The sequence below is a fragment of the Hemiscyllium ocellatum genome, chromosome 22, assembly GCF_020745735.1.
Source record: "Hemiscyllium ocellatum isolate sHemOce1 chromosome 22, sHemOce1.pat.X.cur, whole genome shotgun sequence".
NCBI lineage: Eukaryota > Metazoa > Chordata > Chondrichthyes > Orectolobiformes > Hemiscylliidae > Hemiscyllium > Hemiscyllium ocellatum.
Window position 1 is genome coordinate 14,857,356 of NC_083422.1, and position 60,948 is coordinate 14,918,303.

Below are 60,948 nucleotides of genomic sequence, written 5' to 3' on the forward strand. Positions count from 1 at the left end.
CCTCTACCATGTGTGATGCAACAGATTGATAGTGGGCCTCCCAAGTATCTTCTCCACTTCTTGTCCGACACTGCAAAGTGCAAGGAAGAGGGAGAGCATAGGAGGTGGGTACCATAGATAATCCAGCTAACAACAGATGGTGGGGATGGGGAGACAGGCAACTCACCTGGGTAACACATATATTCTGACTTTGTTTAATTAATGACTGATTTGATTTGATTTAATATTGTCACATGTACCTAGGTACAGTGAAACATTTTGTTTTTCATGCAGTACAGGCAGATCATATCATACAAAGTGTATAAAGGCAATAGAATAGAGTGAGGAATACAATGTTATGGCTACAGAGAATGTGCACAAAGAGTAAGAGGTCCGTTCAGGAGTCTAATAACAGCGGGGAAGAAGCTGTTCTTGAATCTGTTGGTAAGTCTGTTTAAGCTTTTGTATTTTCTGCCCAACAAAAGAGGTTAGAAGAGATTACAACTGGGATGGGAGGGTTCTAGGTATAGTGATTGTCAACACTGGGATTTAGTTTCTCTCCCTGAACCTCCATGTTTACAATAAATATCACAAGACATTCAAATGAACAATTCCACAGAGGACCTCACTCTTTCTGAGGCTACACCATCTCAGAATGCACAGCCATGCACCAGCACAAATACTCACTGTTAGCTGGATCCATTAAGGCAGTTAGTTGAGTTTTCACCTCACACCACACAAGGAAGCACAGTGCAAACACTGGTGGCACAACCCTCCTGTTGTCCTTCAGGACCCATCAGACACTTTGACAAATAGTTTATAAATGAATTCACCCAGGTATCCTATAGTACAAGAATAGTCAAACCACTACTGACACAAGTTGGTACCAATGCATCTGCCACACATTATTAAGGAACAATTGACAGTCTCACTTTGGTACAAGCAATACTATTCCTAATCTTGCCCGATACCCTTAGTCATTACAATACTTCCCAGAGTCTGCTGTAGCTTTAGCTGGGTTGGCGGAGTTGTTCTGTTTCTCTCTCACTCTGGACGGTCAGGCGGTCTTGCCTTTGCCATATCAATTGCTTCTTCTTTGCCTCCAGAAGGTTCAAGAGATCAATGTGCAGTGAGCCTGGTTTTGATATCTTTTTGGATGGTTTTCTGGAATTTTCTGTAGTCGGGCCTTAATAATTTGAAACACTGTCAATCATTTGGATGGCTCGCTAATGTTTGTTTCTTTGTGTAGCAGGGCCTTGGTGTCTTTCTGTCTCGTTTTTGATTGAAAATATGCATTGCTCCTTTGTTTGGTTGAACTGTTGACGAGACATGTTCTTTTATGCCATGCTAATGTTATTAACACCTGGCTGCTGTGTTTACACTATGTCTAGTTTCTGGGTTTGCAATTTGCAGAACTTTACTTGGCCAATGTGTCCCATACCCAGCATGCCTTACTATTTGGCCAAGTTGGCAATCTAATTGTGTTTTAACAGCCATGAGGCTGCTACATTCATGAATCTTGTGTTTAGCCTGGGCACAAATGCTATGGTTGAGAAAGAGAATGCCAGAGATACATTAACAACTTTTCCACACACATTCTTCCCAGTAACGGTGAGGAGTGAGGAGTCCAAATTGATTGCCAAGTTAATTGCTGGTATGGGGAATTGTGTAACTGTTTATCACAGAGAAGAGCTGTCGCATGAAGCTGCCGCTCTCAAATGAGTCCATGCAGGCTGTGGCCACAACAGCACAAACTTTAGGTGCAAAACTCTCTGCAACCTTAAATAAGGTGTCAAACACCTTTCAGATTTCTCATTTCCAACTTCCACCTTATTTTGCTTTGAGGTGCAAATGCATCTGTCACCTCACGGGGTAAATCTTCACAATCTGGACTGCAGCAGATTGTAACATGGCACTGGCCCAGTAGAAAGTTGATATGAAAGGGAACATGGAGGTTGGAAGACTTGAAGGAAACTCAAAATGTTTCAAGTTTGCAACAATTGCCACCAACCCACCCCCACCCCATGTAATGCCCAACATTGTGCCTTGTTTCCGATGTTTGAGTCTACTATAGCACACAACATGCACGCTCACAGACACAGACACACATATACACACATGCATATGCACAACAAAGATATGCACAACATATACACAACACAGAAACTTAAATATACGCACACACCAACTGGAAAGAATTTTTAAAATTCCCTTGCAGAATGTGGGTGTCACATGCTGGCCAGCATCTATTGATCATCCCTACTTGGCCTTGAGAATGTGGGGGTGAGCTGCTTTCTTGAATTGCTGCAGGTAGACCCACAATGCCCTTAGGGAGGAAGTTCCAGGATTTTGACCCAGCGACAGTGAACATTGTGTGATACATTTCCAGGTCAGGATGATGAGTGGTTTGGAGGGGAGCTTGGAAGTGCTGGTGTTCCCATGTATCTGTTGTACTTGTCCTTCTGGATGAAAGTGGTCATGGATTTGGAAGATCCTGGCTAAGAAATAATTAAGAGCAGGAATATGCCATTTAGCTTTTTTGAGCCTGTTGCAGTAGGATACAATAAAATGAGGTTGCTATGATTGCACTCTCAACACCACTTTCCCACCAGCCCCAAATACCTGACTACATTGTTTGCCTCTGGCTTAAAACTATTTAATGAGCCTGCTCAAAGGGAAAGAGTTCCAAAACTCTGAGAGAGAAAGGTCACCTCGTATCCACTTATGTATTTTCAAACTGTTCCTGTTGAAACACCCTTGCAACATTCACCTGATTAAACCCCCACAAGACCTTGTATGTTTCCATTAGATCACCTTGCACTCTTCCAACTTCAATTAATTGAGATCTAGCTTGTGCAACCTTTTCTCAGGAGATAACTTCCCCAACCCAAGTGCCAATCAATTGTACCTTCTCTGAACAGCCTCTAACGTATCTACATCCCTTTTCTTACGTGAGACCAATTGTACACAATACTTTAGCTATGACTCACCAACACCCTGTATACTGTAACAAAATATCCCTGCATTTACATTCCATTCTGTAGTGTGTAGCTCCTTCCTGCATGTGCATCTGCCATTGTATAACTTCTTCATGAATAAGTATTCCTGTTTCTTGCCTTCCTGCAATATCTTCCCTGCTTACGTACATCTTGCTGTGAAGTTCACTCAGATATATCCATCTCCCTCCTGTGCAAGTGCTGATCTCACCACAGTCATCATTACTACCAATGAATGGTCATGACCTTCATCATCTGCTGCATTGTCAATCACATCCAAAACAATTACCATCCGGATCTTGTCAAAGTTTTGGAAAAGCTTTATCTGCACAAGACCTCTCTGCCCAGTATCTGCCATAGAGAGCTGAGGCAGCAGCTGCAACAAGTGAGATTTTAGTCAGATGGAATAGAGAAGTTTAAACATCTGCTTAAACTGCTGCTCAAACTCGCTTGCCTTTCCTGGTCAGTTCCTGCTGCCCTGGGAAATCCCTGCTGCTCAAGTTAAATTTATATAGTGAAGCAATAAACAATTTAAATAATGCTCAGTAACTACTCCCAAGGATATTAATTGCACCAATAATTATCTGCTTTCATTCAATTATCGAATTTCTGACATTGCCGGTTTGGTTTCTTACTGACATCCAACTGAGCCTCTGTTCAACCCAGGAAGGGGTGCGCATTGGAGGAATAATCCAAAAAACACTTATTTTCAACCCCAAATATTCCCAACCCCCCCACTCCACTATCAATCCTTGAAGTTTTAATTCCATTCCAGTTCTGTCACACTAATGGAATCCAGTCGGAATGCCATAAGTTGGAGATACAGTGCAATGCTTCTAATGAATCAAGCCTCAAGCTAGTCCAAATATCTGGCTTCAAATAACTTCTCTGTAACCTCCCAATATATTTGAAGAGGTTGGCGTCTGTCACTGATCTCATCTGAGAACCGAGCAGGAAAGGATAACCCAATGCAGTAGCTCCCATAAGGACAACAAAACATTGACTGATTTAGAACATCATTAAAGAAAATTATTTTTTGCCCTTTTTATATTAGCAGGGAACATTTTGCAAAAAAATGCGTACTCACCTAACGAACTTCCCCTTTAATTAAACCACAAGGGAGTGTTAAGATGATAGCTTAAGAGGATTTGTATGTTGTTTAATCTTGCTGAGAGGGGGAAGCACCTCCTTTCCACACATGACTTTACTTCCAGCCAGCTTCACACACCTCTCTTGGAGCCTTTCCAAAAATTTACCAACTCGTCTTTTCTTATTTCTGTGCCAATATTCACAGATGATGGCTGTTCTCCAATGCTGCTCACGACCTCTGGGTTTCCCTTTGTAGCTCAGTTAGTTGAACAACCACTTCTGACATAAAATGTAATAATGGTTTTCAAGATTAAATTCACAGTCCCTGAAATCAGGGATGATTTGGAGATGCTGGTGTTGGACTGGGGTGTACAAAGTTAAAAATCACACAACACCAGGTTATAGTCCAACAGGTTTAATTGGAAGCACACTAGCTTTCGGAGCGACGCTCCTTCATCAGGTGATAGTGGAGGGCACAATCCTAACACACAGAATTTATCACAAAAACTTTACAGTGTGATTTAACTGAAATTATACATCGAAAAATTGATTGTCTGTTAAGCCTTTCATCTGTTAGAATACAGTGATAGTTTCACTTCTTTCATGTGTAAATCACAAAACCCTTTTTTGGTGTGAAACCTGATTGGTGTATCATTGCCATCTGAGAAAGCACAAGATACACTAGCAGTGCTACCTACAGTAGCTACTGTACAACACTTGGATAGATTGCTGCACAACACACATCAAAACAGATGGTGTCCGAGGCAAAGAAAAAAGTATAACAATCAGCTACAAAAATTGATCAAAAGGCAAATAGAACATTAGCCTGTATAACAGGAGGCTAGAAAATTAATGAGATGAAGTCTAATGGAATTATACAAAGTCCCAGTTAAACCACACATGGAGTATCATGTTTAATTGTAGACACCTCGATTTGGAAAAAACTATAATATCCTTCAAAGGGGCATAGATTCTCCAGAATGCGACCAGGGTTAGATAATGAGTTGAGATTACATAAATTATATTTGTGATTCCTGAAATAAAGAAGGGTAAGAGGTGATTTGATTGCAGATTATTAGAATTTTGAAAGGAAATTAATAGTACTGCTAGTACAGTATTCTGCTGGTGGGAAGTCTAAGGGAAGAGGGAACAGATCATTCAAGAGCTTGGAAACAAATCTTCATGCAAAAAGCGGTAAAGATGTGGACTGTTTCCCACTAAAAGCAGTAAACGCTAGCTCAATTGATCATTTTAAAGCTAAGACTGATAAATTTTCATTAACCAAGTGTAGAAATGGATATAGAATGAAGGTGAGGGGGCGATGAGATTATGGTACAGGTCAGGTATGATCTCATTGAATGGCAGAACAGACTTCCTCCTGTTCCTACATCACCTTTCGTTAGTGCATCAATATTTGAAATTTATGCTTTACCATCCATGGATGTATAAAGTACCAAAAATTATCCCTTAGATGGTAAACAAGGACAATTTTTACCCTCAATTCAGCTTGTTCCATGGCATGAATCCAGCATTACACCACAGATATAGTTTGGCAGGAAGCCAGTCAGTCTGGAACATTCCCTCATTTCTTTTCAATTCTAAGTTTATCCAGTTCTGCAACAGATACTGTTTAATGTTGCTTCACAATTTACCTTTCATGTTGATGTGTTAGGCTTGCCATTTTTTTTGTATATTTATGGGGCTATATTTAGTTAACTAATTTGTATAAGAAACTTGACATGTTGTCTACATCTTGAAATAAATATTATCAAATCTTGAATGCATTACAACCTGAAAAATATGTGGATCCAGTGCCAATTGAACATAGTTAAAATAAAGCCCTGGCTGCATTTTCCTATTAATTTGACATATTTACCAAAGAGCAATTAGGGATGGGAACAAATGCTGGCATTGCCAGTGACGCCTACAGCCCTTTTAGAAGAAATAAAAGCAACAAACTCAAAGAGAACACAATTAAGAATAACTTAATTGCTGCAATCTCTAACATAAAGAGCATTAATGTCTTTTTTTAATAGAATAATTTAGAATAGAAGGTCATCATTTGGCTCTTTGTGTCCATGTCAACACTGACAGACTGATCAATTAGTTAATCATGCTCCTTTGGTCATTTTGCCTCTTCTTTTCAAATTAGTTTCAATGGGCTTTAAGGTAGGCATTCATTGTTTCATCTTGCCCATGCATGGCTGGTGTTTTTTTTGAGTCTGGAAAATTGCTGAAAATGTGAGCAGGAAATGTCACTGACAGACCTGAATGGACAGGGCAAAGAAGGGTGTATCTCCTTAACTAATCAAATTGAAGGAATGCAAAATGAACAGTGAGGCAAGTATAAACTAGGGTGTGGGAATTCAATGTTAAATCAGGTATAGAAAGTGAAAGTAAAGAGGGAAATAAAAACTGGATTAGGAAGAAGAAAAAAGGCAACATAATTTCATTTTTTTAAAAAATTTACATTTGACACCATTAAAATGAAGACCTGAAGGAAAGAAACCTATGCTTGTAATAGTAAATCTTCAATGGCACAGAGGTTATTTAGTGGTAGTTAACTGATCACATTGTTAAACTTGTATCTCAGCACCATAATCAGTAATGACTTTGTATGATCTGGGCTAGTTATATATTCTAGAAAACATTGGTGTCATCCAAGTATTTGTAGATTTCATTTCTAACTTACATTGTTTGTGCAGTGCACAGTTCTGGTCATTCACTACCTGCTTGCTTGCTCGGTGTCTTTTAATTCTTTTTTCTTTGAAAAATAATGATCTGTGTTGAAATGGTAAGACAGTTAGTTATTGGTTGAGGTCATTTGCAGTTGACTTCCATGTGTTAGTTGTGTTGGAGATGGTGTTACATGAAAATTTAGTAATTCAACACAAAAATCTTGCTGAGTTGCTTGATACTCCGTAACCATTGATTTGCTAGTACACACCATATGTCTGGTAGACCGTTTGAGCGTAGACAGTGCACCAATGGTGTGCTATGGATCATTGTGTTGCTGGAAAAGCGCAGGTCAGGCAGCATCCAAGGAGCAGGAGAATCGACGTTTCAGGCATAAGCCCTTCTTCCCAAAACATCAATTCTCCTGCTCCTTGGACACTGCCTGACCTGCTGCGCTTTTCCAGCAACGTATTTTTCAGCTCTGATCTCCAGCATCTGCAGTCCTCACTTTCTCCCTGCTATGGATCATTCCCCATTTAGTACATCCCACATCTCTTGAAGTGGTTTACCAGTGTACTGTGGTCCATTATCTTTGCTCTGGGATACCAAATAAAATGTTGAAAAAGCACTCACTATGTGAACAACCATCATACACATTGTATTGCTAGGTCATTGAACAATGAGAAGTAGAGAAGTAATCCATCACAAGGATGTAGTCTTCTTCGTGCATTGTAAACAGATTTGTTGCAATTTTAATTTGAGGAGAGGTGGAACATTTGTGTGGAAAGACCACATATAGAGACCCACCTCTGCTGCTGGGTTTGGTATGTTTGGCATACCTCAATATGTTCATGAGTTATTGAATATCCTGATATATCTCTGGCCAGTATATAGATTAACAGCCTTCGTGTCTGTTCAATGCCCATGTGTCCCCGGTATAAGAGGGACAGTAATACTTTTGATATTAGAACTCGTTTGCCTTTGAAGTAATTTATCATGATTCAGCCTCTGAATTGCCAAAATGAACAAATCTTCTCAGGTACGTCTTTAACACCGCCATCCCTCTATAAAGATCATTTGCAACTGTTGCAGTTTATCTTGGCAAATGCTGACTGCAGCTGTTCATACTGGCTTTAGCCAAAGTGTAACAGATCAACCTTAAGAATACCTTCAATTTCATATTGAACAGTATCAAAATGTGCAAGAGAAGCATCTTGGTCTCTGTGTGGTTTAGGTAATTTGCTCAGTGTGTCAGATGTAATCATTCTAAGTACCTGGCTCATATCTCTCATCAAAGTCATACACCCTGTGACCTTAACAAGTAAATGTTACAAATGTGGCAATGCTGTCTTAGTGGTTTGCAGCAGATCACTTCTAATGTTTTATAATCTGTCTCAATGGTAATTTTTCTTACCAAATAAGTACGTGAAGCCACTGATAGCAAATTTCGGAGCTGATGTCTCACACTGTACCTTAGAATAGTTGGTTTGTGCAGATGAGTGTATTCAAATCAAAAGCAACTGATTTTTTGCTTGCAAAAGACAAGTGCCTAGGCCAGATTATGATGCATCCATTTAGAGAAGTGTGACTTTCTTGGAGTCAGAGTTGCAGTAAGCAAATCTGTGCTGAAAGAAACCGATGATCAGAATTGAACAGGCAAAACACGTTGTCCTGTCACATGTAAAGGGTGTCCTTCTTGAGAAACACTCTGGAAATACTTATGCACAAAATTGGGAATATATGACAAGAAGAAATTGAAAAATTCAAGGCAACATCACATATCCTCAATTGGCTAATATAATATTAAAGAACACCATCTTCCTCCAGTACAACATCATCACAGTCTGATTAACATTGTAAGTAGTTAAAGTAGTACGAACAGCATAACTCCTGCTTACCTCAATTTTGACCGAAGAATGGCTTCGATTTGCAATTGGTTAGGCCACTGTTGGAATATTGTGTGCAATTCTAGTCTCCTTCCTATCGGAAAGATGTCGTGAAACTTGAAAGGGTTCAGAAAAGATTAACAAGGATGTTGCCAGGGTTGGAGGATTTGAGCTCTTGGGAGAGGCTGAACAGGCTGGGGCTGTTTTCCCTGGAGCGTCGTAGGCTGAGGGGTGACCTTATAGAGGTTTACAAAATCATGAGGGGCATGGATAGGGTAAATAGGCAAAGTCTGTTCCCTGGGGTTGGGGAGTCCAGAACTAGAGGGCATAGGGTTAGGGTGAGAGGGGAAAGATATAAAAGGGGCCTAAGGGGCAACTTTTTCACACAGAGGGTGGTACGTGTATGGAATGAGCTGCCAGAGGAAGTGGTGGAGGCTGGTACAATTACAACATTTAAGAGGCATTTGGATGGGTATATAAATAGGAAGGGTTTGGAGGGATATGGGCCGGTTGCTGACAGTTGGGACTAGATTGGGCTGGGGTATCTGGTCGGCATGGACGGGTTGGACCAAAGGGTCTGTTTCTATGCTGTACAACTCTATGACTATATGACTCTTGTCCAACTTGTCTATGCTGACCAGATAACCTTAACTAATCTAGTCCCATTTTCAAGCATTTGGCTGGTATTCCTCTAAACCCTTCTGATGCCTTTTGAATGTTGTAATTGTACCAGCCTCCACCACTTCTGGCAGCTCATTCTATACACATGCCATCCTCTGCATGAAGAATTTACCCCTCAGACCTCTTTTAAATCTTTTCCTTCTCACACTAAACCTATGCTTTCTGGTTTTGGATTCTTCTACCTTGGGGAAAAAAAAACCTTGTCTATGCACCCTATACATGCCCTTCATCTTTTTATAAACCTCTACAAGATCACCCCTCAGCCTCCTATGGGGGATATTTTCCTGGAGCAATCTATTCAGCCTCTCCCTACAGCTCAATCCTGGCAACATCCTTGCAAATCTTTTCTAAAACAAAATGCTTCTGCAAAAATGCTCCCAGTGTTAATATAATGGGAGCGTTAAACTTCAAGCAGTACAATCTGGTAGCACATTGAGGGAATTACATTTCCAGAGTAGTTGGAATACTGGAACAAACACAAGTGTGTTGTGTCCCAGAAGTTAAAATGTTCAAATCAGAGATTCTCATCATATCTCAGGAATCAGTGCCAGTTGATTTATGCTGATGAACAGCCTCCTTAGATTGAGGACTCTTCTACAAAGGGAACACGCAAATCAGGAGTACAAGTTGGCCATTCAATCTCTTAAATCTGCTCTGCTATTTAATAAAAGTCATGGCTGATCTGATTGTAATGTCAAATCTACATTCCCACCAAACCCTGCTAAACTCTGTTTGAACTGGGTGACCTGTGGTTGTAGATTCTCCTATAAGGAAACATGCTCTTCATATCTATGCTGTAAAGGCCTCTCAGAAGTTTATTTATTTTAATCAAGAATTAGATTCAAGCCCAACCTTTCCTCAAAGCAATCCATCCATCCCAGGTATTAATCTAGTAAACATTTCAACTGCCTTCAATGCATTTACATCCTTCCTTAAAAAGGTAACTGCACAGTACTCGAATATCCAGAATAATTAAACCACAACTTCCCTACTTTTGACTTCAATTGCCCCTTGTGATAAAGGATAAAATTCTATTAGCTTTCCTGCTAGCTGTATCTACATACTAACCTCTAGCAATTCACATACGCGGACACCTAAATCTCTCTATACATCTCGGAAACTCTGCAATATCTCGTTTAGATAATATGCTTCCTTTTTATTCTTCCTTTCAAAATGGACAATTTCACATTTTCCCACATTGTGCTCCATTTGCCATGTATCTATTGATGTTTCCAATGGTCTCACTTGTCTACCTTTTATCCCTATAACCATACCTAGCCACCATTTTGATTATTGAACTTCTGCTCTTGATCCAAATTGTTTATGTGTCCAAACAGCTGATTCTGAGTATCGTCTGCCATACCCATTTTTCAAATATCTCTTTTTACTACGTCCTTGTGTCCTCTTCACAATTTATTTTCCAACTATCCTTCTATCATCAGCGAATTTGGCAACCATACCTTCCATTCCTTCATTTAGGTCATTAATAGAAACTGTAAATAATTGAGGTCCCAGCTCCAAACACTGTGGCATACTACTCACTACATCTTCCCAACCTGAAAAAGACCCATTTATACCTCTCTTCGCTTCCTATTAGCCAGCTAACCTTCTATCCTTTAAAACCTTAGCTACCACACCATGAGCTTTAATTTTCTGTAATAGCCTTTGATGGGGACACCTAACAAATGCCTGCTGAAAATCTAAGTATGGCACATGCATCAGCTCCTCTTTATCCATAGCATATTAGACCCTCAAAAAAAACTCCAACAGATTGATCAAACATGATTTACCTTTCACAAACCACTTTCATTCTGCCTGATCATCTTGGAACTTACACAGGAGTCCTGCTATAACTTATTTAATAATAGCTTCTAACAGTTTCCCAATGTAGACATTAAGCTAGCTGCATTGTGATTTCTTGTTTCCGTCTCCTTTTCGATAAAGGAGTTACATTCCTGACCTACCTATCTTCTGGTACCAGGTCCTCAGTTCTCTGAATGATCGACAAGCAACAACTACATCATTGAAACCTTCTGATAGTCAGACAGCAATCATGGATCACGCAACTGAAAGAGTGTCAGAACGTGCATTTCAAGCAACAATTTGTTATTGCAATACCCACGTGCAATTGCAGTGTGATTCAGGTAAATTTCATAACATCTTTTACTCTAAAGCAATTGGACAATACATCTTTGTCTACTCTGAGGACAGATCTGACCTGGGGCAAGTTTGCTTTACATACATAATACTGTAATCAGTGTGTGATTGATCAGGTACTCCCATTGGTCTGCCATGTGCATGTGTCGGGGAGGTGGGGGGGGAGGGGGAGAGGGGCGGGGGCAGAGAAGCAGCAGAGCTTCTTCAGCTACTGAAACTTCTTACAGGCTGATTAAACACTCAAACTCTTGCTAACAATTCATAGTAATGCTAACTGTTTAGAGTTAAAAATCACAACACCAGGTTAAAGTCCAATAGATTTATGTGGAAGCACTAGCTTTCAAAGCGCTGTTTCTTCATTGGGTGATTGTGGAGCAGGACCATAAGACAGAATTTATAGCAAAAGATTACAGCGTAATGCAGCTGAAATATATTAAGCAAACTTAAATTAAGTCTTTCATCTTTTAGAAAGAGTTTGCTAGTTTCGGTTTGTTAATATGCAAATCCCAGAACTCCTTTTAAGTCACATTCTCCAGGTAACTTCAGGCTTTCTAACAAAAGATGTCATCTCAGCTCAGACAATGCATTAAAGGTATGAAGTTTAAGTCAGTCTTTGTCCCAACCTTGAGTCAGACTGGTTCCTTTGTCTGAGCTTAGATGACACCTTTTGTTAGAAAACCTGATCTTGAGAATGTAACTGAAAAGGAATTATGGGATTGACATATTAATGAACCAAAACTAGCAAATCCATTCTAAAAGATGAAAGACTTAATTGAAGTTTAATATATTTCAGCCACATGGCAGTGTAAACTTTTGCTATAAATTCTGTCTCTTACGGTCCTGTTCCACAACCACGAAGAAGAAACAATGCTTTGAAAGCTAGTGCTTCCAAATAAACCTGTTGGACTATGATTTGGAGATGCCGGTGTTGGACTGGGGTGTACAAGGTTAAAAATCACACAACACCAGGTTATAGTCCAACAGGTTTAATTGGAAGCACTTCCTTTCGGAGCGACTCCTGATGGAGTGACGCTCTGAAAGCTAGTGCTTCCAAGTAATCCTGTTGGACTATAACCTGCCATTCGGTGATTTTTTAATTTGGGCACCCCAGTCCAACATCAGCTCCTCCAAATCATAACCTATTTAGATGTATTGCCAAACCTACAATCCTTTTTAAATATGGGTATAGCAGAGGATGCTCAGAATCAGCTGTTTGGACACAAATAAACAGTTTGGATCAAGAGTAGAAGTTCAAGAATCAAAAAGGTGGTTAAGTCTGGTTATAGGGAAAAAAGGTAGACTAGTGAGGCCATTGGAAACATCCCAGCAACAACGGAAGGAGAAATGAAAGGTAAAAACAGAAGAAATATCAGATAAGTGTATAACGATTGAGCTTTTGATGAGGGAGCTCAAAAAAAAGAAGTGAGAAAGGACGCAATACGATGCCAACAATCACATTAAGGCTACTGTGACAATAAACTAACATTATTATTAGTGACCAGGTACAGACAAGCTTTCAAAAAGGTCAGTTACCATCGGAAATCTGAGACCTGCAGTTGTGAGAGAGAGATATTTTCTTTCCTAAACTGGTGTCTGCAATGCAATGTATCAGGAAGGCAACCTCAAAAGCTGCATTATCCAGCTAACACAGTGTTAACATGTCCTACTTAATTGACATAGCATTGACCAACATTATGGAATTTTCAGGCTATTTTCATTGGTTCTCCATTGAAAAGTAAGTAATGAAGGTTTCCCATTCAAACAGTTTAATATGCAACTGTCATGAAATATTTTACTTAAGGAAATCCAAATGTATGTATTTGATCAGTTTCAAGGCCACACCTATAACTTTGGGCATCAGCTAGTTATTTTTAATAGACCAAATTAGACAATAAAAAAAAGGGCCCTAAAGACACTCAAATGCAGAGAATGTTGGAGAAACAGGTCTAGCATCTGTGGAGAGAAAAACAGAGTTAATGTTTTCTGCCCACTATGATTTATTCAGAATCAAATACACAGACCAGCCTGCAGGACAATGGATCAGAACAGCTAAAACAAATTCATTTGTGTTTTTTTTTAAAAAGATGTTCTCCAGAAGTTAAGAGATCAAATCCCCACCTCACTTACAGCAATGTAAACATTGCACAAGTTTCAATCTGTGTTCAGCTGCAATTTCATAAACTGAAATTCCTTTGAAATGTTCCAAAAAAGGTTTTATTTATTGTCCAAGGCCCACATGTCTGTAAATGTTTATAATTCAAAGCAATCATCTTCAAATGTGGCCATTCAAATGAATTTTGATCCTCACCGAAAACCAGCCAACTTCAAACACCTTCTGCCCACATAAAATAACCATAGCCATTTTTGATCACTGCAGAGTATCATCCCTTCACCAATTCTCATCACCTTATCCATAACCTTAACCCACTGTCATCACTTCGTCCACTCCCTTATAACCTCAGCTGCATCATCACACTCAACCTGCCATCAACTTGCCTAATGCCAAAGCTTCATCACTTCTTGGATTACAAAACTGAAGGATTCACCTTCCAAAATGCTTAGAAATCCAGATCCTATTAGCCACCACACACCCGAGAGTCTTGAACCTTAGTACTGCGACTGTATCCAGTACACATGGAATATTGTTGGACCCCAAATGCCCTTCAACATTGTCCTTTTAGAGTGGTGCAAGCCCAGTTCATTTTTCTCCCATGATCGCCATGCTCTCAAAGCCCTCCCCCCTAATGCTTCTAAACTGTAAACCTAGGATCACCCAAAGATATTGCTCCCCATTGTTGCCTGGCACTGACAATCTCTTGGTTTCCACATACTACCCATTCCATGTTCACTCATGGGTTGCCAGAGTCACAGGCTGGGCCAGCATTTATCATTGCACATCCCTAGGTGCCCTTGGTCGTGCGTTGCTTCTTGAACAGTTGCAGTCTGTGTGGTATATAGACCCACAATGTCACTAGGGAGTGAATTCCTGGATTTTGACCCAGCGACGCTGAAGAAATATTAACATATTCCCAAGTTAGGTCGGCGAGTGATTTGGTGGGGAACTTGATGATTGTATTGTTTCCATACATCTCCTGTCTTCATCCTTCTAAATGGCAATAGTCTTATATTTGGAAGATGCCATCATTACAGTCTTGAAGTTTTGGAGTGTATCTTGCAGGTTGCTGCTACTGAGTATCAATGATGGAGGGAGTGGATGCTGTACCAATCAAGCTTCTGGAGTGTTCTTGGAGCTGTACTCAATGGAGGAAGTGTGAAATATTCCATTATACTCGTTTATTGTACCTTATAGATGATGAACAATCGTTGGAGCGAGGAGAGGAGTTATTAGCTACAATCACCCCAGGCTTGGTCTTACCTTTGCAGCTATTGTACTCATATAGCTAATCTAGTTCATTTTCTGGTCAGAAGTAACCTTAAGATGTTGATAGTGGGGGGAGGCAGTGATGGCAACATTAATGAATGTCAAGAGGCAGTGGTCAGATCTTCTCTTGCAGAGATGGTCATTGCCTGGCATGTTTGCAGAAAATGTTATTTGGCACTTTTCAACCGAAATCTGGATATTATCCAACTCTTCCTGTTTTTGTACATGGACTCCTTCAGCATCTAAGCAGTCGCAAATGGTGCTGAATATTGACAATTGCACAATAAATGTACCCCATTCTAATGGAAGAAAGGTCACTAATGAGGCAGCTGAAGTCTGTTCAGCCTAGGAGTCTACCCTGAGGAACGAGGGCTCCTGTAATGCAATGGCAGTGTCCTGACCTCTGATCCAAAAGGCCCAGATTCCAGTTCCACCAGCACCAAAGGTATGTCATAATCCGTCTGCACAGGTTGATTGATGAACTCCTGCAGAGATATCGGACCACCAATAATCTGTGTGTACCAGGTGCAACTCCAACCAGCAGAACGTGCGCTCTGATTCTCATGGTCTCCAGTTTTGTTACTTGCCTGGATGGCACTCTTGGTCAAATGAGGTCTTAACGTGTTCAAATCCACAATTTTGTTTTGAACTTGGTTGAGTTCATCAAGCAGCATGTGTGTCTGATTCCTCACTGGTTTTGTTGAATCTTGCCTGGTATCCTAGAGTTTAAAAAGGCAAGATATAAAATATGGAATTTGTGGGTTAATGAACATATAAGCAGCATAAGATATTGAAATATACATAGAAACAAAACTAATAGGGAATGAATTGTATCAGTGGGAGAACCATCAGCAAATAAATAGACAAAATGAAAGAAGTGAAAGGCATATACAAAAGCAGACAGAATGAGTTAGAGTAGCAAATAAGGAGACAATTGCAATAGGCAACTTGTTTTATTTTTCTCAAAGAACAGCAGCAGATAAATTGTGTAATACACAAGGTTACACAACATCCTTATTGTGCACACTCTTGCACCGTTAAAAATGCCACAATTATCTAATAGGTGGGCACTTTAAAGCAATTTCTATTATAGGTGCAAATGCATAAAATGATCACAAAATCAAGGTATATTTTCAATTTTTGCAGTGCAGTATTTATATATTCAGGAATTTCAAAAGGAAACACAGGATAATTTCCAATTGTATAATTTTCCTTTCAGTACAACATAACCGATTCTTCCCCAAATAGCTGGCCAGTTTCATTCTTTTGATGATTTAAATAGAAGCTCCCATTTAATAATTTTCTATTAATGAACATTCCTAAACATTAATAACTTGTATGTTTAGCATTGCTAAGGATTGTTAGTTTGCAGGAGTTATTTATAAACATGTACTGACTGCAACTTGTAGTTAATTTGTAGCAATCTACAATATCTCATCCTTTCACTTTTTCCATATATTTTTGTTTTTGTTAACAGCCCAGTAACAGTTCCAATAAGCAGATGAAGTCTCCCATAAACTACAAACTGTATCTTTATTTTCCTCTTTATATGAATCAGTGTAGCTCAGGTTCAACAATTGTCCAGAATTGTGATAAAATGATGTGGAATATTGATCATATTCACCTGTCACCTCACTGCAAGTAGTACTACAATATTATACTACCGTATACAGAAAGACTCCATTCCAGATGCATTTATAGACACAGCATACTGCTGGAACCAGCAAGATATCAGACAGTATAACCCAATTTTTCGTTACTGAATTTACAATCCAAAGACAACAACTATAGTTTTAACAACTTCTGCTAGCACGTTATTCGAAATACAGCCTATAATGGATGAATGTATTTTTAAATTGAGTCCCTTTTGGAGATAAAGAAAATAAAACAAAAAGCTAGGAAGACTCTGGATTATAGTAACATTTCCTATAAAGAACAAAGCTTTCACTTTACCTTAAAATTGCAAGAAAAAAGATTAACAGTTCAGGCACATGAGACAATCAATGGAATACATTTTTTTGAAAAGCTATTTGAGGGAAGTAACACTAAATGAATTTGCATAATCTTACAAAGAGTTGCAGGAAGGAAAAGAATATGGGCTGTGTTTTGAGCACCTACGCAGAGGTATGAATCACCTCCAAAAATATATGTACAGAGTAATGACATTTTACAAGAAAATGTAGGCCAGGTCACTACAGCTGGCCACCTGCATTCACAAAGTAACCAGCACAAAGAACATTTCATACAGATTTACTGGATATATAGTTCACTGCTGCCACTTTTAATTAGGATTTATCCTATCTATTAAAATCAAAAGACAGAAATTTCTACTTTTAGGTCAAACACTGGCTGAGGTGCATCTCAACACTAATCGAAACTTATACCCAGCTACATCTATTCTACATATTTTCAATCTGTATATACACAAACTCATTATTCCTTCTAGAGACTGGACAGAAACCTATAATAAGCCACATTTGACTAGCAATGTAATAATGATGATAAATTACAGAATAGAAAAAACTTAATTTTAAACCAAAAAATATAACCATGTCTTCACCTTCAAGATTGAAATTTGAAAATGTTGAGGTCATTGAAACTGAAGATGACTTGAGGTGAGAATGTGTGAATCTATGCAACCATTTACCATTACTGGGAACTAGTCTCAAATAATAGTACAGCAACTGTTTTTTTTAAACATTTGTGGTAAAAATACCCCACCAAATAAAATTTGAATTAAACACATTCTATTGAATTTGGCCAATTTACAATGGACTAAAGCAACAGAGATTGGGGCAAGCTCTTCAAAAAGACACTACCATAAATATTTTTACCAGATCTTCCGTTATATGCAATTGGATTCTTCTCAAACATTTATTAATAACATTATCTGTTCCTACAGTCATTTATGGCAATGGAGTCCCTGTTCTAATGACCAGAGATAGTGACTAATATGAAAAAGATTTGACAAACATCTCTAATTATTCTGTTAATTATAACTCTGTACTCCCTTTATTATTAATCAGCCAAATGGCAAGCTTAATCCTTAATTTTGTTTTGAAAAGATCCATCAGATATTTCTTACTTATTTCTGTTGCAATGAAAAAAAATTGCAAATTTAAATATCTTTTCATAAATACGTATAATAATATTGTCTATTTGTGCTCTTGTTTATTTCAGTTTTGATGTGCAAGGGCACAAATTATTATATACAAAGTTTTTAAAGAAAAGTTGTTATCAACATAGCTAGTCAGGTATCTTATTATTTCAGAAGCAACTCTATTACATCAGATAATAATGAACAGAAAGCATACAAAATGTGACAGGCATTAGACATTTATTTACACTGAACCCATAAAATAAAAAAAATTTAAAAAGCATAACCATCCTAGTTTATAATTAAATTAAAAAAACATGGCTATGGCTCAACCAAAATGTCAGAAACTACTTTGAATAGTTCCTTTATATTACTTATTCAGTTTTAGAGCTCAAGTGCTTTTGGATTCATTATTAAATGATGCAGATTGCAGTGCAGTCAGTCAACATAGTACTTTTGTTTTGTCTTACAAAGCCATATGAGCTTTTGCTGAAGTATTCATATCATTGAAGTAGTTTTCTTCCAATATTAAATCTTAAACAATGATACTAATGCATTCACAATTTGAAACCAATATACAGAAAATTCTAATATATGTATCTACACAAACCTCAGTCAAATTACACAAATATTTCAGTACAAATTTTTTCTGTGAATATGGACCCAAAAGAACTACACTTGATGGGTGATACTAAATTCACAGAATTACAATTAGAAAACCCTTCCCCACATCCCCCAACCCTCTTATCTATCCCCCAAATTTAGCAGAGGAATTTGCCAACATTCAGCCAAGTCATCCTGTAAAAATGCAGCTTAATTTGTCCTTCTTGGTAACTAGGCAGGCAAGCGTATCCTCAATCTGTACTGACATCGTCTTGAAACTCGCTCAAATCACTGACTCCTTTAGATTTTCGCATCTTCAGTATTGCTCTTTTGAGGTCCTGCTGTTTGATGGGTCGAAGCCTGTCCCTATTGCTATTAAATCAGACACAAGTTGAGAATTAACAGCTGTGACAGAGTTATTTAATAAAGAAATATTTGCATGTACACAGAAATTAACCAGAATACATTATGAGCAAGACTTTTATAAGAAATGGGATGACATCTACATTACTAAAACGTGTGTTTATTGGATGAAAATTCTGTGTGCGCCTTATTGGCCTTTTATTTCAGGAAGGAGGTCTTCCTGCAAAACTTACTTGATGTGATATTTGTTGCTGAAAATTTCTACTAGTGGATCAAGAATGTTCTCACACTGGGTGCAAACCAGACAATTCTAGCCAGCTTAGATGGGCAATAGGACTGGGGGCCCATCCTATTCTGAGTTTCAAGAGGCAAAACGAAAAGAGAAATAGAACTTCCACTCGGAGGGTAACATTGCACCCGTTGCAGTTTATTAAAGATGTACTCATAAATCTAGTGGAGGAACCAATGATATTTCTCTACTTAAGTATTTGTCTCAGTCTTCAAAACAACTTTCAAATTACAGATTTACATCCTACACATTATGTCTGGCAGAATACAGTCATGCTAAATTAAAGCATACAACAATAAGACATAAAAATTGGTAACAAAACTATTACTGAGAAACAAAGGGGTGGGGGGGGGGGGGGGGCGGGAAGAAGAGAGAGGTGAAGAAAGAGAACACACATTTGAGACATAGTCCTCAGCGAGTGAAATTGTGCACTCTCTTTTTCTATGGAAAAGAAATAAAACAGAGACAATCAAACAAGACCAGGTCCGACTGATGGGCCGTTTAACTGGAGATTGCTGTAGTTCTCAAAAGCTAACATGGCAACATTGCCAAAAACAAAAAGAAAATCTACCAACAAAGTCTTCTCTCTTTGACTGAACTTAGATCCACAGACTTTGTATCCTTTTTTTAACCCATGGTATTCCTAAAAAGAAGTTTGTCTCATCCATCTGTCAATGCTGTGTATGAAGAAATGTGTGTGCCTGGATTTAAAGGGGATATGGTTGAAGTTTGCATCATAATTAATAATCTGTTTTGCCACATGTTAGGGGATAAGTTTGCAAAATAAGCTAGTTTTGAATTTCAATGTTCACTGATGTCACCTGTTTTGAGTTCCTTTTACCTTAGGTAGTGGTCATAATCAGGTATTAATAGCCTAAGTAAACTAGTCATATCTCATAAGTGTGATAACTTTTGGAATAGTGAAGCTCAATCTCCAGTGTACTATTCCCATGACAGAAGAGGAAAGGTATAAGAGAGAGAAAAACAGTAAAAGTAATAAGAAAAACTGAAAAGAAAGGGAAATAAAATAGAAAGGAAGATAATTACAAAAGGTTGCAAAACTTCAATGTTACTCAAGTGCTGAGGTTTTTATTTTTAATGTCACCTTTTTTAGAAATTCTTTCGGGATGAGCACAGTACTAAGCCAGGATTTACAGCCCATTGCAGTTGGCCTCAAAAAGATGGCGATGAGACACCTTTTTGAACCCTTTAAGTGCTTTTAGGGAGGGATAGGACGCACACTTAGGACACTATCTTAAGCAACTTCCCAACTTCTGCAGTGATGGTGGGCCTCCAACAACCACCATCAGCTTCTTTTGTGTTAGGTATGACTCCAAACAGTGTAAAGTTATCACCCTCTATCCCACTTATTACTGTTTTTCTGGGATTGCTTAATGTCACATTCTACTAAACATATTGGGTAACAATTGACTTTGCACATTTTGTGAGCAGGACATACATGGGCCATTTTCTACAATGTCAGCTAGATGCCAGTTTTGTAGCAACACTGGAAGAGATGGATTGTGGGGGCAGCGAGTTCTAGACCACAGTTCTCACCACCTGATCCAGATCCAAATCTAACTCCAATGACCCTTAAGACTCAGCCAGCTTTTATAGTAGTAGTTCTCCCAAGCCCAAGTGTTAGACAGTGATAGATTCTGCACCTTTGCCACCATCAGGGCTTCTTCCTAGTAGTATACAACATGAATCAGTATCATTGCATCAACCTTGGGGACATAGATTTACAACAGGAGGTAATCAGCAGGTTGAAAATAATTTTTACAAGGTGACTAATTACAACTTCTTAAGCAAAAGGAGCCAACAAAAAAAAAACTGTCGTTGCAAGAACCTAGGACTCAATGTCAATTTTAAATTTTGGTAAAAACTATTAACAATTTACTGAAATTGCCAGTATAAGAGCTTCAAAGAACATTAGCTCCTCAAAAGTTTAAAATGTCAATTAAAAATATTTTAAAACAATTAACAGTGTAAAGATTCACAGCCTAGTTTTATTTAGTTTGTCCAATCTGCCGATTGTATTCTGGTTACACTCATAGCCCTGGTGCTGAAGGCATGTCTGACAGGATTTGTACATTAGTTCCAAAAAAATTGCAACTAACCTAATTTTTCATCACCTTATGTACACTATTCGACATTTATCATACAGCTGGCAAATTAAATCCTTCAGCTGTCGGACTGTAAATAAAATCCATTACTACACTAAAATAAAACTGCACGTTTAAAAGATCTAATTTACACAAACCTTTCCTCATCGGAGCCATGTACATAATCCCGGACACAAAACATGGCAGCATCTCGACAGAGTTCTTTCAGGTCACTCCCTGAAAAGCCTTCAGTTTCCCTGGCAACTTCATTCAAGTCCAAATTTCGGTCCACCTGTATCCAAACAACAAACGTTTACTGTAGATTAGGTCTAAATTTCATTTCTGAAATTACTGGCTTAGGATAATAATTGATGCATTTTTAAATGAAAGATTGGGCCAGTGTGGTTGCAGACAATTAAATATTGCAGTGTTACGCAGTGACTGAATGCCTCTGTGAGGCATCATTTCAAAGCAATCCTTCAACCAAACAGGACATGTTAAGAAGACTCCAGATAGACACATGCTGCATTTTCAGAGAGAAAAATAAGAATTAAACTTGCACAACTGCCACAAAGGGATAAATAGTCAATTGACAAGATACGAAAAACAAATTCAGGAGTGTGAGCATGAATGTGATCTAAACCTCGAAAATAAAGTGAAACACCCTACTGCGTGCCAAAATAATAGCAAAAACAGGTTTGTGGTAAACAGAACCATCGCTGAATAAAGTTAAACAGCATGCAAACACAACTGAATGAGATGGCCTTAAGCCACTAGGGATCCACAAAAGGACCCAGAGGACTGCAAGGTCTGAGAGGCGATACAAACCTGAAGCAAACCAAATGATTTGTGGATTTCACGATAAGCATTAGAAGTTAAAAGTGAATGCATTAAGGGGGCAGGGAATCTACACAGACTGAAGAGGCTAGAAATGAACTGCATGCTGCTTTTACTGTACAATGGGAATATGGTCATGGAGAGTTTTGACACTGAGACTAATGGATGGAAATGGAAAACCATCAAGAAGGATTTTTGAAATTATGAAATGGTAGTCATAGAATATTAGAGTATAGAAAGAGACCCGTTGTGAATAATAAGTAACTTACGTGGAATGATGATTAAGACGTCAAGTAATTCATTAAATGCGATGTAGATGTGTTGGAGAAAATACATCAAACCACAGCAATACTGGCCTCTCAACTTTAACTAAGACAAATAACATGCTGCATTTGAACCAAGTTTAGAAATTCTATAGCCTATACTGGAACAAGCAATCTAGGACACAAATGACAGATGACGAGCACCATCCAACACAAGCAGTGCGATTATCGATTCCACAAACTTTTGCAGGTCATTTGAGGAATATACAAAATTTGTCAGTTCAGAAATCTGTTATTCAAACAAACTACTTGTCTGGAAACTTTGTGAGCAGATTTGGGCAACTCTTTGCATCATTATTTGGAAAAATAAAACAATTTTTCTCACTGCGGTAGTCAAAATACTTAATTGTGGCCTAAGGTCTTTTGCAGTTCACACACTGAGGTAAAGGTGTGCTGAAGTTATTCCATTTTCCCAAAAACAAAATCCAAAGATGCTTGCTCCCAAGCATTCTGGATAGGCGAGGTTTTAGCATAAGAGCAATGTGCACCCATGTTACTGAGGTCAAACTATCCAGTGGCTTACATTTCCATCAGATGCTGGTCATAAAAGTTTCAATTTGCTGTCTTTTATTGTTGATATGCAGTGTGGCATCATTGGAATTTACCGTCCTTTCCCCAATTCTCAAGAAGATGGTTTTGAATCAAATGCAATGTAGGTATTCCAATAGTGCTAGTAAAAAATGAGGTCTGCAGATGCTGGAGATCACAGCTGCAAATGTGTTGCTGGTCAAAGCACAGCAGGCCAGGCAGCATCTCAGGAATAGAGAATTCGACGTTTCGAGCATAAGCCCTTCATCAGGCATTCCAATAGTGCTGTTAAGTGGAGAGTTCCAGGACTTTCATGCAATTACAACAAAATAAGAGCAATATATTTTCAAGTTGGGAAGGGGTATGACTTGGAGAGCAGCGGGTGCTATTCTCAAGTGCCTGAAACCTTTGAAATTCTAGGTGCTATAGACAATGTCAAATAAAATTTGAGCTGTTGCAGTGAATATTGTAGATGGTACACATTATAAGTATGAATGGTCAGTGATGGAAGAGCAGCCATTTAAGAGGACGGTTCTACGCAAATATGCTCAGGTTCTAAAAACCTCTTGATACCTGTCCTCCTCCAATTCTTATCTCTTGAACCTACCAGATCTGAATTGCTCTATTACTGGTAGCCATACTTTCATCTGCCTCAGTCCTAGTCACTGGCACCTCATTCCTAAACCTTCACTCCACTCCCTGCATTGCTTTCCTCCTTTAAGATACTGCTTAAAATGCATTTATGTCATACAGCATCTGGTGATCTGCCTTAATATCCTTCTACGATTTGGGGATCCATTTTCTTTTATAATACCTCTAATAAATACCGGAGGAAATTTCATTGCATTCAAGCCACTATTTCAGTCTTGGTGAGGAATGTGAATGCAGACTTCTGCTTGAGCAGTTTCCCAATTTTAGATCAAGTTCCCAGATGGTCGCAAGGACTGTACAGGGTCAACTAGTCTTAGTATGGAAAATCTTGCACCTAAATCAATGCCAGATGGCCTGATCATTTTTAAAATAGATTACAGCTTATTTTGGTTATATGATACAATTGTGCCATTTCCTAAGAGGGCTTTAAGAGTTATCCACATCGTTGTGAATTTAGAGTCACTTATAGGCTGGAATAGGAAATGACAGCTATTCTAAGCTAAAGGAAGTTAATAAACTAGATCGGTTTTGCTATAATCCAATAGTTTAGGATTCAAACTACCACCTTTAGATCATTAGTCCAAGCCACAAGTTGACTTGTTCAGCAGCACTGACATAATGCTGCTATGGTTTATTTTCTAAAAAAAATGGCCGAAGATGATAATAAGGAAACAATACATTTCTAAACCAATGTCAGGAGTAGCCTGAGAAGGAGATATTGATCAACAAGATACATGATCAAAAGATTAACACAACCCAAGTCTGGAAAATGTTTGTCGATCGAATTGAAAACATCAAGTCAACTTTATTTCCTTCTACTATAAGCTACATACCTCTTCATTTCGTAGAATTAAATTTAGGATTGATTTCCGTTGACTAGTATTCTATAAAACAAAAAAAAAATTGGTGTTTCCTCAATATTGAAAAACAGCACAATAACATTAAAAAAAATTCTTGTCAACTGTTACCCATGGACAGAGAAAGGCAATTTTGTTAAACATAGCTTAGATAATTTTGTTCGTTGGTTATATTCCTTTCAATTATCTTGCTTTTATACTTTATGATGCATTGAAAAATATAATCTGCTATTTTCATGGCCTTGTCTACTTACGTGACACCTTTGATGATTGATGCTTTTGCACGACAAGGTCCCTTGCTTATTTAGTAATATTGTTACAGCATACTGTAGTTACCATCAAAATGTATTCCTTTACAGCTTTCTGCATTGACCAATTATCAACTCGTCCTGCATGCCTACTCTCGCATCTCATCACAATCTATCAAAAGCCCCCATCTTATCCCACCCCATATTTGGTGTCAAAAGCAAATTCTGCTGCGAATTATCATAAGTGAGAATGCTTTTGGAAATAGCCTTCCCTGATAGTGGAGGGATACAGAGGGATGGCTGAATTTAAACACAGATGAGTATACTTTTGTTTAAGCAAAATCCTGAACCTCTGAAACAAAAGTCCTCTTTTTAAAAATTGTTCCTGCAAACCTTTACTTGGGAAAGACATCTATCTGTAATTGAACACCCCAAAAACGATCTGAAATATAATTCACAGTCATTGCTTCAATATTTCTTTTTGATTCTATCTTTCAATAAAATGGGCATGATGAAAGTGCCTTAACAACATCTAAACAACTTGGATTAGCAAAGCAGTGTTTCAGAGTAAGTGGTTCATTTACTAGGAAGTATCAATGAAATCCAAACATCAGAAACATTCAGATTGGACAAGGCATCATGGCTTAACACAATAGTCATGAGTTCATTATTTCTCAAAGCAGAACACATAATGATCGTATAGTAGCTATGCTGCATGTTGATAAATCCCTGACTTGGTCAAGGACCAAGACTCTTTTCTAACTACAAGTTGCCACTTTCTCTTACACCTTCATTTCTAACTAACTCCAACTGCTTCAAAATGACAAGGGTAATTTTGTCTCCATTACTCAAAGTAAAAGCTGTGAACACAATGTTGCACACGTACCCATATTTCCTGTACTTTAAAATTAGGTGGTAGTTTATATAGATACAGAATTTCCTGCCTTGTTCCCCATATACCAAAGGGAAAGTTTCAACATAAAGTATCTAAGTGCCCATCTGTCCCACAGGATTGAAAACAATCATTACGAAGAACTCAACATCCCTTCTCAACGTCTCCATGTTAAGGTCCTGTTTGCACATTGGACCTAAATTCCACAATTGTTTTCAATTTGCACCATCTTTCTGCTATACAACATCCAGACTCTCAATTATTTACTCAACCAGACTTAAAAAGTCATTTTGACCATTTTCAATTCATATTGTCTCCAATATACCAACATTCACCATGTCATAGAGTTGTACAGCATGGAAACAGACCTTTTGGTCCAACCCGTCCATGCCGACCAGATATCCCAACCCAATCTAGTCCCACCTGCCAGCACCCGGCCCATATCCCTCCAAACCCTTCCCTATTCATATACCCATCCAAATGCCTCTTAAATGTTGCAATTGTACCAGCCTCCACCATTTCCTCTGACAGCTCATTCCATACATGTACCACCCTCTGCATGAAAAAGTTGCCCTGTAGGTCTCTTTTATATCTTTCCCTTCTCACCCTAAACCTATGCCCTCTAGTTCTGAACTCACCCACCCCAGGGAAAAAAAATTGCCTATTTACCCTATCCATGCCCCTCATAATTTTGTAAACCTCTATAAGGTCACCCATCAGCCTCCAACGCTCCAGGGAAAACAGCCCCAGCCTGTTCAGCCTCTCCCTATAACTCAAATCCTCCAACCCTGGCAACATCCTTGGAAATCTTTTCTGAACTCTTTCAAGTTTCACAACATCCTTCTGATAGGAAGGAGACCAGAATTGCACGCAATATTCTAACTGTGGCCTAACCAATGTCCTGTACAGCCGCAACATGACCTCCCAACTCCTGTACTCAACACTCTGACCAATAAAGGAAAGCATATCAAACGCCTTCTTCACTATCATATATACCTGCAACTCCACTTTCAAGGAGCTATGAACCTGCACTCCGAGGTCCCTTTGTTCAGCAACACTCCCTAGGACCAAACTATTAAGTGTATAAGTCCTGCTAAGATTTGCTTTCCCAAAATGCAGCACCTCGCATTTATCTGAATTAAACTCCATCTGCCACTTCTCAGCCCATTGGCCCATCTGATCAAGATCCTGTTGTAATCTGAGGTAACCCTCTTCGCTGATCACTACACCTCCAATTTTGGTGTCATCTGCAAACTTACTAACTGTACCTCTTATGCTCGCATCAAAATAATTTATGTAAATGACGAAAAGTAGAGGGCCCAGCACCGATCCTTGTGGCACCTGAGAGAATCTGATTCATGATATCCACAGCCTGTTTTACAAACGTGGGTTTTTATCTATGACAAACTGGATTGAAAATATCTACAAAACATCCCACCAAGCAAAACATGCTCAACCTTTTGGAAATATCTAAATTTTAAGGAAGTGTGACCATGCAATCTAAATGTATGCCATGGTAAACCAGATCAGCCTCAAAACTGGTTCTCACATCAATGGTAGTTCAATTTAATTATAAACCAGCTGTGATCAAGAAAAACAAAAGCATAATCTATCTGGACTGTATTTAGAATCTATCTTCCAATAATACCATTCGTCTCCCTAGATACATGTATTTCTTTATTAAGAACAAGGTTCTCAGCAAAAGTTCATAGGACTTTTCATTTATTGAACACAAAGAACAGAAAGCTGTGAAAAATTATTTTTAGCATCCTCAAGTTCTAGCGTACTGTTTAATCTTCTGTTAACTCCCAGTTTACCTACGCACCAGCCAAGGCCAGGGAGCAAATATCCCCCAAATCCATTCAAGGGTTCCTGTAATTTTGGAGTTTTTTTTCTCTTATTTTCATTAACCCATTTATTAGGCAATGCAGTTTGAGTAGTAACAATATTGGCAAAAGGCTATTCTTTAAGTTTGTGCAGACACTTCTAAATGTGAATTTACCTTGTGGCCATAATGAAATATGAAACATTAATTCAACAACATTAAATCTATATCTGTACTCACAGGCTGTCCTATATGAAACCTTGTTGGCATCCTTCGCATAATGGCAGAGTCAAGATCTTGTGGTCTGTTAGTGGCACCCATCACGATTACCTAATAAAATAGGTGTTAGGCACAGATACAACATGGATTTTTAAATAAAAACAGCATAGGTCTAATGGTTACTAAATATAGCATTCACTATTCATTTCTCTAAACTACTCGGCTACAATAGAAATACAGCTCCAGCAGGTAAATTATTCAGTTTGTTAGGATGGTGTCAGTTTACTAAGCATCTAAAATAATCATTTTATTGTTATTGAGAACAACAACAAAGAAGGGAAATTTATTTAGACACACATTCTTACTCTTAAAATAATTGCAAGTGCATTGTTTTTGCTGTGGACTCAAGAGCAGAAGTATACTGCATTAATGACTAGTTTAACTAACTGTAGTTGGAATATCAAGCATTTATTTTGAAAAGTAATTCATCCAGTCATCATATCTGTATCAGTCAAATGATATAAAAATCCAATGTGAGAGTCCCTCATGGCTTAGCAAGTTAACCCAATAAGTAGTTCAGTCAAACAAACCTAGAAAATCCATGTTTTAATGAGCAGGGGGAGAAATTAACAATATTTATCACTCTGGGTGCTCACAACAATCATACAATTGTGACTGCGAGGTGATGTCAGGATAAAGCTTCTCCATGACCATTAAAATGAGCCAGTCATGTCCTTGGTAGTGGTGAGCCAACGCTTCAAGTGAAAAGAGATTTTTTCAATGTCAAAAAAAAACTTTCATAAACTCTCATACCAAATGAGGAGTAAAATGTGGAAATTAGAATGCTGATATAATAAAAGCTACTTTCAAAATGGTAGCTAACAATGAAGCATCAATAAAAAGCACTGATCGCTAGTAAATTATTGATCAGCAGATAACAGAAGCATTTAGGCAATTATACACATGTATTCAATAAAAAGGAAACATTTTCACTCATTATGTTAAGCCTACAATCCATGATATTGTACAGAATGTGGCAATAGTTTGTTTTATTGTCAAATAATGCCAAACAATACATATTAATGGAAATCTATTTCCAACAAGAAAGCTTTAACAAATTACATCTATCATTATGCTCCAGGGTATAAAATATCACTATGGTACATGGATTATTACTATAATACGCTGTACACATGAGATTGCTAAGTCACTTCAGGAAATGGAAAATGGTACTCAAAAGAAGAGGAAAGGGAGATAGCCAAAAACATCATTAGACATATGTTTAGAATAAACAAGAATCAGTAAACATCTTGGTAGTATAGTTGGAAAAAATGTGGCAGAGCAATAGGAAGATTTGTAAACAAGGAATCTTCAGTTCAATGCATTGAAGAATGAGGAACCAGTGAAAGGAGGTAGGGACAGGAGTTTTGACAGTAAGACTTGATGCAAAGAGAGTTGCCAATTAGGAGTGGGCATACAAAGGAGCACAGGAAACAGGCAAATAAGCAGAGTGTGTGGTGCAGGAAAAGCATAGCAGGTCAGCCAGCCAGCATCCAAAGAGCAGGAGAATTGACATTTCGGGCAAGAGCCCTTCATCGGGAATCATTCCTGCCTGACCTGCTGTGCTTTTCCAGCACCACACTCTCGACTCTGATCTCCAGTATCTGCAGTCCTCACAAGTCCTACAAGTCAAGCATGTAGGTGACAAAAAGATGCAACTTACTAAAACATCAAAATAAAATACTGCAGTCACCTGACAGTTAAAGTCTGTATCCAGGCCATCCCAGAGGCTCATAAACTGAGCTTTCATCATTGCTGTAGCTTCATGATCAGAGCTGGACCGATTTCGTAGAAAAGAATCTAAGGGAGAATCACAAAATGTTATCAATAAATATTTACTCAAAATTCAATGCCATACCTAGAGCAGATGAATGCATGGCTAAGGAGCTGGATTCATATTTTTGAATCATCGGAAGCTGTTTTGGGGTAGAAGTGACCTGTATAAGAAGGACAGATTGCACCTAAATTGGAAGGGGACTAATATATTGACAGAGAGATTTGCTAGAGTTGCTCAGAAGGATTTAAACTAATAAGGTAGGGGTGGGACCCAGGGAGATAGTGAGGAAAGATTTCAATCCGAGACTGGTACAGTTGAGAACAAAGGAGAGTCAAACACTCCAGACAGGCAGGAACAAAACAGAGAATAAAGTAGGACTGATTAAACTGCATTTATTTCAACGCAAGAGGCCTAACAGGGAGGGCAGATGAACTCAGGGCATGGGTAGGAACATGGGACTGGGATATCATAGCAATTACAGAAATGTGACTCAGGGATGGACAGGAATGGCTTAATGTTCCAGGATTCAAATGCCATAGGAAGGATAAAAAGGGAGGCAAGAGAGGAGGGGGAGTGGCATTTTGATACAGGATAGCATTACAGCTGCACTGAGGGAGGATATTCCCAGAAATACATCCAGGGAAGTTATCTGGGTCAAACTGAGAAATAAGAAAGAGATGATCACCTTATTGGGATTGTATTATAGACCCCCAATAGTCAGAGGGAAATTGAGAAACAAATTTGTAAGGAGACCTCAATTATCTTTAAGAATAATAGGGTGGCGATGACTAGGTTAGATTACTTACAGTGTGGAAACAGGCCCTTTGGCCCAACAAGACCACACCGACCCTCTGAAGAGCAACCCACCCAGACCCATTCCCCTACGTTTACTCCTTCACCTAACGCTATGGGCAATTTAGCATGGCCAATTCACCTGACCTGCACATCTTTGGACTGTGGGAGGAAATCAGAGCACCCAGAGGAAACCCATACAGACTCGGGGAGAATGTGTAAACTCCACATAGACAGTTGCCCGAGGTGGGAACTGAATCTGGGTCTCTGGCGCTGTGAGACAGCAGTGCTAATCATTGTGCCACCGTGCCACCCATTTTAGGGGATTTTAACTTTCCAAACATACACTGGGACTGCCACAGTGTTAAGGGTTTAGATGAGTTTGTTAAGCGTGCACAAGAACATTTTCTGATTCAGTTTGGGGATATACCTACTAGAGAAGGTGCAAAACTTGACCTACTCTTGGGAAATAAGGCAGGGCAGGGGGCTGAGGTGTCAGTGGGGGAGCACTTTGGGGCCAGCGACCATAATTCTATTAGCTTTTAAATAGTGATGGAAAAGGATAGACCAGATCTAAAAATTAAAGTTCTAAATTGGAGTAAGGCCAATTTTGACAGTATTAGGCAAGAACTTTCAAAAGCTGATTGGGCGCAGATGTTCACAGGTATAGGGTCAGCTGTAAAATGGGAAGCCTTCAGAAATGAGATAACGTGAATCTAGAGAAAGTATATTCCTGTTAGAGTAAAAGGAACAGCTGGTAGGTACAGTGAATGCTGGATGACTAAAGAAATTGAGGGTTTGGTTAAGAAAAAGAAGGAACCATATGTCAGGTATAGACAGGATAGATCGAGTGAATCCTCAGAAGACTATAAAGGCAGAAAGAATATACTTAAGAGGGAAATCAGGAGGGCAAAAAAATGGGACATGAGATAGCTTTGGCAAATAGAGTTAATGAGAATCCAAAGGGTTTATACAAATACATCAAGGACAAAAGGGTAACTAGGGAGAGAATAGGGCCCCTGCTGAAAATGTGTTGCTGGTTAAAGCACAGCAGGTTAGGCAGCATCCAAGGAACAGGAAATTCGACGTTTCGGGCCAGAGCCCTTCATCAGGCTCTGGCCCAAAACGTCAAATTTCCTGTTCCTTGGATGCTGCCTAACCTGCTGTGCTTTAATCAGCAACACATTTTCAGCTCTGATCTCCAGCATCTGCAGACCTCACTTTTTACTCAAAGAGCATAGGGCCCCTCAAAGATCAGCAAGGCGGCCTTTGTGTGTTGCCACAGGAGATGGGGGAGATCCGAAACGAGTATTTAGCATTAGTATTTACTGTGGAAAATGACATGGAAGATATAGAATGTAGGGAAATAGATGGTGACACCTTGAAAAATGTCCATATTACAGAGGAGGAAACGCATAAAAGTGGATAAATCCCCAGGACCTGATCAGGTGTACCCTAGAACTCTGTGGGAAGCTAGGGAAGTGATTGCTGGGCCTCTTACTGAGATATTTGTATCATCAACAATCACAGGTGAGGTGCTGGAAGACTGGACGCTAGCTAACATGGTGCCACTGTTTAAGAAGGGTGGTAAGGACAAGCCAGGGAACTATAGACCAGTGAGCATGATGGTGGTGGTGGGCAAGTTGTTGGAGGGAATCCTGAGGGACAGGATTTACATGTATTTGGAAAGGCAAGGACTGATTAGGGATAGTCAACAAGGCTTTATGCGTGGGAAATCATGTCTCACAAACGTGATTGAGTTTTTTTGAAGAAGTAACAAAGAGGATTGATGAGGGCAGAGCGGTGGATGTGATTTCAGCATGGCATTTCACAAGGTTCCCCATGGGAGACTGGTTAGCAAGGTTAGACCTCATGGAATACAGGGAGGACTAGCCATTTGGATACAGAACTGGCTCAAAGGTAGAAGACAGAGGGTGACGGTGGAGGGTTGTTTTTCAGACTGGAAGCCTGTGACCAGTAGAGTGCCACAAGGATCGGTGCTGGGTCCACTACTTTTCATCATTTATATAAATGATTTGTATGGGAGCAAAAAAAGGTATGATTAGTAAGTTTGCAGATGACACCAAAATTGGAGGTGTAGTGACAGCGAATAGGGTTACCTCAGATTACAACAGGATCTGGACCAGATGGGCCAATGGGCTGAGAAGTAGCAGATGGAGTTTAATTCAGATAAATGCGAGGTGCTGCATTTTGGGAAAGCAAATCTTAGCAGGATTTATACACTTAATGGTAAGATCCTAGTGAGTGTTGCTGAACAAAGAGACCTTGGAGTGCAGGTTCATAGCTCCTTGAAAGTGGAGGCGCATGTAGATAGGATAATGAAGGCAGCGTTTGGTATATATTCCTTTATTCGTCAAAGTATTGACTACAGGAGTTGGGAGGTCATGTTGCGGCTGTACAGGACATTGGTTAGGCCACTTATTGGAATACTGCGTGCAATTCTGATCTCCTTCCTAATGGAAAGGTGTTGTGAAATTTGAAAGGGTGCAGAATAGATTAACAAGGATGTTACCAGGGCTGGAGGATTTAAGCTACAGGGAGAGGTTGAAGAGGCTTGGGCTGTTTTCCCTGGAGTGTCAGAGGCTGATGGATGACCTTATAGAGATTTATAAAATCATGAGGGGCATGATTAGAATAAATAGACGAAGTATTTTCCCTGGGGTCGGGGAGTCCAGAACTAGAGGGCATTGGTTTAGGGTAAGAGGGGAAAGATGTAAAAGAGACCTAAGAGGCAACTTTTTTTTTTATGCACAGGGTAGTATGTGTAGGGAATGAGCTGCCAGAGCAAGTGGTGGAGGCTGGTACAATTGCAACATTTAAAAGGCATCTGGATGGGTATATGAATAGGAAGGGTTTGGAGGGATATGGGCCGGGTGCTGGCAGGTGGGACTAGACTGGGTTGGGCTATCTGGTCAGCGTGGACAGGTTGGACTGAAGAATCTGTTTCTGTGCTGTACATCTCTATGACTCTATACCTTTGTCCACTTTTTAAACATTGAAGATTGGACTAGAACAGCATAACCAATTTCTCATATGGGAGCATCAATTCTTCGAGGTGAGAAGAAATGACCAAACTAAAGGAACATATAAACATAAGAATGCTTAAAGCAAGCACATCATGCTGATGCCAGCTTTCTGCAAAAGCAAAACAGCTTATCCCACATTCATGTCTATCCCCACATAGTACTACCAGTTTCTTAATGCATCAGATAACAAATCAGCAGATTGGACATTCAACTCCTACCTCACTTGAGTGCATTCGATGGCTCTTATTGTGCTGTGATGTCATCCCTACCTTTCTCAAGATGTAACAAAACATGTCTGACAGGCTAATTAACAAAATCTCTCTCTGCAGAAAATCATCTAATTTCCTTTGAACCTGCCTTCACAACATTTTCATTCTGGATCCTTGCCATTTGTTACCAAAAGCGGTGCTTCTACATTTCCCACAATTGTATCAATCTTTTTACATACCTTGCTATGGTCTTTCAGATGTCTTGCATTTAACCTATAACTAAAATCAATCAGCTGCAAACAGGAAAAAAAAGAGCAGATAGAGACTATCTGGCCAATTATTCCTGCTCTGCTATTCAGCATGACCATAACTGATCCTCAATCTCAACACCATATTCCCATTCTCTGTGTACCCTGATAACCATACTCTCTAGTAATTTTTTCTTAAATGTATTTAGCGACTTGGCCTCAACACTATTCTGTAGTAGAGAAGTCCACAGGTTTACAATCTTCAGGGAAGAAATTTCACTTCATCTCAGTTTGAAATGGCCTATCATTTTTTCTCAGACTTTGAACATTTGTTTTGGACCTCCCAACCAAAGTGATCAGCATCTTGTTATCCAGTCTGGCCAGCTGTGTCAGATTTTTAGGTGCTTCATTAATACATGCTCTCGTTTTGCCAAACTCTAGTTATTATAGACCCAAGATTAGAGTGATGCTGAAAAAGCACAGCAGGTCAGGCAGCATCCGCAGATCAGGAAAATCGACATTTCAGGCAAAAGCCCTTCATCAGGCCTTTGCCTGAAACGTCAATTTTCCTGCTCTTCTGATGCTCCCTGACATGCTGCGCTTTTCCAGCACCACTCTAATCTTCACTCTGATCTCCAGCATCAACAGTACTCACTTTCGCCTTATTATAGACCCAGTCTATTCAATTTTTCTGCATTTAACAAATCTTCACTGCACTCCTATGACGAGTACGTCTTATCATATAAGGAGACCAAAACTGCACTGTAGTCTCACTGATGTTCTGTACAGCTGCAGTCAGATTTCCTTGCTTCCTTCTAAAACCCTCTTACAATAAAAGCCAACATAGTATAGGGCAACCTAGATTATCCAAAATTTGGATTATCTGAACAAGGTCTCATGGTCTCAATGCTTAGGTAAACTGTGTTACCCGAACATTCAGTTATCCAAACAAAATACTCCCTGCTCATGTCACTTGGATAATCGAGGATATCCTGTATTTGCTTTCCTAACAGCTTGTGGTAGTTTTAGTAACTGGTGCACAAGGATACTCAGATTCCTTTATATATTAATATTTCCAAATCTATCACCATTTAAATGATTCTCTTCTATGCTACTTTTCTATCAACATGTAAACAACTTCACATTTCCTCTACAGTACACCGTATCTGCCATGTAATTGTCTACTCAATCAACTTAGCTAAATCATCCTGGAATGTCTCGACATCTTTCTCATCAGATATAATCCTACATAATTGTGTCATCAGCAAACTTAGAGATATTACATTTAATTCCTTCACCCAAATCATTGATACATATGGTAAACAGCTGGGGGACAAGCACTGATACCTGTTATCTAACTTGTCTATTTGCTATCTGTTAATCACCTACCAATCCATGCCAGTATATTATTGCCAAATCCACATACTTTGATTTCACAATAACCTTTTAATGGAGCTTTTTCAAAAATTCAAATACACCACATCCACCAATTATCCTTTATCTATTCAAATAGTGACATCAACAAAAAAAAACTTCACTAGGCTTATCAAACAGAATGCCTTATTGATTATTCCATGCTGACTTAGTCTAATCCTGTTGGCATTTAAGTGATTTGGTAACACATCCTTTATAACCAACTCCAGCAATTTTTCTGCTAATGATGTTAGGCTAACTTGTCTGCAATTCTCAGTTATTTCCCTCCTTCCTTTTTTTTTTAAAAAGTAGTGAGGTTATACTTGCTATACACCGATCTGCCAGAACCCTTCGGGACCTACATAATTTTGGAATGCATCAACCAACCCATCCAACTGTTTCCACAGCCACCTCCTTTAGTACCTTGCAATTAGATAACCAAGTCTTATCAGCTTTCAGTACCATTACTTTTTCAACAGTTTTTCACTAGTCTTATTCAATTCCTTCTTCCCAACAGACCCTCGCTTCCCTAACATTTGTGAGAAGTTATTTGTGTCTTCTTTTGTGATGGTAGAACTAAAGTATTTGTTTGATTATTTTGTCATTTCATTGCTCATCAATATTAATTCTTTTGTTTCAGACGACAAGGAACCTGCATTTATTTGGACTAATATGTTTTAATTTACATATTTGTAGCAGCTCTTACTGTTATCTTTTATGTTCCCTGCAAGTGTACTTCCATATCTCTTGGATCTCCTTTGCTGAATTCTAAACTGCGCCCAGCCCAAGTTTGCTTTTTTTTAAATATATAGCAACTTGGATGTAGTATGATCCCAACTTATTTTCTTTGTTATGACTGCAAGTCTACTTTCACCCAAAAAAGAATGTGTAACTGTTACAATGCAGGCACGCACTCTAAATTTTACCAGTTGTTATGGACCAGCTCCAGCCACTCAAAACATTTTTAAACGGGTAGTCCAGGCCGTAACTTTGCTATTTGTATCAGGTAAGTATATAGTGGATATTCCCAGAGTGAATTAGCTGGTTAAACTGCTGAGTTTTAAACAAACAGAATTTATGCACAAAATCACAAAATGAAACACCACTAACCAAAACCTGAACCCAACAGGCTATCCCAATTTATTGATGCGGTTTCAAAATACTTGCAACAATCCCAATCAACAAACCCCTTAGCACAAAGACTAAAGATGACACAAAAAACTACAGGTTACGGAGTCAGAAAGGCACAGGAAAGGGGAGAGCATCCAGTTCCAACTGTGACCCTAACTCAACTAACCCCAAACTGAACTGACCTGCATATCTAGAGAGCTAGCTCCAACTCCTTTATTATACCAGGTTTTTTAAAAAAAAGGCTTGAAAGCTTTCAGCCTGAAGCATTATCTGTTAGGTAGAAACAAAAGGGCCCCAATGAACCTTTCAAACTTCAGTTATGTTGGAACCTTGGGTCATTTAGAACCTCTCTGGAAAAAGTCAAAGACAACATAACCTTGTAAAAGCTTAGTGACACAGTTGCCTATCTACCGTCATGTCTTTTAATGGAGTTATTCAGTCCATCACACCCAACTCATCCCTTATGTTTTTGCAGTTTCTTCCCACTCTATTCTACATCCTAGTTTCAGACTGTGCTACCTCAACTTTGATTCTAAGCCTTACTCCTGCTGTTAGGACATCTGTAGACAATTCACATATTTTCCACCATTTCTTGATTCTTAGGGCCATCCAAACTCATTGCACACTGTGAAATTCTGTGCCAATTGCCTTCCTCCTCCATGGATTTCAACTTACACAAATAATGCCAAGCCACATTCTTTTCTTTCTTTTCTGTTCTCCTGAAATATTGAATGCCCTTGGATGTTGACTCTTGGTTAACCTGCAGACATAACTCTGTAATCGTTTTCACATCACATACCTTTTTACACTGTTAGTCAGCAAATTAATAGTGAATGCCCTGTGCATGTAGTGTTTCCAGATTTTTTGACATTATCGCTCTATTCTTTGGACTGAAGCAGTGTTTGTTTCTTGCACTCACTTCTCTGCCTTTCACTTTCTACTCTACTTTTTTATTTCCATCTTCCTCTTGCTTATTCTTACTCTCTGACTTAGGTTCCTGTCTTGCCACTCTAGTTTTAGCCTGCATACAATCGTCTGATAAGCATCAGGCATACTTTTCAGTGAGTAATGCATCTTGAATCACCTTATTTGTGAAACCCAAATTCAACAACAAATGTAAGAATGTGGACTTCAGTTCAGAAAATACTCATTCTGCTTCCACAAATTGTTTGGGAAGGAGCTCAAACTGAAGTAATAACATTATGCTAAACTGTTGTCACTTACATGGATGATGCAAGATTGACAAGCTAAATATAACTAGTCTTGAACATGAAGCTGGGCTCAAACGTCACAATCTTCTGCAGTGCACTTTTCTGCAGCAATCACCGAATGATAGGAGTTTGTGTCATGCAATTATTTGCCTGACTGAGACCCTTCATTTGAATAGAGATCACTGAAGAACAAATCTGTTATATAAAAAGTAAAAAGAACTAAATGTCACCTGCCTGCAAACAATATCTATGCCTCATTGATCACAAAATGGCATTTGATTCAAATTACCAAATGATCACACACCAAATTCTAGTCGGCTCGATGGATTTGAGCCAAATTATCTAGTGATCATTATCTTGTTCTGTCAGTACAAGTGTTGGGTGAGACAAAGATGTTGCATTATTCATTCCAGGATTAATTCATAACTCCTTGTGTAAGTTGCCAAAAACAATGTTAAGTTGCAAGGATAGCTCTGAACATCTGGTGTTCGAAAAAAGTGCATATAATTTCTAAAACAGATGGCATAAATAAGTAGCGAGACATTGAAATATGTACTAAACAGCAAGAAAATATAGGCACAGATTATCAATACTAACAAAAAAAAAGCTGACCAGTGGGTAGCAATCCTCAAACTGAAATTGTTATTGCTAATTCTATTACATCAGCAACAAAAATCAAACTATTATAAGTCACAGCAATGAAGCATTCATTTACCAATATGCCAAATGCAATATGCAAAACCCATCCAGTAGCCTGATAATGCATATAAAAAATAAACTTTAAAAAGGTAGGAAACCAGCAATTTGGCTCCTCCCACCTGCTGCACCTTTCAATAAGGTCCTGGCTCAAAAGAAGGGTCACCATCAGTGTAAAACAGACTTCATCAGAGTGGGACAAAAGCTGACTTAGTGAACTGGGAATTTGGTTTAAAATGGAATTTGGGAGACAGGTTTGCTTTAAAGTGTAAAGAGCAGGGAATTGAGTGTAATTCATTTGTAAAGTAAGTAAACACTATAGTGATGGCAGAATGAGTGACCTGTTCCTGCTGGATACCAAGTTGATCCACAATGAATGCATCTGTAGTGTTCGCGGCTCAAGGAACTTCAGTTCGGAGTTGAGGAGCTGGAATCCAAATTGCACCACATCAGGGAAAGACAAAGTTATCCAGATACTTTACACCGATCAGACTAGGTTATTCAAATTTGATCCCTATTCAGAAACAGGAGGGAGTGACTAAGGTGAGGCAGTTATGGGGGACCCAGCTGCTTGCACTTGAAAGATTTTCAGTCCATGCAAGTATCCCAACATTTATAAAACATTTCAAGCTGTGTGGACAAGAGTAGTGATTGCAATGAGGATTAGTGAACTGACCACAGCACCATGGCACAAGGAACTACCCAAGTGGAAGGAGGAAACAGGAACGTATTAATGGTAAGGGACAGTACAATTCAGGGGATAGATACTATTCTCTACAGCCATGAGCAGGAATCCTTGCCCAGTGCTGGGGTTAAGGATGTCTCAAGACGAGAAGAAAACATGGAATCAGAGGGTGGAGATCCAGTTGTCATCATCCATGCTGATATCAATGATATTGATGGGACTAGAAAGAGTATTCTAGTGAAAGAATTTGAATAGTTACAAGCTAAATTGAAAGGCAGAATGTCATAAGATAATAATTTCTGGAACTACCAGAGCCTTGAGCAAACTGGATTAAGGTAAATGAAGTCAAGGTGCCAAGTGCATGGCACAAAATAGATGCTGGTGGAATGCATTTGAGTTCATAGGGAACTGGCATCAGTACTGGGGTAGAAAAGGTAGAAAGGAAGCATGCCCAATGGGACATGCTTCACTTGAACTGTGTTGGGACCAGTGTCCTGGCAAATAAAGAGGGCTTTAAACTAATTAGATAGGGGAAGGGTTTACAGTAGGGAAATGTGGCTTATAAAGCAAAAGGATTTGGCAGCATTATAGGGCAGCTATTTGGATAACAGGGGGTACCAGAGTGGGACAGGAAGGGTAAGAGTATACAAATATAGAAAAAAAACTACAGTAAATAGACTCAGAAGGGGAAACAAAATAGTAAAGATAGTAGGCAGGAGTAACCTATAGGCTCCCTAATGGTAGTGTTCTGTAGGATAGAGAATAAATCAGGAGATAAAATAGGCATGTACATAGAGGAGTACATTAATCATGGGTGACTTTGTTCTTCTTATAGATTGGGAAAGTCAGGTGATCAGAAGAAGCCAGATAAAGAATTCAGAGTATATTCAGGACAGCTTCTGAGAACAAAAAGTTGCAGATCCAACCAGAGATCAGTTTATTTTGGATCTGGGTGATATCCAATGGGATTCATTTAATAAATGATCTCAAAGTAAAAGATCCCCCAGAAAAGAGTGATTATAATACAGTACAATTTAGCATTCAGTTTGAGAACTGGAAACTTAGATCAGTAACAGCTGTGATAAACTTAGATGAGGGAAGTTACGAAAAAAAATAAGGTTCGAACTAGCTGGAGTGGAATGGAAACAGAGTTTAGCAGCAAAGACAGACGTGGAATAATAACAGATGTTTCAAGAGATAGCTTGTGGCTCATAACAAAGGTGCTTATCAGTGAGAAAGTAGGATTTTAGTAAGGGGATAAGCCAACCACAATTAACTAGGGATCTTAAGGCTACCATCAAGTTCAAAAGAAAGAAAACATAAAATGTGACAAAGATTAGTGGTAAACCAGATGGCTGGGAATGCTTTCAAAAGCAAAAGGAGAGCAAAATAAGAGGAAGAAAACAAACATTGAGGATAAAATGCAAGTAACATCAATTCGGACAGCAAGAGCTTCTTTAAGTATATAAAGAGGAATAGAGAGGCAAAGTAAACACTGGCCCCTTAGAGCAGGAGGCTGGCAAAATAATAATGGTGAACCAGGAAACAGCAGAGGAGTTGAATAAATATTCTGCATCAGCCATCATAGTAGAACGCACAAATCACATTCCAAAAATAGCAAAATCAAAGGGCAGATTAGGAGGCAAAATACTGACCACTAGAGAAAAAAGTATCAGGAAAACTAAGTGGGAATAAAGACTGACTTTTACCCTAGACCAGAGGGAATACTGATCAAACCAGAACCCGGAATTCAGTGACATGAAGAAGATCGGAAGATTTAGAGACATTGATTTCTTGCAAGACATTCTGCATAAACTAGCAGCAATGATTAATGCTGCACTTGTGGCTCAAAGAAAAGTGGCTGGTGAAAACTTTGAAATAAATGCAACTGAAAGCATTGTAATGAACTGCAAAGAATCTATAGCATAGAAAGAGGCCATTCAGCCCATTAGATCTACAGTGACATTTATGTTCCTCGAGTCCCATCCCAACCACCATAACTTTTCCCATCATTTTCTTTCTCCTTGAACCATGCACTCATCTAGCTTTCTGGAATTGCTCAGTCACAGTCAAGCTTTCATACAAATTAGTCATCATAAGAAAAATATAAGAGAATAACCAAGAGGAAGACAGAGACTGCTTATTCAACATCAAAGTTACTAACGTCAAATAGTATAGTATTGCAAGATGGATATGATTACAGTTGCAAAGCTCTGGGTCAGAGTCAGTTAGAGAATGGTGTTAATAATTCCAACTTCATTTGCACCATTATTATTTTTGCCTGATGCCATTACTCTTCAATTGCTCAATGTTTCCTCTTCCCTTCAACGAAATACAGCATATATTTACCAATCCTGTCCTATTCAAAGGGAATGCAATCAGACACTGTCTGTAATATAACAGAGGTGACATTCAGACTTATGGGATCAGGCAGTCAGTAGGGATGCAAAATTCAAGGACAACTTAAGTTTACAGGATAATAACAAAAGCAGACCTGAAGACGACTGAAAACTGAGCAAGTGTAAACTGTGAGGGAAAATGAAAGAGGTAGCTAAATATATATATATATACCATACAAAGCTATATTAGCATTATAGACTCTGAACAAATACTTATAACCTACATCATAGATACTTACCAATTTCATCAATAAAGACAATAGCAGGTTGCAGTTTGACAGCCAATGAGAAAACAGCTGCAGCCAGTTTCTGGGATTCCCCATACCATTTATCTGTCAAAGTGGAAGGCTGTAGATTAATGAACCGACAACCTGCTTCTTTGGCAGTAGCCTTGGCAATAAGTGTTTTTCCACAGCCTGGAGGTCCAAATAGGAGCACACCTGTATGTGAAACACAATCAATGCCATTTTTGAAAATTGCTTAAACAACATCATACCATGAAGAATCCAAGAAAAATCTATTTCTATTTTGTACCAACACAGTCAATATTTTAAGCTCAGTTTCGACGTGTGCATATATAATAAAAAGAACATACAGCTGGTCACTGGAATCATGCAGTTTTCAGAAGAATAACTTTGGACCAAACCATGAACAATATGTCAAGATATTCTTGACTGTCTAACCATATTGCTGCAGTATTTCTAGACTTACGTTTTCCAAAAGGCAATTGGTCAGGTGTTGGATCAAAGTTTATTGGGTGAAAATAAAAAATAAATAAATTATGGTGTAGTAGGCAGCATATAGGCATGGATGTAAGATTGGCTAGCTAACAGGAAACAGTAGATAAATGGGTTAGCTTCTGGCTGGCAAGATACAATAAGCAGTTTGTGACAGGAAGCAGTGCTGGGGCATCCACGTTTTACAATTTGTTTGGATTACCTGGATGGAGGGACCAAAGGTATGCTGATAAATTTGCTAATGACACAAAGATAGGTAGGATATTAAGTTGGGAAGAGGTCGCAAAGAAGTTACAAAAGGATAGAGACAGGGTTAATTGGGTAGGCAGACGCCACAAACAGCTTATGGTGTGAGAGACTGTCCATTATGGTAGGAAGAATAAAAAGCAGCATATCATTTAAATGATGACAGACTGCAGAGGGTTTTGGGTGTCATGAATCACAAAAGATTAGTAAGCAGGAATAAGTAATTAAGAAACTAACAGAATGTTACTAGTTATCATGTAGGTAATTTAGTACAAAAATAGGGAGGATACGCTTTAGTTACACAGGACATTGGTGAAACCACATCTGGAATACTATATGTATTATTTAAGGAAGGATGTAGTGCATTTAAAGCAGATCAGAGAAAATTTACTATACTATATTTGGAAATGGGCAGATTTTTGGTGAGGAAAGGTTTATTAGGCATCCATTCACTGGAATTTAGAAGAGCAAGAGATGACTCAATTAAAGCATACAAAATTCTAAGTTGTCTTAACAGTGAGAATTTGGAAAGGATGTTTCCCCTTGAGAGTTTAGACCTCAGAATCACTACTTAAAAATAAGAGGCCACTTATTTGAAACAAGGGTGAGATGATTTTTTTGTTCGTTTTGTTGAACAGGATCCTCTAAAGGCAGTAAGCACAGTCGTTGAATATTTTTAAGACAAAGGTAGATTAATTCTTGATAAGCAAGGGGGTGAAAGGTTAGTGGGTAGATGAAATGTGAATTAAAGTAACAGTCATATTAGCTACAATTTTACTGTACAGTGGAGCAGGCTTGAGGAGCAAAGTGGCCCTTCTGCACCTCATTCATCTGTTCAATTGCCGTTGGCAGAAGAGACATCCAAATTTTGATCACTCTTTACAAGAGTCAAAAGGTCTGGCTTGAATTTTAAGACAATGGACCTTAGTATTAGATTAGTCAACCAGTAGAAATAGTTTCTTGCAATCTGCTGTCTCTAGTTTCCCTTAATACCATGAAAACTTTGATCAAATCACCTCTTAAGTTTCTAAATTCCAGGGAACGTGACCACCGTTTTTGTCTTACCATTGCTTGATTCTAGAATGCTAGAAATCATTCGAGTGAATCTATACTAAAAATCCATCCAAGGTTAATACTTCTTTGTGAGGGAATATCCATTGATGTCACCATTATGGATTTCCAATAAGCGTTTGATAAAAGTTTCTAAAAAAGACTGTTAGTTGAAACTAATTGAATTAAAGACTGCCCAAAAGACTCAGTGAGAACTCAGACTCTGCCTCTGCCTGGATGAGAGCAGCTCCAACAACATTCAGGAAGCTCAACACCACCCAACACATCAGCCTGCTTGATTAGCACTAACTTAATAACTTCAACATTCACTTTCTTGGCAACTGATGCACACTGGTGGGTGGCACAGTGGCTAGCACTATTGCCTCACAGTGCCACGGACATGGGTTCAACTTTAGCCTCTGGCAACCGTGTGGAGTTTGCACATTCTCACCCGTGGGTTTCCTTCGAGTGCTCCAGTTTCCTCCCATAATCCAAAAAGACATGCAGCTTAGGTGAATTGCCCATGCTAAATTGCCCACAGTGTAGGTTATTAGTCAGAGGTAAATATACGATAGGGGGATGGATTACTCTTCAGAGGGTCAGTGTGAACTTGTTGGGCTGAAGGGCCAGTTTCCACACTGTGGGGATTCTAATTCTAACTTAGAACAACGTACACCATCTACAAGGTGCACTGCAACTACTCATTAAGGCTCTTTCAACATATTTTTCAAATCTGAGACCGCTACCACTTTGACCGACAAGGGCACCAGGTACACGGGCACCACCATCAAGTTCCCTCCAAGCATGAAGCATGATGACTTGGAATTATCTGACTATTCCTACACTGTTACATGGTCAAAATCCTGGAACTTCCTTCCTAATTGCATTGAGTGCACTCAAACTACACATACTGCAGCTTCTCAGAAAACAGCTCACCACCATCTTTGGGCAGCACGGTGGTACAGTGGTTAGCACTGCTGCCTCACAGCACCAGAGACCCGGGTTCCATTCCCGCCTCAGGTGATTGACTATGTGAAGTTTGCACATTCGCCCCTTGTCTGTGTGGGTTTCCTCCGGGTGCTCCGGTTTCCTCCCACAACCCAAAAATGTACAGGTTAGGTGAATTGGCCATGCTAAATTGCCCGTAGTGTTAGGTGCAGGGGTAAATGTAGGGGAATGGGTCTGGGTGGGTGTGCTTCGGCGGGTCGGTGTGGACTTGTTAGGCCGAAGGGCCTGTTTCCACACTGTATGCAATCTAATCTAATCTAACAATTAGGAATGTGCAATAAATGCTGGCAATGTTCAACATCCACATCCCATGAATGAATTTAATCTGATAGCACAATGCTAGGTATGCCTTGTCTGCCCACAATAATTCCTATGTTCCATCGAGTCCAAATCAAGTTCTGTTTTCTTCTCCAAGCAAACCTATCAAAAAGCATTATTAGTAATAATTAGCTAGCTCAGCACCTGAGGGACCATCTTCCCATGCCAATTTAACAATGAAAGTGTGACTGGCAGGTATGCCATCATCCTGGATATTAGAACTGCAAGGCACTGAATGGCCAGGGTCACAGATGGCCCGTGTAGGAGATGGCATGATGATCAGCCATTTGTTCACAATACAACTTGAAATTCCGCAGCTGCACAGCATTTCAAGTACAAATACAAAGGTGGCCTCTATGCTCACCCCAGTTTATTGTCATGCTGGTAGTCCCATATACCTTTTGGAGGCTGCAGCAGTCTTGAACCTTCAAATAGGTGCCTTTTCTGAATGGGTAGTAACACAGTGTCCTTGAGCTCTGAAATGACTTCATCCAAGCCAGCAACATCATCCCAAGTAACCTACTCAAAGCAGATGAAGACATAATTGAATGACAGATTAAAGCAATTTCAGCAAATTCAATCACATGACGAATGAAATAATGTTCAAATCAGTTTAAAAAGGCATAATCTAATTTCAGAGTGAATGGGTCAAAACTGTGGAACTCCCATTCTAATAGCACTGAGAACATACCAACACATGGCCTGAAATGGTTCAAGCAAGCTGCTAATCGGCACATTCTCAAGGGTAATTAGGGTTGGACGATAAATTCTAGCCTCTACAGTGACACCCACATCCCTTAAAAATAAAACCTGCAGTTTCTCACATGTGACTTCTCAAAGTGGAAACATACAGCAGTTGTTCCTCTAACAGAATTACCCCGTGATTCTATGTTTTGAGGGCTTTGCAGCATTATCAACTCAGGGATATTATTATCTAAAGGGAGATGAGATTTTTTTTTAAGTGCACGATTAAGATGACAGAGATCAACTTAATGGTTGGCACTAAGTTACTGTGCGGCTCCTAAATGTAAATGGTATAAAGTGATTTTTGTGCACGAGTAATGTCATTTCTGCAGTCCAACTGTATTGGAAAGTCACAATCTTTATGACATTGTAAATCATATTTGTGCTGCACTATTTATTTTATATTCTAAAAATAAAACATTTGCCTGGCACTAAACCCACATGGTGTGTATTTTTTTGATGAACTGTTTATAGAAGGAAGCTCAACAAGCATATGATTGGAGGCATAGGAAAACACAAATCAGGTGCAGAAATAGGCCATTCAGCACCTCAAGCCTGTTCTGTTCTGTTCAGTAAAATCGTGGTTAATCTGCTTTGAGTTTCAAATTCCACATTCCCATCTATCCTGATAATTGATGATTCTTCACCTAACAAGAACCTACTTATCTCTACCTTAAAAATAATTAACGATCCCGCCTCTATCAGCCTCAAATACAGTGCAGAGAATTCCAAAGTCGCACAACCCTCAAAAGAAAATCATCATGTGAAAAAGGCAATTCCTCTCATTCTGGACTCATTCACAGGAGGGACTGCCCTCTTTCTTGACCATCTCGTAAGATCTTACATGTTTCAATCAATCACCCTTACTGTTCTAATGGAAACAAACTCAATCTGTGCAACCTTTTTTCACAAAGATAACCTATTCATTCCAGGTATCAGTCTCGTAAAGCCGCTCTGAAGCATCCCCAATTCATACACAATTTTCTACCAAAACTGCATGCAGTATGAGAAGTGGTGTCAGCATTGCTCTGTCCAACAGATGCATAACCCCCTTCCTTCTACATTCAATTTTTCATAATAATGGATAACATTCCATTAGCCTTTTTAATGACTTCCTGTACTGAATTCTTGCATTAGGGCACCTTGATCACACTGCACTTCAGAATTCTGTCATCATTCTGTTTAAATCATAGTCTGTCTTTTTATGCTTCCTGCTAGTGAAGAACTTCATATTTTATTCCATTTGCCAGATTTTTGCCCACTCAATCTGCATCAAAATGCATTCTCAAGTTTTCCTCAACATATCTGCATACCTATCTTTCTGTCCTCCACAAATGTACTTATTTATCATTTCTTCAGTCCATTTAAATTGCAAAAAAAAACTTAAGCTCCAACACAGATCCCAGCGGACTCCACTGAGAACATCCTGTCAATCATACCTACTTATGCACATGGATTTCTGCCAGCCAATCTTCCATTCACGATAGTATGTTAGTCCTACAGGAGCTTCTACGTTGCACAATAAATTATATGGCACCTTGTCAAATGGGTTCTGGAAATCTGTACATCTTCAAGGTTCCCTTCATCCACAGCATGTTACTCCTTCATAGAACTACAATAAATTGGTTAAATTTGCAAGGTGACCTCCACACAAGATTCAACTTAAATTATGGCTAATGGTACCTTGTGCTGCTTTGGTTCTCAGTGGAATGTTAAATTCATGACACACAAGTAAGGAAAAAGTAAGACTGATGTACTGCAACATGAACTGAGCCTCTGAATTGAAAAATAAATATGCAGCTAGATCTATTAAATTGAGCTTTAGAAAATTCTCAGCTATGTTTGACGAACCTGAACAACTAAAATAATCTGGAGTGCCAAATAGATGGTAAATAAAATTGGTGTTAACTGCTGGATGAATGATCAAAAGTACGTCTCAGATTTTGATTTCAAAATTTCTTTAATGATAGACAAGTTTCATTCCCAGGGTCCTTTGCTAGGTATTTACAAGCAGAAACTGTGATGAGACAAAGTAATCAAATTTACTACTGAGACCAATTTTTATTTCTGTACATAAACAAGAATGCAGTTTTAAAGGACAAATTGAAAAGCAGAATACAGCACATATAAAATTTAAAATAAACTTGACTGAAAATAATCAGCAAGTCAGGAGGACGGTTAAACAAGCAACATTTCAGTCCCATGATTTTTCATCAGAACATTAGTTTTAAAGACCATGCATCAATGAGAATTACTTTTATGATTTTGAAAAATGAAAATAATTTAGCTATTATCTAACTTTTCATTTAAAAGCCATATGCACATATTCTAAACTTTGAAGTACAACACTGTTTAAGTACAAATATTACTTTCCAATTTATCCTTCCATTTTTGTCTTTTCGGCTTCTTAAGGTAGAAATGGAAGCAGGTAGCCGGTGTGGAACATTTATAAGCAAATAGGTTGGGATTTGATTTTGTGACTTTTCTCCCAATTATGATTTGATCAAGCCTTGGTTCAAAAGTTGGCTAAATTAAAAGTAACAGACTTTTCTAACCTATAACATATTTGACACTTGCACTGAAGTTATTCATATCTTTTAAATAATATTTCCAAACTCTGGTTTTATTTCATTGAAAAATAAGACAACAGCTTGAAATACACATTGCAATCTGGGTTTGCTTTAAAAGTTGTTTTTGGTGGGGGGGGGGGGGTGTTAATTTGAAGTTTCACTTTTCATTATAGGTCAGTTTGTGTGGAATACTCTGTCAAGTTTAATACACACATACTTTGCTTAAGATCACTACTTGCTTCAAAGAAAGAAAATGTATTAAAATGTATGATCTGTAGGATTAAATTACCCGATATTTAAAAGGAGTTGGTTGAAATTAAAAGTGGTGCTTTTTGTTAGCCATGGTTAAGAAAGAATCTGCTACAGCAACCTATAAAGCTCCCCATTGCCCTGTAAATTTCCCTTCAGCTGCTCATCCAATTCTACTTCATGTCCATGATTGAGACTGCCTTCACACATTCTGAAACAGCACATTCCAGATCCTAATCTTCACCTGATTACCTTTAGCTTTTTGACTAATCACTTAAGATCTGGAGATTCTGGTTCTCAACTCTTCTACCAAAAGGGAACATTTACTTTATTTAAATCCATCATCTTATGGAGAACCTCAATCAAATCTCCTCTCAACCTTTTCTCCAAGAAGAGATTTCTGTGATTTATCTAATTCAGTGAAGTCTCTCACCCTAGAACCATTCTCCTGAATCTCTTCAAAACACTTTTTAAAAGCTGTTGCATTCCAATGTAGTGTTCATTTGACACAATACTCCAGCTATGACCAAATTGTTACGCAAGATAAATTTAAAGCTCAGATGTTGAAGCTACGACAGGCGATGTTTTGTTACCAGCGCAGACATGAAAACCTAATGATCTAACTCATTCACCTAAGAACAATTCTTGAAAGAGAAAGCTCCTAATCCTAGCTATGCTGTTAACAGGTTAAAACTACTCTATCCATGTGGACAGAGGAAATTTAAAAGTGTATTGGCTGCCTCAGGCTTCTTTTCTTCAACTTTTGATGGTCAGCTCCACAGTACTACAAACAGCAGTCAGGTAACCTCCTGGTTGAATAAAATATAACGAACAATTTAGAAGGACACAAGAAATATTAGTGAAGAATGTCTTTGCTTTCAAATTGGAATTGTATTTAAAATTCAGGGGAAAAGCTCAGTTACACTCTATTGATTAGAAGACAGAATTTGGGCCACAACTGCCGTAACAGCAGCCTTCCAAAGATGGTCAACTCATTTTAGGTGGAGCAAGACAAGGAACAAGTCACCCTTTGACGGTAACAATAAGTAAATTTAAATTGCCAGCTAAAAGGAAAATGGACTTTTGTATTAGGCAAGCTGCCTCGAATAAGATTTCCAATACATGCCAATTACAATGGTGCATAGCAAATATAAGGATTAGTAATTCTACCCTATCCACATTTTACTTTTCAAGACAGCAAGAACACCACATACAATTAAAACATGTCTTACTTGCATACTCAGGGGATCCACTAGATGGGCTGCAATGTTCATCTCATATTCGGAAAGCTTGACATTTTTTACGCCAATCTGCTTCATTAGTCTTTCTGCCTGCAAATTAATTAATAATTAATCTAAAATACAAACAGAACATAAGGATAGTCCCACAGCTTCACTTCGATCCTAATTCACTCTCTTGCATTCCAAACACATTCAATATCACAAACTGTTATTTTTAATATTACTTTCAACAGAAACATTATTACTTTTACTTCTAAATGCATATCACAGTTAAGTCTTTGTCATCCAACAAATTAGGGAAATGGGTGGAGAGTTAATCAAAAAAGTCTGTTAATGGGAAGTTACATTACTCCATGCACGAGACAAGGTGCTGCTTTGTTTTTCACAGTTTGAAGGGAGAGGGGAAACAGCTGGGCAGTCAAGGACCCCAGTACAGCACAGCATCATAGTGAAATGTGAACAACTAAAAACAAGCTGACAGCACAAACTTCAACACTTTTCTTTTAAAGAAATCAAGCTGTCAGTTTTATTGGCAGTTACTTAGAGTGATATATCTTTGTTCAGGTAAGATAACTAAAAATGGCATAATTTCAACATAAGCCAAAAACAACTTCTGCAGATTTACAACCTGCCATCATTATTAGTTTTTTATTGAAAGAATGCATTATCTGAACAGTAAAAATAACCAGTTTTTAAAAAAGAAAATTCCAGCTGTCAAAATTTACAGTAACTAGAGAATTCTGCTTGAGTGTGTGCCAGATAATACAGTTTACTTTTTCATTAAATAAAAATTTTCAAATTATAACAAATAAATTTAACAACTATTAATTTCAAAGGAAATAACTGCACAGCAAGTTTCATGGATTATACACATTATTTATTAGTCAGTTAATACAGCTTTAATTTTTAAGCTATATTTCATTTAAGCTGTCTCAAAGTGCTCAGAACACAAAGTACAAAGTAACAACTTCTGCAACATCTCTTAAAAGGTAAGAACCCTAAATATGCTTTTTTAAAATACAAACCTTTTAATAATATTATCTTTTTCAAAGAAAAGGGCGCATTAGGATTTAATGTTTATCTAAACATTCACATTCTCCTTCTTACACAGTAAACAATCACCCTAGAGAATAGATTTAGCATTACTGTTGATTACTAATATTCTCATTTTGATACTAAATTTGGATTGAGTACAGAGGGGATTTTAGGAAATATATATATCATGAGCAAATGAAAAAGAAAGTATGAGGGTAAAGAGAACAAGAGGAGCAAGAGGGTATGTGTCCTTCATTAATATTAAATCAAGCAATAACAAATAAATTGCACTAAATGACATTTCACATAATAAGTTGTTTTTCCAAAACAATCAAACTATTCCCATTTAAATGAGAAAGACAGACAATCTGAATTTTTGGTATGCCACTCTACTTAACAAAACTACTTACCAGAACAGGACAGAATAACTAGTGGATTGGGGAAAGGATGCTGAGCTTCTCAGATCAGGTAGTACAGAGCTTTAAGCACAATTACATTTCTAAATTTCAATCAAATCATCCATTCAAATTTGTCATGCTGCACTCGAGTAAGCAAATCTTAATGCCCCTAATATACAAGCATGGATAAAATGTTTTAAAGAATTACAACACAATCTATATCTTACGAAATCTCTGATCTTTCACATGAGACATTACCAAAGAAAACAATATCATGTTACACTTTTAATAAATTGAATTCAAGATTTTCAATAATCACATTGACAATCCTCAGCTGTAGTCTGCACACTTTTCCCTCTGTACAGATATGAAGCTATCTAAGCCGAATGGTAACACAAAGGAAACAGTTAAGACCGATTGCCAATATTAAAAGGTGCAAACCTAAGAGAAACTTGAAACATAACTTAGGGTGAACCTTAAGCAAGCATAACTCGGCACAGAAAATAACATACCTTCAAACATACCAATGAGCAGGATAAGACATAAAAGACAAAATATTGTGGATGCTGAAAATCTGAAACAAACTAGAAAATGTTGAGATAACTCAAGAGGTCTGGGAGCATCTGTGGAGAAAGAAAGTTAATCATTAAGTCTGGTATGACTTTTCTTCAGAATGATTCTGAATAGTTCCGAAGAGGAGTCACTTTAAGACTTTGTTATTCACCGTAGGATGTGGGCATCGCTGACTGGCCAGCATTTATTGCCCATCCCTGGTGTCCCTTGAGAAGGTGGTCCTGAGCTGCCCTCTTGTACCGCTGTAGTCCACATGATTTGAGATGATAACACTGTCTCTCTCCAAAGATGATACCAGGCCTGCTGAGCTGGATAACATAGTTCATGATTGTGAAGAACAAGTCTGTAAAAGAAGCTAGTTATTTGAAAAAAGTCAACACATAGAACAATTTACTCAGGAGGATTGCTGGAGTCAGTACTCCAAGAATATTTGAATATTTTAACAAGAAGATAGTAGGTATTGTATTCTAGAAGAGTACGACCAAGTGAGGCAAGGATTTCTTCACCTGAACATATTCTGCAAACCTTCTGGGAAAATATAAATTAAGCTGTGATATCTATTTGAAATGGTCACAATCCAAGAGTGATGTCACCTGCTCTGAAGTCTCCAGTGAAAATGAGTATTCCTCCAATTTATGCTCACAATCCAAATTATCAGCCTGGAGCAAGATTATCCAACCTTGTAAAAACTGAGACCATGTTTCTAGATGATGTTAGTCCAATATTTCTGTTCTGTAAGCTTTTTCTCCATAAACTTAGAACCAGAACTAATTTAAATTTCCATGTGTGTCCCCCACTCCTTCAGATTACAAAAACAAAATCAATATTGCATGGTATTCATTACATGGACCAACTCTATTTTTTTTTTTTCTTTTCTTTTTTTTCTTTTTTTTCTGCGGTAGTGTTTATTATTTTTAACCCCAGCACCCATGGTGTGTGTGTGTGCAGCTGTGAGACACAGTGAGAGACATAAAGTGCACAAATCTTTATTTAATTTCCACCACCAGGAAAAGTAGGAAAACACCCGAGTGGCCTGTGACGAGCAGTGCCCTTCACATGAAAGGGCAATGCTGTGTGATCAAAACAGTGAAGGGGAGGGCAGGGACTAAATCAAAATAGAGTTGGAGGGGGAAATGATGCACTCCACTCCCTGCGGCGCCCACCTCTCCCTGAACAACTCCAGGGTGTTGGTGGACACCGCGTGCTCCTTCTCCAAGGACACCCGGGCCCTAACGTAACCGCGGAAGAGGGGCAGGCAGTCGGCCCTACATGGACCAACTCTAACAGCCAGCTCCTGGACAACGTTAATGGAAGATATAACGAGGAGTGATTACATGCAGCAAACTCATCAACCTTGAAAAGTCAAGTCTCAGGTGATGGGTTCCTTAAATCGTGGACAGAATGAGGTTTGGAGAGCACAGAGCCCCAACTAATGAAAAGGATAAAATGATTAATTAGAAATGCTTAACTGTGAACAGCAGTGCTCACATGATTTAAAATGTAACTGGAGAAGGAATACAATACAAAATACAACATAGAAATACAGCAAAAGTCACCACATCATTAAAAGCACAATTCTGCATTTTAAAAATTAGAAATTCCATGGGATTCAAAGAACTAACAGAACTACAAATCTGAACTAACTTAAAATATTAATAAAACATCTGGGTAAAGCAACAGAGAACAAAACTGTTCCGGTGAAGTCACAGATAGTCAGCCTATCCTAAGTTAAAAATCACAACACCAGGTTACAGTCCAACAAGTTTAATTGGAAGCACTAGCTTTCAGAGCGCCGCTCCTTCATCAGATGGTTGTGGAGGACACAATTGTAAGACACAGAATTTATCGCTATAAATTCTGTGTCTTACAATTGTGTCCTCCATTACCACTGGATGAAGGAGCGGCTTTCCGAAAGGTAGTGAACTAGATTAGATTAGATTACTTACAGTGTGGAAACAGGCCCTTCGGCCCAACGAGTCCACACCGACCCGCCGAAGCGCAACCCGCCCATACCCCAACATTTGCCCCTTACCTCACGCTACGGGCAATTTAGCATGGCCAATTCACCTGACCCGCACATCTTTGGACTGTGGGAGGAAACCGGAGCACCCGGAGGAAACCCACGCGGACACAGGGAGAACGTGCACACTCCACAGTCAGTTGCCTGAGGCAGGAATTGAACCCGGGTCTCTGGCGCTGTGAGGCAGCAGTGCTAACCACTGTGCCACCGTGCTGCCCACTAAAATCTTCCAATCAAACCTGTTGGACTATAACCTGGTGTTGTGTGATTTTTTAAGTTTATACACCCAAGTCCAACACTGGTATCTCCAAATCAAGCCTATTCTAAAGTTTGAGTCACTATGCAAACTAACCATGTGCTAATAAATAATATCAAACTGTTATTACCATTATGTCATCAGATTTTCTTTTGCTTTATAAGTTGGTATTACTCCAGGTTCTGTGCAATACTGTGATTTCAAGTTCCAATTTAGAAATTTGGGCTGACTTTCCAGTCTAGTATGGTGGGGTGGGTGGGGTAGTGCTGCATTTTTGACAGAACATTCAATGGATGAGACAGGGAATCAAGACCTAATCTGCCCTCTCAGGTGGGTATTGAAGACTCTCAAGCTTATTTGAAGATTTGGTGAGTACTTTTCAGGAACGTCCTAGCCAATATTTAACCTTTGACCAACATCACAAGTCCAGATTTCCAGACCAGTTATCTAGCTCCTTATAGGAGCTTATTCTGCCATTTCATAAGTGATTATACATGAAAGTACTTGATTAGTTGTAAAGTACTGCTGACACCTTTTCAAAACCAGAGCAAGTACGTAAAATGCAAGTTATTTCTTCAACACTCCGAAGGCAGATCGAATGTATTGAACGATGGTCTTCAATGGATAAGATGTTAGATCAATGTGCTGACTGCTGCAATACACATTTATGAAAAATAACATAGCAGCAGAGAATTCTCCCAATGTCTTGCCTAACATACATGTCCCAATTAACCCATGAAAACAAGTAATTAACTATCATTTATTTCATTGCTGCTTTTGGAACTACACGCCTGGCAAAATTTTGCCAACATATTAGGTACTACATTTTAAAGTAATTTAATTGTATTTGACACACTTGGAGATTGTAATACCTCCTACTCCATAAATTGGTTATTCATTTCAGCCAATTCTTCTAAGAGCAAAGAGGAAAATGAAAATTAAAAAGCTGTGCATACAATCACAGCAAACGATAACAAAATTTGCATCTACATATAGCTCTCTATATTACTGTGACAGTGCAGACTAATCTCTTAACAATGGAGGACTTCTTGAAGTTGATTCGCCTTTAAATTTTACACAAATACGCACACAGCAAGACCGCACAAAAATGAGACAAAGCACTATTTTAGATTGCTTTGGATGTTGGTCAACAGATAAAAGCTGGCAAAACACCAGAATAACTCTTTTGAAATTATGTCACTTAACATCCCAAAGATTTCTGTGACAGTGGGGCTCTCCATTATTGGCAATATCTGGTTGACTCTAACGTACAGGTACAGAGTGGACAAAAAAAAATGACACTCAATAAATTACTACAACTTTCAAGAAGAATTGAAAACCATCATTCCTTCACTGTCTGGAGTTAAAATCCTGGAACTCTCCCATAAGCAGCAAGTGTCCTAGGGACTGTGCAGTCCAATGTTACAGCTCACCAGGGTGTCTTGAAAACCAATGAGGGGTGAGAGCAATAGAATCATTGAGGAATACAACATGGAAACAGACCCTTCGGTCCAACTCATCCGTGCTGACCAGAGATCCTAAATTATCAAGTCCCATTTGCCAGCACCCAGTCCGTATCCCTCCAAACCTTTCCTATTCATGTTAGCATCCAAGTGTCTTTTAAATATTGTAATTGTACCAGCCTCCATCACTTCCTCTGGCAGCTCATTCCATATACGCACCACCCTCTGTATGAAAAAGCTGACCCTTAGATCCTGTTCAAATCTTTCTCTTCTCACCCTAAACCTATGCCCTATAGTTCTGGACTGACCCACCCCAGGGAAAAGACCCTGTCTATTTACCCTATCCATGCCCCTCACGAAGTAAATACTGGTATTACCAGCAATGTCCACAAATTGTGCATGTAAACTACTGCCTCATTTGTACTCTTGGTGAATTAATAATGTGGAATCAATTTTTTTCCCAGTTAAGAGTGTTGTTCTTATTTGTCAGAGTTTCATTCAGCGAACTCAACTAGTTGCCTAACTACTCAAATGAATCAATAAAATTCTATGCTCTGGATTTAAGTTTACTCACTGAGCTGGAAGGATCGTTTTCAGATGTTTCGTCACCATACTAGGTAGCATTATTAGTGAGCCTCTGATGAAGCACTGGTGTTATGCAGCACTTTCTAATGATGTGTTTAGGTTTCCTTAGGTTGGTGATGTCATTTCCTGTGGTGGTAATGTTCAGCAACATTTGTGACTCCTCAGACACTGAAAGAGTCCATGTCCAAATGCAATATGACCCCTGGACAACATCCAAGCTCAGGACAAAAATTCTTAAGTAACATTTGTGCCACACAAATGCCAGGCAGTGATCATCACTAATAAAAAACAATCTAACCTCCATCACTTGGCATTCAATAGTGTCAGCATCACCATCACTGAATCCTCCACCATCAACATCCTGGGGGTTATCATTGACCAGAAAATAAACTGGACTAGCCACATAAATACAATGACTACAAGCGTGGGTTAGAGACTAGTAATGCTAATGAGAGTCATTAACCTCCCAACTTCCAAAGGTTGCCCACAATCTACAAGGCACAAGTCAGGAGCGTGATTGAATACTCTCCATATGTCTGCATCAGAACAGCTCCAGAAACATTCAAGAAACTTTACACAATCCAGGACAAAGCAAACCACTTGATTAGCACCACATCCACAAGTATCCACTCCCTCCATCACAAACACTCTATAGCGGCAGTGTAAGCTATCTACAGGATGCACTGCAAAAATTCGCCAAGGCTCTTTTAGACAGCATCTTCTATTTCAAGAACACTCTCACCTAGAAGGACTGGCAGCAGATACACTGAAATACCACCACCTGCAGGTTCCCCTCCAAGCCTTAGGGGGCATGATGGCCTAGTAGTATTATTGCTGGACTATTAATACAGACCAGGTAAAGTTCTAGCGACTCAGGCTTGAATCCCTGGAATTAAGAGTCTCATGTCCACCATGAATCATTGTCAATTGTTGGAAGAACCCATCTGGTTCACGGATGCCCTTTAGGGAAGTAAACTGCCATCCTTACATGGTCCATCATATATGTGACTCCAGATCAATATGGTTGACTCCTAACTTCCCTTCAGGTAAACTTGTCCAGGTCACACTGCATTTGGACGTGGACTGTTTCAGTCACAAATGTTGCTGAACATTGCGCAATTATTGGTGAACATTGGAGGCAAGGCCACTGATGAAGCAGATGAAGATGACTGGGCCTAGGACACTACCCAAAGGAACTCCTCCGATCACTTCTTAAGGTGATTAATAGTTTCCATGGCAATGTCTGTTATCAATCTAGATTGGCCATCAGTCAAGATTTATAAGCTACTAAATAGTTCCTGGCTTTGTGGAAACTGTTGATGGTCGCACCCCATTCACGGATGTAAGCTTGATTAATGAGCATACTGTGATAACTGATTCCTGATGAAGGGCTTATGCCTGAAACGTTGATTCTCCTGCTCCTCAGATGCTGTCTGACCTGCTGTGCTTTTCCAGCAGCACACTTCCACTTTGATCTCAAGCATCTGCAGTCCTAACTTTCTCCATATTGCCACATAGGGTTTTATTGATGCATGTATTGCCATTGGATTGAAATCCTCGAACACCCTTCCTGAGTCTATCTACAGCACATGGATAGTGGCCGATCAAGGCAGTAACTCACCACCACCTCAAGGGCAACAAATGCAGGGCCCAGCCAGCAATGCCCACGATTAATAAAAGATATTTATAGCAATCCCCTAATTCTTCAGCGACATTATAGCCAAATCGTGCTGCCGAAACACGCGTTACCCCGGAACTACCTATATGCAGCAATACGATCAATACAATGTACAATAAATAAAATACAATAAATCAGGATGCAAAGAAACAACAAACAGTATTATTAAGTATTGTGCAGTGGGCATATCCTTGCTGTTACATCCTTTTGGTTACACTGTGGCGCGATTACCCATTTTAAATTTGCCTACCTTGTTAAATTTGCTGTATGTCATTCAAGGCATTAGGTCACAACTATGCTGCTATTTTTAATGTAAAAACATCATCCATTTATCTTAGATACAAGGATTCTAAATAGACAAGTATCCAAATTATCTTATTAGAAAATACTAATTCTCTCAGCTGACTGCAATGGCACATGTTCCTGCTTCTGAGCATAAAATATTAAAAGAGGAAGGCTAAAACATTCCAAAATATCAATGTTTCATTCGTGTAATAAATTATAAAGTGAGAAACCAACCTGCTTCTGCGCTTCCAGTTTTTGTTTTCTTGTTGGATCAATGGCATCTACCATCCATTTGATAGTGTAGTATGTTACAGCACCAAATATTGTCAGACGAAAAATCAAACCAACTATCTCGTTGCGTGACAGAGGGCGAGTTAAAGAATCTGTTGGGATTTCTTTTAAAACCATCTTTACTGTTAGACCTAAAGGCAACAAAAAAAAAGGCTTAGTTAGTCCCAATGTTATTCCTGGTTGTAGAACCCACAGGTACTGCAATACTACAAGCTCAACTTCATTTCATTTACATCAAGGTTTATGAAATAGTGGTTAGTGCTTCACTGGCTCAATTTTGCAGCGTATAAACCATCTATGCCCCACAAAGGAACCAAAGTTAAAGTGTTAACTCTGAAGGATTTCACACAAACATGTTTTATTTCCTTTTGATTGAAAAGTAAAAATCAAAAATTTCATGGCAAGCATATAGTGAGTGATTTTCCCCAGCTTCTCTGATGATTAGAGTTTGGTGCATTTAATCATATAGTAGTTACATAATCAGCCAAATTTACAATTGTTTGCAATACTCTGTTCAACTCGTTCCATTTGTATTCGAACAGAAAACTATCGATACTTGTATTATGCTGTAATGGTAATCATTTCCTCTAACACAGCACTATGTCAATCCAAAATCTTCACAAATGAAAGCTTCCCTTTTGCAAAGGTACAAAACTTGACATTGATTCAATAATTTCACTGCCTTGCCAAGCTTGTTGTTTTCCCTAGGTAAGTGGAAGCAATGCCTCCACATCATCAGCCTAAGTCAGAGGACTGAGGGTCAATGAAGAAGTCACATTTGTCAGAGTTTAATCAGAACGTGTAGCATAGCTATGAAGTTCATTTTTGTTCAAATTATTCCTGATAATGTTTAAGCTAGCCAATCACCACTTGAAACTGAAGAATTTTGATAAGTCATGCAAGCATTAGCAATGCTATCATGTTTTGCTTCTGTAACAAAAGTGACCAGTTTCGTAGTAGAAATTCTTTCAGGACATTGTGTCACAGAATAGAATAGAATAGAATCTCTAGTGTGGAAACAGGCCCATCGGACCACAAAGACTCCCCTGGAGACTAACCCACCCAGACCCATTCCCCTATCCTACTACGCTACATTTACCCCTGACCAATGCGCCTAACCTACACACCCCTGAATGCTACAGGCAATTTAGCATGTCCAATTCACCTAATCTGCACATTTTTGGATTGTGGGAGGAAACTGGAGCACGTGGAGGAAACCCACGCAGACACAGAGAATATGCAAACTCCACACAGACAGTTGCCCGAGGCTGAAATCAACCCCGGTCCCTGGTGCTGTGAGGCAGCAGTACTAACCACTGTGCCACTCTGCATCACAAAATGCACAGCACGATTGCTTCTACACAGACTACTTGTTGCAAAGGTGCAAATGAAGAACATCATTGCACTGACAGTCAACTTTTTATTGATGGTCTCTAGAAATAAAGACATTGATTTCGGAAATAAATGGGATTCCTTCTCCTGAGCTAACAAGTCAATTTTCAAGAGCAGTAGAAACAGCCTACATCATCATAATTTTAGTTACAATCTGAGCCACTTTTGGTGCAATATCTGGCCAATATTAGGAACGCATTCCGTTAGTTACGGGGCAAGTTAACGACTCAATATTGTCGGCATTCTGAACATGCTGCGTCGTGATGAAATCATTACAATTGCTGGCTTTCACTATACGCTTGACATTTGAGGAAACCGAATCTATGTCCATAGACGGAACTTTCGATTTCGCTTTTGTTATTGGCGGTTACTTAGTATTCTCCGGAAACTGATTTCGAGAGGATTTATACCCTGGGTGAGAGCTTGCATCAGGAGTTAACTGCTCAACATCGTTTCCTGGTAAACCTTGAAACGGCCCCCTCTGTTTCACCAGTTGGTCCCCACTTTCTGTAACTGATGTTTACACCCTCTCCATCCCTCAACGAACACAGCAAACGAAAGTGAACTTCACGGCTGTACTGCATACCCTGCGAGGTTAAATTCCGACTGGTGTGACTTCTTCAGTGACCCTCCGTGTCCAGGCCGAGGCGGACGGATGTGGCGGCACTGAGCGGGCCCGGCTTCCTTCTCTCCGCCACTCGGGGAAGGCAGCCAGCGCGGCAGAGAAACGGCCAGCGGCCCGAAACCCGCCCCGTCCACACTCACATCCCCAGCCCCAGGCCCAATCCCAACGAATTAGCGAGGCAGCTCTATTCTGCACAAACCCGAAGGAAAGACACACAGAAGGTACAGAAACTCACCCGCGTCCGTGCAGCAGGACAACTGTGCTCTGAACCCTACTTCCGCTTCCGTGTCCGTCCCAACACTGCATCAGGAACAATGAACCAATGAACAATAGTTCCGTGAAACAGACTTCAACTCAATAAGAAGCTTCATCCAACTGCTCTCTCTCTTTGGGTTCTTCCTTACTGTTTATTCCTTACACACCCTTTAAAAAAAAATGTTTCCTAGCTAAGTAAGAGCAAATTACTGCAGATGCTGGAATCTGCATTGAAAACAACAAGATGCTGGAAATCACAGCCTGTCAGACGGGCGGCACAGTGGTTAGCACTGCTGCCTCACAGCGCCAGGGACTTGGGTTCATTTCCCGACTCAGGCGACTGACTGTGTGGAGTTTGCACGTTCTCCCCGTGTCTGCGTGGGTTTCCTCCCACAGTCACAAAGATGTGCAGGTCAGGTGAATTGACCATGCTAAATTGCCCATAGTGTTAGGTAAGGGGTAAATGTAGGGGTATGGGTGGGTTTCGCTTCGGCGGGTCGGTGTGGACTTGTTGGGCCGAAGGGCCTGTTTCCACACTGTAAGTCTAATCTAATCATCCATAGAGAGGGAGAGAGCTG

The 60,948-nt window shown here is 39.0% G+C and overlaps 1 protein-coding gene across 2 annotated transcripts; it reads right to left on the reverse strand.

Annotated features, from left to right (window-relative positions):
- Positions 1-15,793: 15,793 nt before the first annotated feature.
- On the reverse strand, positions 15,794-60,409 carry atad1b (ATPase family AAA domain containing 1b). Of its 2 annotated transcripts, none has more exons than XM_060841876.1 (10): positions 60,351-60,409; positions 58,042-58,229; positions 49,506-49,604; positions 45,109-45,229; positions 41,591-41,791; positions 29,437-29,543; positions 27,705-27,794; positions 24,476-24,526; positions 21,462-21,595; positions 15,794-18,918 (listed from the first exon to the last, which is right to left on the reverse strand). In XM_060841876.1, the coding sequence occupies exons 2-10, from the start codon at positions 58,213-58,215 to the stop codon at positions 18,798-18,800; spliced, it is 1,098 nt and encodes a 365-aa protein (XP_060697859.1). In that variant the 5' UTR covers positions 58,216-58,229; positions 60,351-60,409; the 3' UTR covers positions 15,794-18,797. The 2 variants fall into 2 exon arrangements, with proteins under 2 accessions (XP_060697859.1, XP_060697858.1); XM_060841875.1 differs by lacking the exon at positions 60,351-60,409 and adding an exon at positions 60,077-60,231.
- Between the last annotated feature and the right edge of the window lie 539 nt (positions 60,410-60,948).

Excerpts from the sequence above, each read along its gene's own strand:
- atad1b (XM_060841876.1), bottom strand. The coding sequence starts at position 58,215 with ATGGTTTTAAAAGAAATCCCAACAGATTCTTTAACTCGCCCTCTGTCA. Across the intron at positions 49,605-58,041 it reads AACTGGAAGCGCAGAAGCAG|GCAGAAAGACTAATGAAGCA; the intron begins GTTGGTTTCTCA and ends ATTAATTTGCAG. Across the intron at positions 18,919-21,461 it reads CATGGCTCCGATGAGGAAAG|CAATAGGGACAGGCTTCGAC; the intron begins GTTTGTGTAAAT and ends CTGATTTAATAG.